The sequence below is a fragment of the Petaurus breviceps genome, unplaced genomic scaffold (genome assembly GCF_028583685.1).
Source record: "Petaurus breviceps papuanus isolate PSGF00001 unplaced genomic scaffold, PetGlider_PUasm1.0 178, whole genome shotgun sequence".
Taxonomy (NCBI): Eukaryota; Metazoa; Chordata; class Mammalia; order Diprotodontia; family Petauridae; genus Petaurus; species Petaurus breviceps.
In genome coordinates this window covers 34,317,462-34,389,550 of record NW_027185777.1, presented here as the reverse complement: position 1 = coordinate 34,389,550, position 72,089 = coordinate 34,317,462, and the positions used below count along the sequence as shown (strand labels likewise).

The following is a 72,089-nucleotide window of genomic DNA, read 5'->3' as shown; positions in this document are numbered from 1 at the left end:
CCAGAAGGAAGACTTGATTTGGAGGGAAGAGAGCTCTGTTTTGGAACATCTTGATTTTGAAATGTCACTAAGTACTCAGACTGATTAAGTAGCTAACTGAAAATGCAAGTCAGATGCTTAGGAAAGATGTTAAAGGTAGAAATATAGATTTGGGGGTCATCTGTGTAGAGATGGAAGCTTAACAAATTTAGCAGTATGGGCTAATGGTGCACCTGAATACATTTTGTTAAATTATGTTCAACTATGGATAAGACAGCACAGAAACAGACAATTCTTTAAGAAATTCAAAGCATGAAAACATCTGCCTCAAACATTTGGCTATTTCAAAATGCTGAAATTGTTGGGAGTTGTTAAATACTTCAGTTTTCCATATCACTCTCCTTGCAAGGAGATGAATTATCTCTAGTCCTAGATCCTTGACTTTATACTATGTAACCTCTAGTTCCCACTTCAGTGCTTCAGTCAATTCATATCCTAATTGATTTGGGTATATCTCCTAGTTGTAGACTGCAATTCACCCATACTTTCTCATCCTTTTTATCTATTTACTTTTTCCTATAGGGATTGTCAGGCTAAACTCTTTTCAGTGAAATAACAACTATTTTAAAGAGTATTTTGGGGGCTTGATGCAGTCAGTCAATGCTAGCCACAAACCAGACATCAGGAGTATTTCACATTTATGGGCAATTCCCTTTTCATTTGTACTCTGCTGTGGTCATCCTCTATGAAAGTGGCAAACACTTTTGCTGAACATATATGTACATGTGTGTACATATGTATACACACACAAAGTTATTTCTGTTGTATTTATCAAAGAATCTCATAAGATCTTAATGTTGTGCTCTTTCTTGGGCTACTTCTCCCAAAACCCATTTACATTGGTGAACTGGGTCCCAAAGGTGGCTGACTGCTCTTCCTCTTCTAAGGGTCTTAGGAGTCTCCTTCACAGCTCTTGGAATGGGACAGGGGGAGGCTCTAGTGCTGTTGCTCATGAACTCCACCTGGTATGCTCTACATTGATTATCCACTAACCAATCAGAACTACTTAATTTTTAGAAAGGGATATTTTATATAACCAGGTATAGGAAGGACAGTTATTAAAGAAATATCCCTCCAACCTGGAAGCATACTCTTCCTTTACATACCTAAGATTCCTGGGGAGAGTGGGATCAAGTTTAGAGAACATGCAGCAAAGGGTTAACTCAAAGTTCTTCATTATTGAAAGTTCTTTTTCCCTACATGGAGTCATCACTGAAGTCCTCCTTAGGTACCATGCTCTGCTATGCTCAGAGAGCTGATGCCCATTTGAATGGGTCAGGTTGATGCTGTTGTAATTGTTCATCATATCTTCTAATTTAGTACTATTGTTGATCTTTTATTTAACAAGCCAATAGTATTACTATTTAGGAATAGAGGTTCCCTCTAACTAGCTTTGTCTCCAAAATTACTTTGTGCTCTTTCCCATAAGGGGTAAAGAGATTGAACAGGGTAATCTGGTCCTGTTACTGCAGCCAGAAGCATAAGAATTGGCTAACATTATTCCAAAAGAACTATACTAGATAGCCCTTTTGTACCAGCTCTACTTTCCCCCTATTCTTTCTGTCCTTTCTTCCTTGTGGGGAGGAAGAAAAAGTACAAATAAACAACATATTACCAAATAACAACAGTGAACTGTTCGTAAGAAGTAGCATATAAACAACAAAGACATGTAAGACTAAAAAAGGAGATGGACTAGTCATGTGTTATTAAAGTAGAGAGCCTAAGTTTTTCACTTGTAACTCTAGTGAAGGTTAATATTAAAATATTAAATAACTAGAGAAAAATTTTCAAAGAGTTGGACAGCCCCTTTATGAAAGCTATGGAGGAGAAAGACATTGACAACAATCAAAGGGGATGAAGAGTTTAGGCTCACAATTTGTAAATGGTGGAGGAAATAGCCACAGTGATGAGATAATAATCATAATTTCCTTATGTACATAGTACTTAAAGAGAGGATGGTTTAAAAAAAAACTTAGGAAAACTTGCACGAACTAATGCACAGTGAAGTGAGCAGAATCAGGAGAACAATTTACACGTTAACAACAATATTGTAAAGATAAACAATTCTTTTTTTTTTTAAGCAATCGGGTTAAGTAACTTGCTCAAGGTTACATGGCCTGTTATTTCTGGGTGTGTGCTAAGTATCTGAGCCCAGATTTGATCCCCAGGTCATCCCGACACTGGAGCCAGTGCTCTTACTTGCTGAGCCACCTGGCCTTCCAAGATAAACAATTCTGAAAGTCTTGGGAACTCTGATCAACAAAATGACTAACTACAATTCTAAAGGTCTCATGATGAAACATGCTATCCACCTCCAGATGGAGAACTGATGGATTCAAAACTCAGATTAAAGCATGCTTTCTTTTCTTTTTTTTTTGAACATGGATAATATGGGAATTTATTTTGCTTGACTATACATATTTGTAATGGATTTTGTTTTTCTTGCCTTTTCAATGGATGGAGGAAGAGGGAGAGAATTCAGAACTGAAAATAAAATAAAATTGAACCAAACATTTTAAAAAGTACTTTAAGATTTGTAAAAGATTTTTATCACATTAACTCTGTGAAGAAGTTACTGCAAGTCTTTTTATACTCATTTCTCAAATGAAGGGAATGAGATTTTGAGAGTTAAAGTGAATAGTCTATGAGTAAACAGGATATCTACAGGTGGATTAAAATTGTTCTAACTCTCAGTCCAGGACTCTAACTACTTTACCACTCTACATCAATAGATCAAGTATAGCTTATCTATATTTTAAGTATCATATAACCAAATCATCCTTTATAACATTTTTTTTCTATGAGAAAATTATTTATTTATAACTCTCCTCTATTCTGCAGTCCCAGTAGTAAGAGTGTGAGAATCCCTTTGAAACTGAAGGCCCAAGAAGAGAGAGAGGTTTATCAGTAGGGCTTCCTAGTTTGGCAATAAAAACATCTTCATTCCAACAGGGGATAAATGAGGACTCTGGTAGCTGGGTTTCAACTGGGTATCACAAAGTAACACTTTAAGTTATAGCAGAAGTGGGACATAGGAAGCAGTGGCTTCTATGGAATCATTTATTAAGAGTATTTGTTAATTGGATACTATTCTGTACGTTTTTGTTTTTTTTCTTTGTGTGTGCGTATATATATATGTGTATATATATATATATTATCTCTCCAATTAAATGGGTAGTATTTGATTCTTTCTTAAAGTATACAAAAGAAATTCTAAACTTATTTACTCTAGATATTTGACACAATTTGGAAACTATTCCTACAAATTGAAATACATGAACCTCAGCACCTTTACCATTCCAAAAAGACTTAAGGAAAAAGACTGCAGCCCTTTCCTTAAAAAGTTCTTAGAACAGCATATCCTGAAATCATGCAGAAGCTGTAAATCAGCTATAGAGCTTAATATACCAATATGTTTATGCTAATACAAATGCTAAGATTCATGTCTCTGTTATTTGAATAAACATATGAAAATGTCCCTTATCAATTAGCTATTGACCTGGCCATGGTTAGTAATTTTTTCAGCACAGGAAAGAATCGTCCTCTATGGGGCTTTTCCAGTATAAAACAAAAACGTATACACACAGAAAGGATAATATTCAAATATGTATGTCATTTATACTATTGTAATTATTTTGACTATGGTAATAAATCTGTTGTAGTGAAATTGTTCACAGTGTAGTTCCTCATTCAGAAACCATCTCATCACTTTCCTTGGACTATTAAAAAGATAACTCTGAAATGGGCCAAAACAACGATGTCAATGTTTTTAATTTGCTGAGTAAATTCAGTAGCTTGAAGACAATTAAATCAAGACCTTTAAAATCTTTATTAAAATTTAAATCATTAAGATTTGATGATTTAATTTAAAGTTTTACTCATTTTTTTATTCACACAAACATTTATTAAATAGTTATTGTATTGTATGAGACACACTGTACAGGTGTTGGAGAAGGGACAAAGAGAAAAGATATGATCTCTGTCCCCAAAGAGTTTCCTACCTATAAGAGAACTCGTATGTCTACATAAATACATAGAATACGAAGAAGAATATGGTAAGTGTAGAATAGAAGTATAAAGACTATGAGATCAGATGAAGGAGAAATTACTTCCAGTTGAGGGGTTCAGGTAAGATTCTTGGAAGAGATGAAATTTGAGACAGGTTGCACAGTGGTTAGAGCACTGGCCCTAAAGTCAGGAGGACCTGAAATCAAATCCAGCCTCAGACATCTGACACTTATTAGCTGTGTGACCTTGGGCTTAACCCTAACTGCCTTGCCAAAAAAAAAAAAAAAAAGGAAAGAAAGAAATGGAATTTAAGTTGTGCCCTGAAGGTGTTAACAGAGCAGAAGAGATAACAGAATGATCAGAGGTAGCAGTTATACTCAATATTTTCAAGAAGTACACCACTCTTCCCATTCTAGAGCAGCTTTCAACCAGCACATATAAGCAGGGAGAAGCATAATTTCCCTACTGGTGTCTGCAACACAATATGCCTTGTGTATAGCATTCGGTAGGTGGCCAAAAAGAAGACCCAAGCACAACAGGTTGCAATGGGGTCAGTAGAGCTTTGGGAGTCAAGTGTATTGTGTTGTCTTTTAAAATGTGTCTACTATTGTATTTTCTTTGGTGTGTGAATCTCGTGTACTTGTACATACTGCTAAACTTTTGGGGAAACACCAAGGAAATGATGAATCTGCATCACAAAGTCAATAGAATTTAATCATTGATAGTAGCTTCTAAGCCAAACCCTTATCCTTAGAATGTGGGGCGGTGTATGGAGTGCCGGGTCTGAAGCCAGGAAGATTCATCTTCCTTAGTTTAAATCTGGCCTCAGACACTTTCTAGCTGTGTGACCCTGGGCAAGTCACTTAACCCTGTTTGCCTAATCTGTAAAATGAACTAGAGAAGGAAATGGCAAACCATTCCACCATCTTTACCAAGAAAACCTCAAATGGGGTCATGAAGAGTTGGACATGACTGAAATGAGTGAACAAAAACATTCTTAGAATATCTTTATATCAGAGATTATGAAACTCTGATATGAAGGATGTGTAAGATAGCAAGAGACAGGGCTGAAAAGAGACAGCATTCTAACAGCCATCTTTAATAATACCTATCATTTATATAGTTCTTTAAGGTTTGCAAAGTACTTTACAAATATATTTCATTTGCTCCTCATAACAACCCTGGGAGGGAGGTATTATTATTAGACACATTTTATAGGTGAAGAAACTGAGGCAGGCAGAAATTAAGTAATTTGCACAGCATCACACAGCTAGTAAGTATCTGAGTTGTATTGAACTCACAAAATGAACTCAAGTCTTCCTGACTTAAGATATAATGCTCTATCCACTGCGCTATCTAGCTACTCAACTTCACACATAGTGAACAAAATGAGCAGAAGTAAAAAACCATCATATATGTTTAGGATGCTATGAGTAATCTAGTTGTCTGGAGCATAGAATATGTGAAGGGGAGTAGAGTGAGATAAAGCTAGAAAGACAGGTTGGAACTAGATTGTGGCATATCTTTAAAGTCAAGTTGGATGTTTGTTATAATTTGGAAGGTAATATGAAGTCACAGAAAAATTTTTAAGCAATGGATGAATGCAATTTTATTTACCTATCAGGAAAGATGATCTGGCAGTAACAAGTAGGATGGATTAGGAGGAAAGACACTAAAGAGAACCCTGGCAAAAGGCCTTTTTCAACAGTATAAGTAAACCACTGTAGTAGCAATCAGAATGGTAATGAAGGAATGGCTATAATAGAGCGATGGTAGAAGCAAAGAAGCAATAGGATTTGACAAATGATAGGACATGTGAGATGGCAATGCACACAGAGAAATCAAGGATGACCCTGGCTTTATAAATATGGGTGCTGGTAGAATTGGTGGTGTCATTGACAGAGATAGAAAAGTTAGGAACAGGTACAGAATTCTGGTAAGGATTGGGGGAGAATAAGGAGTTAATTATAGACACATAGAGCTTAATGTTGCCATCACTGTTTTTCCCTACCAATCCAACCTGCATGTAACTTCTAGATTGGTCTCCCTAGTGTACCAGTAAAATTGCATCAAGTCACTGTTTAAAGGGTGGTCCAATGGATATAGCGTCAGGCCTGGAGTCAGGAAGACTTATCTTCCTGAGTCCAAATCTGGTCTCAGACATTTACTAGCTGTGTGACCTTGAGCAAGTCACTGAGGCCTGTTTGCCTCAGTTCTTCATCTGTAAAACAAACTGGAGAAGAAATGGCAAACCACTCCAGTATCCTTGCCAAGAAAACCCCAAATGGGGTCACGAAGGGTTGGGCAGGATTGAAAACAAATGAACATCAACAAGAACAAGAACAACTGCCTAAATGCTTTTCTTGACAGTTGGAGTTGTCCATCTGAGGTGCTGGTTGAAACTGTGGTAGCAGAAGACATCACCAAGGTAGTAGGTAGAAAAAGAGAACTGAAGAAAGTCAAGGACAGAACCAAATAAAGGAGTAGTTATGTAGAGGAACAAGTTGATAAAGGTAAAGGATTAGGAAACATCAAGGAATAGTGGTGGTCAATAGTGTCAATGGCTACAAAGAAAAAAGGAAGATGGAAATTGAGAAAAAGTTATTCATTGGAATTTTAAATTAGGACATTTTAGAGAGTACCATTTGTCAATTAAAGGAGAGTCATGGATTTGAACGATGGCTTGAGAAGGAAGTGAGCTTGTTAAGAAATAGGAATAGTTAAGAAATATCTTTTAGGACAGGGGAGACCTAAATCTATATATACATGCAGAAGGGAAGGAGAGGCAGAAATTGAAGATGCAAGAAAGTGAAGAGAAAATTGAAAACAGTGAAGTCCCCTGGGAAGTTAGAGGGGATTATTACCATTATAATTAGTTGCAATACAATCATCTGTTATTTATTTAGTGCTTTGAAGCTTACAAAGAGTTTTCCTCACAACTCTGTAGGTAGTATGAATATTATCCCCATTTTGCAGCTCAGGAAACTAAGATTCAGAGATTTAAGTCAGTCACCCAAGGTCATACATCTAGTACATGTCAGAAGTGAAGTGGAGTCAAATGCATAGAGTAAGAGGCTAGCCTTGTCCACGAAAGACATCTTTTCCTTGGACTCAGGATAGATGCAGACATATGTAAAAAGGAGCATGGTAAAGAGGAGGGGAGTTGAGAAAGTATGCTTCAGACTGCTTTAATTTCAGTAAGGTAGTTGCTGAGGTCATCTGTTGAGGACACAAAAAGAGTGGCAGCACAATCTCCAGGAAATATTTGGAATTGGTAAAAGAGTGCAAATCATCAGAGAGACTCCATCTGAGCATAAACAAATAATAGATAAAATCTGCCATTTTGTGATTTTTTTCCAGCAATGGAGCTGAAGAGGTCATAAACCTATGAGGTCAGGATTTACCAAGGTCATAAACACAGATGGTTAAGTTGTTAAAGATAATTGCAAAAGAAAAATCTTAAATGGAAGACTATGAGCCTGTTTCTAAGATCAATGAGGAAGAGCAGAGAATGTGCTAAAGGTTGGTACACAGCTGTGATAATGGGGATAGGCAGATATAATAGAGAAGAGGCTGCTGAGTGATTGCAGTAAAGCAGTGACCTGAAAGTAAAAGCAGAGAACAAGAAGCAAGTAAACTTTTCTGCCATGCCAAGAAGTTTAGAGATGTGAATAGGACAAGGCAAATTATGGATACCCTAAGGAGAAAGACACAACTACTACTTGTGGATCCTATCTATTTTATTTCCATGTGCTCCTTTACAAAATGGAAATGATGCCTGAGGTGTTCGAACTAGCTGTGAACTTGGCACTCAAATACTGTACTAGGAAAAAGCACAGTGATTATTTATTTGATCAAAATATCCTAGGTAGCCATACAGCCATAATTATCAGTGAATTTTTTGAACCTTTCATTTTAAAAGCTCTAAGTTATATGGAGAGGTATCAAATTGTATGTTCAGTTTACACTGTTGGGTGCTAATGGCTGAGATGTCATTGAACATGATGTGCAAGCTGACAATGGGTCAAAAGTCTAGAACAAATATGAACCTGTTCTACTTCAATCCTGAAGAGTGCTGATGGGAAAAACTTAGTGTGGTACATGAACACTGTAGGCTGAAGAAATGTTATATCAAGCAAGCTCTGTAAGTTCATCAGCTTGACCCACAAACATGAGTAAAATGTATCTGCTTGTTAAAGGGTATTTGAAGTTAAATTGAGTACATACTGCCCTTTAGGGAATCCCTATCCTTCACCTTTGGAATTCAAAGAATTCTGAAGCCTTTAGATTAATAAGGTCACCACAGCAGGAGACATGACAGGCTAGAACAGACCCAGGAGACTGCCTCTGTTAAAGATCTGAATTTTAAGTACTAAGAACCCCTAAAAAAGCAAAATAATTTTGTGATACATTTTAGGATCCTAATCTGTTTGCAGCCAGAGAACTAGATGGATCCAGTTTTAGTTTGTACCCTACCTATATTCTCCCAAACTCCAAATGATTATTAAAAATAAGGTGAGAGGCAGTATAGTATAGTAGACTGAAAGCTAGTCAGGGGAATCTGGGTTCAGGTCCTGTAGCAGACCTATATTGTATCTAAGAGCAAGTCATTTTTCTCTCTGTGATCTAGGAAACTTTTCAAGACTATGTATTGCAGAGAAGGTTCTGTTTTCTAAATGTTTCGTTGTACCAACAAAACCACAGGTATTAGCCTTATACTTGTGTATGAAGGTAGTGTTTATGCAATACTTTACTCAAACCAGATTAAAAAAAAACTCATTTTAAGTGCCTATTGTGTGCTCTGACCAATCCTAGGTGCTGAGAGGGATATGAAGATGTATGAGACATAGTCCTACTCTCAAATATAATTCTTTTTTTGAGATACAAGGCAGGCATGTGAAATAATTAGAAAACATAAGACAACATATGATTTGTGCATCAAAGTAAATGGTAAAGATTCTAAGTTCCAATTCAGTTTTTTTTTAAAGGAGAGAACACAGGCTCCAGAAGTCAGTCAGTGAAGTATATACACATATTCATTAACTATAGAACAGAATAAAAGGGGTGTGTGCATGTCTGTGGAAGTAAATAGAATAAGTAAATAGAATCCCAGTCCTATAACTTAGAATCTGAAAAATAAGTGTTATATATGTAGTCATATAGCTCTTAAAGACAGCAATTACAAGAAAAAGTTGCAAAGAAACATGGCCCATAAGCAAGTCTTACCTTTGACTGTCTCAAGAAACTTTGTGTTAGGATCCCTGGTAATAGGATGTTTCCAAGACATGGTCCAAAATAGGCCACATACTAGTGATCTAGCTTCAGCTACACGGATCTTTTCCAGTTGTTCTTCTTGGAAAGGGCATTCAACAATTCAAATTTCCCAAGAGGTAGACAGTGTCAATAGTATTTACAGAAGGCAGACTGCTTCCTGAAGATCTGAGATGCACACTGTAAACACCTGCTGCTGGAAAAGCCTTGCACAGGAATGGCACAAGCATGAGTAGAATGGAGAAGAATGCTGCCTCTCATCGACATGCAGATGGTGTCTAGTGCTTAGTACCTCATCACTGAGGTTATAGCTAAGTGGCCAGGGATGACTCATGACTCACACATTCACAGGCATACTTTGCTGGCTGTACAATTTAAAAGTAAGTGGCCTAGAAAGTGGTCTCATTCTCAAATGCCCCATTTTCAGCTTCCTCCACATGTATATAAATACTGTGAAAAGAGGGGTTTTTTTGGAGGGGGTTGATTTTTCTTTTCATATGATAGTGCTTACTCACTGAAGAGCTGGCTAATAATTCAGGTTCCAAACTCTCTAAAGTATACCTTATTTAGTCACATATGGAAAATTAGCAGTCTCTAACAAGAAACTTGGCATTAAAAGTTTATTGCAATTACTTTATCAAAATGGTGGAGTCCTCTTTTACTCAGCCAACAAAGTTCAGACACAAAGTCTTTCCAGTAAGAGATGAAGCAAAGTCTTTAGTTGAAAGGATAGAGGGAAGGGAATCCAGGGGAGGTTATAAGAGGGATGAAAAGGTTTGGAAGAACTACTGCGGCAAGTATAATAGCTAATGAAGGAAGTGTGCAAGAATTCCCCAGTATCGATGAGGACCCAGTTAAAGGTGTGTAGCATAAATTTGCAACGGGCCCAGTTAGCACAGTTTTGTGATTTTCTCTAGATTTCCTTCAGAAGTACATGAATTAAGTGTGGCTGATGAGGGTGATCTAAGTCTGACACTTGTCGGGGCAAGAAAAGCTGTACAATAAGAGGGCAAGGGACTTAAGAGGACGGTGTAGAGTTGAAACCAGTTCACCAAGAATCACCAAGAGGCCAAGATGGGAAAAGGAGGAGAGGGTAGCCAGTGGAGGGGTTATAGTCTGGGAAAGAACGGAAGGGTTGGGAAACTGGACATTACAATGTGGAAGTATAGAGTTTGGGGTTGCAAAGCAGACGGAAGTGTGAAATAAAAATGGATTGTGATCAGATAAGGGAATTCCAATGATGAATTTGTGGGAGATAGCAAGACCAAGAACATGACCTTCTTTATGAATGGCTGAGGTGGGGTGGAAGAGTAAGTATTATGAAATGAGTAAGTTGAAAACTATAAAGTTAGGATGTTTGAAGGTGTATAATTACAAGGTGAGACTTAAACCCAAGTCCTACTGACTCCAAGACCAGCTATTTATCCATTAGATAATACTACTTTTTTTTTTAAGTCACAGTTCTGACCATGGCATGCATACTTCTTGAAAACCTTAACTGCTTCCATATTGAGATACCACTTTCTGATTTTGGTATTCAAAATCCTACATAATATCATTCCAACCTACTTGTCCAGTCTTCTTTTCTCATACTCTGTATCTTCTCTTGTACTGTGTTGCAGTCCAGGGGAATTAGTCTCCATCTACTATACTGTCCTCTCCTATGTCCATATCTTTGCTCATACTATTCCTCACAGCTGTAATATATATGGACATTTACATATACATATATGCATACATATGTGTGTGTGTATATATATATATATATGTATTCCATCACTGCCATCTTTGTTAGCATCTTTCATTTCCTCCAAGACCCAAATCAGATGCCCTGACCTTTCTTCAGTCCCTCCCTAGCTGAAATGTAAATCTCTCTACTCAGACTTCTCCTGGTAGCTTCCCTTTGCACTTAACTCGCTCTTCCTTGTGACACACTTATTTATTATACTTGTACTTGTTCTTTTCCTCTAACATTCACATTAGATCATAACTTTTGGGACAGAAGTTTTGCTCATTTGCATTCCCAGTATCTAGCATAATGCCTTGCACATAGAAAGTATTTAATAAATGTTTGTTGAATGTGATCCTTTAGATAACGGTTTCCAATCATTGACATGATAATTAATAAAATCAACATTCTAAGTGATCTTGACAAGGTAGAATAGATAAAAGTTAAATAGAAATAAATATGAAAATGTTAAAAAACAAGCTTAAAAAATCATTGGCACAAGTTTGCTATGGCATAGTGACATAATAGGAAGACTACTTTAAAAAGACCTAACAGCTAGGTTCAAGATGGATTAGAATGGGGAAGTCTAGAAGTAGGGAGACCAATAAGAAAGAAGTTTATTGTAATGGTTACCATGCATGGCTTCAGAGTCTAAAGTTGGGTGGTAGTATTGAGAATGTAAGGGATGGATATGAGAGATTATTATTGTGAAAGTAGAATTTTCAGGACTTGCTGATTGGGGGGTGAGAGAGAAGGAAAAGCTGAAGATGACTATAAGGATTTGAATCTGGGTTTCTGGAAGAAGGGTATCATGAATAAAAACTGAATTCAAGAATAGAAGCTGATTTATTGGTAAAGATAATTAATCTAGTTTTAAACATACTGACTTTGAGGTAAAAACAGATCATGCTGATAGAAATATATAGCAGATAATTAAAAACATTGGATTGGAACTAGAGAAAGAGCTCAAGGATTGTGTCATAGATAAGCACAGGACTTATATCTGAGGCTATCAGAGGAGGATGAGATGTACAAAGGAAAGAGTTTAGAAATAGAAATACAAAAGTCAGAGTAAAGAATCTAGGGGAATGCTCAAATTTTGGGAGAGGAGACAGTAAACAGAAGCAGTTAGAGAGGCAGAAGTATAAACCTGGATGGTGCAATGTCACAGAAGTTAGGAAAAAAGAGAATTTCAAAGAGGTGGAGGTAATCAACAGTGTTATATGTTGCAGAAAGGTCAAGGTAAAGGACTAGTGAGAAAAGGATGCTGCATTGATTGAGCAAGGAGTAAGTCAACAGTGACCTCTGAGAAAACTGATTCAGCAAACTGAGTGAAACAGAAGTCAAAGAGATTAAAAGAAAGTACACCTAATTCAGTACATTGTAAGTCCTAAATATTTATTTGTTGAACTGTTGTTGGGGAAATGAAAACAATATACACAGATCACCAATTCTAGAAATTTCCCCGTAGAAGGAAGAGAAGAAAATAGGATGTTCCAAGAGTAAGTGTCATTCTAAGATCCTCTTCAATCGTTCCCTCAGGATTCTACTTTTTTACATGACTGCCAAATATATGGAAATTGGAGAAAGAATATAAACATCTACTCTAACACTTTTCCCTTTCTATCCCCATTTGTGTGTAGGACATATCTACTTGCATATGCCCAAATGTTGCTATTAGCTATTTCATGAAAATGTTATTCCAGGCTCAGGGGATGTTGGAAAAATTATTTTGAACCTATTGATATGTTTGTAACCTTCACTATATCAGATTTTTCTTCTCCTCTGCATTTTCCTGTACTGTTTCCATTTTGAAATAATGTCTAATGTAGTGCTAGGGTAAGAGAAGAGTTTGTGTGTTTTAAGGGAAAAGAAGAAAGGCACATAAGAAACATGCTATAGAACTTTGGGAGGAGATAGAAATCAATCAATGAGTCATCATTCACTAAGCATTTGCCATAGATCAGGTACTATGCTAAGAACTTTTTAGGGAAGTACTCAAGCTTTAAAATCTCATGGGAAGAATGGAAAATAATTTCATATCCATTCTGTTATCCACTGCTGGCTTTAATAATAACTCTCAACTCCTCATTTGCCAATGAAATTCCCCCTAGCTGCATCAGGAATACCATCAGTGCCATTTCAGCTGCTTATTACTCCCCTTTCCATATAGTATGTATATAGTTGTTTCCATGTTGTCTCCCCCATTAGAAAGTAATCTCCCTGAAGGTGAAAGTTGTTATTACAAGAGCCTTTCCCCAAGAGATTTTAAAGCTCCAGAGTACTTCCCTAAAAATGATCATTCATGATTAACTAGGCCCAATGGAATCATTAGGGGAATTTAATATATGGACCTCACCAAAGCCCAGCTATTGTGGAGAATTAATGTAGTACCTTTTGTATTTCATTCTGTAAAATGTACTGTAATCTACATATGATTAATCCTTTAGTGTTGCACAAAATTGTGAAGATGAGACTCCTAATAGGATTGCAACAGAGTTATTTTGAGAAATCATTAGTTACTGATTGGAATCTTCACACTATAGACAGAAACCCAGACTAAGGCCCTGGGAGCTTTGGAACCCAGGTGAACTCTCTTTAAATATATGCATGAGAGCCTGAAAGTGAACTCAGGACTTGGAATATTTGTTTCCTTTTTGCATTTACAAAGGGAGGAGAATGGAGCTGGTTATGCTTGAAGTACCATCTAGTAGCTTATGCAGAGATTGCACCTGCTACTTGATTAGCCCTTTCTCTCCATTTCCCTTCTCTTCTCTAAAACTGGTTGTTTTCCGAGCCTGCTTGTTACATTGCTGCATTTCTGCCTCTAGTACCAATATAAAGTAAGTGCTCCTGTGGAAATACTCCAGCCCCACACCACTTCTCCCCACCCACCTTTATATATTGTTTTGGAAAACTGGTGGTGTTGGAGGAAAGAAAGGGGGAGAGGGGAAGATGGGAGGAAGGAGAGGGGGAGGGAGGGAGGGAGGGGGGAAAGAGAGAGAGAGAGAGAGAGAGAGAGAGAGAGAGAGAGAGAGAGAGAGAGAGAGAGAGAATGAGAATCTGCTTTTAGATGACATCTTAAGAAATGGACAGGAGAATCTATTTTGTTCTTATGTATAGTAGAATGCAAGCTACTTGAGGGCAGGGACTATGTCATTTCATCTTTGTATATATTGATATATATTGTATATATATTGATAAGTGCCTGGCACTTATCAATCCCTCAAGCAATAAACATTTATTAAAGTCCTACTATGTGCCAGGTACTGTCCTAAGCACTGGGGATACAAAAAAGAGGCAAAAGACAGTCTTGCCCTGAAAGAGCTTACAACATAACAGAAGAAACAAACAAATATGTACAAACAAGCTAGATACAGGATAAGTAGGAAATAATTAACAGAAGGAAGGCACTAGAATTAAGAGACATTGGGGAAGGCTTCCAGCAAATAATGGGATTTTAGTGGGAACTTAACAGAAGCCAAGGAAGTTAGTAGTTGGAGTGGACAAGGAATACCATTTTAGGTGGGGGGCACAGCCAAAGAAAATACCCAGAATGGAGGGTGGAGTGTCTTGGAACAGTCAGGAGGCCAGTGTTACTGGATCAAAGAATACATGTCCAGGGAGTAAAGTATAAGAAGATTGTAAAGGAAGGAGGAGGTTAGGTTATAAAGGGTTTTGAATGCTAAACAAGGCATTTTGTATTTGATCCCAGAGGCAATAGAGGGCCACTGGAGTTTCTTGAATGGGGGTAGTGTGTGACATGACTGGACCTACAATTTAGGAAAATCACTTGGGTGACTGAATGGAGGATGGACTGGAATGGGGAGAGACTTGAGGAGGGCTGACCCACCTGTAGGCTATTGTAATAACCCACTTTGGGAGACAGTGGAGGATAAATAGTCATCATGAGAGGGATATGACTGAACAAACGAGCAACAACAAAACCTCTCACCAACCGAAATGTAATATTTCCAAAGTTAAATACTTTCTACGTAGCTATTTAACATATACATATTTATTTTCTACTAGATTATAAACTTCTTAAAGATCCTAACCAGTTTCTCATACATCTTTGCATCATGAATACCACAGCTTTTTAACACCCTTCCTTCACAACTTGGCCCTAACCTATCTTTCCAACTTTATTATATGTTATTTTCCTTCCTTCCCTCTACAGTCTAGAGGCCTTTTGATTGAGTCCAAATTTTACAGAACAAACCCTTTTATTAAGGGGTTTGTTCTATGAAATTTGGATTCAGTCAAAGGGCTGCACTTGAGGACCTAGAGGGCCACATGTGACCTGAGGCTGCTGGTTCCCCATCCCTGGTCTAGCACCTGCACAGACCTCACTACTGCACAGGAGTACCCCTGAAATTCATCCACGGACACCTTCTGTGGACTCCAGGTTAAACATTACTCCTGGTCTATCCAATCTCTACGGTCCCTGACAGTTTTAAAACTAAGATCATGGGACTTTCCTCGAAGCAGCCATAACGACAGGGGGTACATTTATGCCTGGCCTGCAATCGCTCCTCACTGCATAGAATCCTCCTCTTCCTTCAAAATGCAACTCAAGTACTACCTTTTCCATGAAGCCTTCCCTAATTCCTTCAACTGCTAGCTCCCTTCCTTCCTAACATACTCCACCCAAAACCCCATGACTGGGTTCAATACAAATCCGTATTTACCTTTAACTGGTCATACTCCCCACTGTGGTCCTTTCAAACCTTCATCTCTCAAGTCCCATTCTTCCCTCTCTTTTCCACGTGATTTTTGTCTCCTATTCTATCGAGAAGACAGGTCACAGAGCTCTATTATATTCCTTCCTCCATATCTCAGAACCTCTCAGAGGAATGCCCTTGATCTGATTCCCTTCTGTCTTCTCTGGGGACTATCACTTATCATTCCATCTTTCTCAATTTTAGTTTCTTAGAATCATAGATCTAGAGCTCCATGGGCCTGAAGAGTCCATTCAAGCCAAACCGGACTAGTGTCTCCTCAGCATCATTCTATGCTTTGGCACTTTAAAGCACTGCGGCAAGTCTGTCCTCCACATCTTCAACTTGCTCACTTTAATGCCATGTTAAGTCCTTCTTAAATGGCTCATGTATCTTTCGCCTTATCTATCTCTAAGGCTTAAAGCTCTCCTGTTTTGCCTTCCTCGATCTTCAGTTTAGTTTTCTTTTCCCGTCTATATATGTGTTTATGTGTATTATACATGTATATGTTGTATGTATATATTTGTGTGTGTATATATATATCCCAAACTTATGTGCTTCAAGACCTAGCTCAGAGCCCCTCTTCTAAGCCTTATCTTTCCCACTTGAGTTTTCTCTTAAATTTCCCTATATTCCAGAATAAATTTGTATCTCTTTTGGTTCTGTTCCTATCTTGACTTATGTTTATCCAGGTTATTTCATGATGAGAGGTACTAGTGACCCAGTAGATAGAAGAGGGCTAAACCTAAATTCAAATCCTGCCACTGGCCAGATCACGTGACCGTGTAATATTAAGTAAATTATTCCATCTCTCACAAGTCCCAACAGCACATTAAGATTCTTCTGCCAGAAAGGTGTCTGTCTGTCCAGGTGGGGTAAATTCCTCTCCAGGAGCGTACTCTACACCGATGAAATTACTGGTTAGTTTAAAAAAAATTTTTTTAAGTATCGTATCATGGTGCATCTTTTTCCCACCTTCAAACTTTGTGTTTTTAAAGTCTTGCATAAAATAACGCCCGGAATAAACGTTGAAAATTGAAATTCGAGTCAGCCAGACGCGCGGAGCAGCTTCTGCTCACTCTGGGGTCCGAGAGGTCTCAGGGGAGCGGGACCTTTGACCCGGAGCTCCCGGATGGCCACGCCCAGAGTGCAGAGGGGAGGCTGTGGGTGGGGGCGGGGAGAGCACTTCAGGCTCGGCTGCCTTCTCTAACCAATGCCCACACTTAATTCCGCGCTCTGAGGGCAGGAGGGTATTTTCTCTGACTGCCCTCGCACCGCCTCCTTGTTTCCGCGGTTCTAGGATGACGCCGGGAGAGCCACCAGACACCAGGTGGCGCCGCGGCCCCAGGGAGCAAAGGAGCTTACTGAATGGAGGGGACTCTCGCCGGAAGTACTTTCTGCTGTCGCTCACGCGGCTGCGAAGTTCGCGTTCCCGACACATCCTCTACGTCAGCGGAAGTTCCTCTTGACCCATCTCTCTCTGTGTTCGTTTCCTGTGAAACCTGCTTCCGGCTGCTCAGTCTGCGAGCCGGCTGGCAAGGCAACATGGCGATGTATAACTTCAAGAAGATCATGGTGGTCCCCACCGCCAAGGTAAGGGCGAACTGCGCCTTCTGCTCTTTTATCTCGCTGCCTCACGTCCTCTTTTGCGTTGGTCCTTTGGCTCTGTCCACGCTGCTCTCTGGGGAGGAGCCGGGGCTCGCACGCGCGTGGGAGCGGCTCTAGTGGGTGACACGTGCGCGGCGGCCCCGCTCCAGGACTCTGGCTGCGGGGGAAGGGAGAGACGGGAAAGGCCGGAGCTGGTGGGACGTAGCGCGGGATCCCGGTGTTGGGCCGGACCGAGGCAGGCAGAGCTGAACCGTGAAAGGCTTCGTGCTCGTTCGTGAGCCACTGCCGGACACTTTAAACGCCTCCTCCTTCCCTGTGGGGACCCCTTCGGGGCCCTGTGCCTCTTTGCTCCCCAGGCCCTATCGCATAAGTCTTTGGGGGGCAGGGATTTGGGTGTTGCACCAGATGGACTACCCATCTAGACTTCTTCCTAATTGATTTTTTATTGGGAAGGGTGGGGGAGGGATTTAACTCAGTAGACAGAAAACTGGACCTGGGGTCATCCAGGCTTAGGTCCTTACCGACTACATGACTCTTCATAAATCACTTAATCTCTGTCTGCTTCAGTTTTCTCAACTGCAAAATGGGAATAATAATAGTATTTCCTGCGCAGGGTTTCTGTGAGGATAAAAAAGAGATAATATTTATAAAGTGCTTTTCAAACCTTAAATTAGCATCTTGCAAATGCTAGCTATTATTGACTATAATCGTTGATATTGTAAGTGATCATTGAAGGAATGTGATCCTTCCAACACAAGACTGGTGTATCTCGAACCTTGAGGATTTTACCCCCTGTCGTTATGGCTGGTTCTAGGAAAGTCCCATAATCTTAGTTTTAAAACTGTCAGGGACCGTAGAGATTGGATAGACCAGGAGTAATTATTAACCTGGAGTCCACAGAAGGTGTCCGTGGATGAATTTCAGGGGTACTCCTAACTTGGAGGGAAAAAAAAAACAACCAAGAGTTAGCACTTGCTCCAGTTAAGAACGTAGGCTACAAATGTTCTGGGAAGGGGTCCATCGATTTCATCAGACTTCCAGAGAGGTCATTAGAGGGGGAAAAAAAGAGTAAGAACTTTTGATCTAGACTAACTCCATCATCCAAAGGAGGAAACTGAGTCCAGTAGAGCTTAAGTGATTTGACAAGATGGGGTTTGGAGCTTGGAGATTAACCAATCCAGTACCTCCTCATTCCACGTGTTTACTTGTTCAGTAAATTTTAGAGATGATTTACTGTCAGCCACAAAGCTAGCACTGTCAACAACACACTCACTGTGTGTCAGGCACTTGGAGTACAATGACAAAAGTGAAAAATTCTGATTTCTGGAGCTCGCAGTGTCAATATATCAAAGGTAGAGACAAAATAGCAGAAACCCCATCATTCTAGTTAGTGTGGCAATATATTTCAAGGATTAGTACTGTATTGCTCTGGCAGTACTATGCAGTAGAAAGATCTGGCTTCAAATTCTGCCCTGCATATGAATTTGAGCAAATCACTCTTCTGAGTCTCAGCATCCTCATAAATGAGGGAGGAGGTTGGCTTCTAAAATTCCTTGTGTTTCTCAAATTTTGTCCTTTGTGTTTTCCTCTAAGTGAACATGGTGATACATTATACTCACTGTTTAAACACCATTAACTCACTAATTTACATGTTTGGAACAGGGAACGTAGTTTCTTTCATATCTGCTATGTTGAACATTGTAACACAAATTAGTTCTTTGTGGTAGACTTAGCAGTACCTAATAATTGAGAATGTGACAAAAATATGCTCAGCACAAAATAGTTAGAATGTTTTGTTTGTTTTTTTGGAGGGCGGAAAGCAGGGCAGTTTGGGTAAGTGACTTGTTTAAGGTCACACAGCTAGTAAGTGTTAAGTTTCTGAGGTCGGATTTGAACCCAAGTCCTCCTGAATCCAGGCCGGTCCTCTATTGCCACCCAGATGCCCCCTGTTTAGAAATTTTTTAGTGATTTTGATATTCTCAGCACAAAATAGTCCGAAATTTTTTAGTGATTTTGAAATAGTAATTCAATAGTAATTGTGACCATTTTCTACTTTTTAGTTTCTTCTTTTTATGATAGATAAACTTCACCAGGGCAATTTTCTAAAAGTATAATTATTTTTAATAAAGGCATCCTGGAATTCCCTTAAAATTTTTGAAGTTTTAATGGTCAAATAATGTTTTCGGTCTATGTATTTTTTTTTTTTTACTATCTATAAAGAGACAATCATTACTTACCTGTTTTTGAAGGTGTATCACATACACAAAAGGGAGTTTGCTCTAAAGATGGAAATTTTATTTGTGAATTTTCTATAAGTGACTTGTGTAGATGCCTTCCACATATTATTCTGTTGTTGTTACACTTCTTTGTAGTCTTCCAGATATTTTAATATAGTTGTCATTTTCCTGTTTGAGAGGGAGATGACAGTTTTCTCTAGAATAAACATCTCTAATGCTTTGAGCTATTTATCTTTTATGTCATGGAACAAAGACCACTTTGCCATCTTTCTTTTTCTTCCTTGGGTCTTGATGCATTTTGTCAGTGATCTCTTAAAATACGGTCTAACCATGCAAGAGAAAATTCTGGACATATTGCTTTATTAATTTGAGTAAAGCCTGCATTATTTTTTTGTCATACATTTGTCCACATTGGACTTAGTCATAGTATCATAGATCTGGATCTGGAAGAGACCTGAGAGGCTGTGCAGGCAGGAAAAATGAGACCCAGGGCTGGGAAATGACTTGCCAAAGGTCACAGAGGTAGCAAGTAGCAGAGGTGGGATTTGAACCTGTGTCTCATGACTCCTGTCCCAGTGCATTTTACAATGCTTGTGCTGCCTCCCATAATTCAATAGTTCATAATGGTCAAATTTATTGGTATCCCTCTTCATTTTTAGATCTTTTCCTCCTGGAACCAGTATGACAGCTGAGTATGATTAGTTGGGTTTTTAAAATATGTAGTACAGTGCTTGAGGCATTTGGACATAAGAGAATAGGAAGATATTAAATAAAAAAATTTCTTATTGGAAGAATTGTAAATTGTATGCTATCAATAGTTGTAATGAACTAAGGTTTACAAAGTGCTTTATATACATTATCACATTTTGGTACTATAGGTGTTATCCCCATTTTTACAGACATGGAAACTGAGGTTCAGAGTGGATTTTTTTTCTTTAACCATTTTGTTGGTCATGAAATTAGATTAGTTAGCAGGCATTTACATAGCACTCTAAGGTTTTCAAAGAAAGTACTTTACAAATACCTCATTTTATCTTCACAACAAATCTGGGAAGTAGATACTATTATCACTATCTTACAGAAAAGGAAATTGAGGCAAACAAGGTATCTGAGGCTGGATTTGAACTCAGGGCTTCCTGACTGGCACTCTAGCCCTTGTGTTGAGGGGGATCACCAAACATATCCTTAAGAATAAAAGTTATAGGCAGGTGTCAAGAATATATCCTAGATTGTATTTATGAAAATAGTGAATTGTAATCTACTGCCAAAAGAAAAATAATATATTAAAGGGGGAATTAAAGAATTGTACCTGTTGTTCAGCTTTCTTTTTTCTAGATCCAGAATATTCATAACAGATTATGGAAGGCTTGTAATTGACAAATCAGTAATGTAATTTATTATAAATAATGGATAAATGAATGTTTCAAATTTTATTTTAAAATTAATTTTAATTTAAAAAAAATGATCTTTAAAAGAGCCTGAACTTTGTCCAAAAAATTCTTTGATTTCAGGACTTTATAGACCTGACATTATCGAAGACTCAACGAAAGACTCCAACAGTCATTCATAAACATTACCAGATTCACCGAATTAGACATTTTTACATGAGGAAAGTTAAATATACTCAGCAGAATTATCATGATAGACTCACTCAGATTTTAACCGACTTCCCCAAATTGGATGTAAGTAATTTTGAGATATAACTTCTTTTGTTTTTTTGTTTGTTTACAATGATGTATATTCACTTTTCAGAATGTGTCTTTGTAAAATCTAACAGAAAAGCAGGATAGTTTGCTAATTACTTGGTTAAGAAACAACTTGAAAAAATATATTGGTCTTAAAGTTTTTTTTTTTTAATGTGTTTAATTGCCATGTGTTAATAATAGTTGACATTTCTATATTACTTTAATATTTGTAAAGCGTTTTAAATACATTTTTATCTGATTCTTAGGGTAACTCTGAGATAAATGGTACAGTTACTATTCTCATCTTATAGTTGAGGTAGAGGTCACACAGCTTGTGGTTATTTGAAGTGAAATACAAATCTACTTCCTCCTATTAGTCATATTGTGAGGCATTGAGCCAGTGTCTGAATTTTTGGTGGACCAGAAATGAACATTGAAGATAATTCAGACACATAGAAAGTTGTATTACTATTTGATCACCTTTAATGATCAGACAGTGTCTGTTGAGATAACTGATAGTCATATTGCAAGGCTAATTTTTACTAGAGCAATCAACTTTCTTTTGCTTAACTTAACGTTTAAATATCTTCCAGTGGTATGGAAGAAAGTGATCAGTAAAGCATTAATGGATAAAGCTTTTCTTTTGCCTCAATTGATAATGGGGACATAGTGTGGTATAGAGAAGAAAGCATTGGACTTGGAGTAAGGAGATAATGTGTTCTATTCCTTTCTTTGACATCTTAAATCTGTGATCCTAGACAAATTCCTTAACTTTTTTCCCAAAATTTCCTCATTTCTGAAATGAGGATATTTTAATGTGAGTGATTATGATGGTAGGGAGAGGGCAGAATATAACACATGTTCTGTTATCTGAAAGTAGGGATGAAGTATAGAAATTGTCTCTTTGTCCCTCCCTATCAGCTTGCTCTGAAAAAAAAAGTAAAAAAAGAAGCACTGGGACAGAAAGATGAAGGGATTTATTGGGAAAGGGAATACATACATAAGAATGGTGGAGATAGAGGCATTTGAAAGTAAGGTGACTAAAATGTGGATTTCATTTGTGTGGTTTAACAAAATATCTTATTCCTTTTCATGTGAAAAAAGCAGTGTAGAGCCTTAAAATCATGTTCGTATTCTCTTGGTCTGATTGAGGTTCTTCATAGCACTTAAATTTCATGATTGTGAAGTGTCTACTTTTCTTAGTCATTTCAGAAAGCTCATGTTTGAGGTTAAATTGTTTATCTTTGGGCGGCCAGGTGGCTCAGCGAGTAAGAGCACCGGCCCCAGTGTCGGGATGACCTGGAGATCAAATCCGGGCTCAGATATTTAGCACCACACCCAGAAATAACTGGCTGTGTAACCTTGAGCAAGTTACTTAACCCCAATTGCTTTAAAAAAAAATTGTTTATCTTTAATAACTTTGGGAGAATCCAAATTTTTAAGCAAACATGTTTTTCAATATTATTTTTAGTGGACCATCTACATAAAAAACTTAATGAAAAAGTTGAGCAATTAACATGCACGTTGAGAATCTGCTATATTCAGAATTTGGAATGCTATTAAACTTTGGAGAGAGGACTGTTATAAGAGAGAAAAAAGTAGATGAAAGGCCTTAATGTGGACAGTTGCAAACTAAGACACAAACTGGGAGGTGAGGGGAGGGGGATAAAGAGGAGAGAGAAGGGGAAAGAATAGAGAGATGATCAGAGGACTCACAAAATCATAAAAGATGTTCCAATTCCAACTGTCATGCCTTTGTACATTCTTCATGATTACCTTACATATGATTTCCTTTTTTCTGTGAACTTTGTCTTTTTAAGACCTCAATGAAGTCTTCCATGATTCTGTGGATTAGTTTGGGGTCTGAAACTGATGGCCTTGATTGGAGTGAAGGGTGATCAGAATAATGGGAGATGTGGTTGGAGAGATTGAGGTGGGGAAGGGTGAGGAGGAGAGAAAGGGAATTTTAGCTTGGTGCAGAAAGTTGATGTTAAAGAGTGGTGATAAACTATTTTTCAAAAGTGACAGTTAATCTTTTTTATTTATGTTATAGGATATCCACCCATTTTATGCTGATTTGATGAATGTTCTTTATGATAAGGATCATTACAAGTTGGCCTTAGGACAAATTAATATTGCCAAAAATCTAGTGGACAAGTAAGACATCTTATTTTAGTATTTTTTAATGTTTCCAACAAATCATTGTCAGAAGTGAAAAATCTTATGTAACTTTTTTCATTTGCTAAGCGTTGCCAAAGATTATGTACGACTTATGAAATATGGGGATTCTTTGTACCGCTGCAAGCAGCTCAAACGTGCAGCCCTGGGGCGTATGTGTACAATTATCAAGAGACAGAAACAGAGTCTGGAATATCTGGAGCAAGGTATGTATTACACATGGGTAAACCAGTTTTTATTTAAACTTTTAATCTTGCTTAAATTCAATTTCATGAATTTGAACTGTCTCCAACAAAGTCCTGTTTAGAGATGCCAATGGGTTGCAAGAACTTTTTAAGTATCTGAGGACTGGCCTGCTTAAATTAGAAGCTTTTTTCCTGGTTGACTGTGATTTTCTTTACTTCTTTTTTTTTTTTTTAACCACAACAGTTTCTCAAAGCCTTCTGCCAAAGCATAGAAATGTTGACATTTGCATTGATGGAGACGGGTACATACAGGGACAAAATTATAGGTACTTGTTAGGTTTGAAATATACGTAATGTGCTGAGAGCAAATTCCTAACTTCATTAATTGTTGGTCTTCAGCTAGAATCCTCCTCCAGTCCTCATTGTGTCATGTGATTATGGTTCTGGAAAGAGCTTTGGCAGTTCCTGCCAAGCCGGAAAAGCTTAGACCATAGTCCTTTTGATAAATTGTGTCTTTCTTCCTTAAGACCGGATCACTGCTTAATTTGGACCTTTTGTCACCAGAAGGTTGGATATAGTAGCTTATCAGATCTTCAAACTATCTATATTTATATGTAGAAGGACATGATCTACTTCACTACAGGGCACTGATGAAATAGTTGTTTTAAAATATTTATTACTGATACAAGTTTTTCATTGTTTGTCTTTCAGTATTTCATGGTTTCCAGTATTTCCCTGTTTTCATGTCTCATTGGTGGCTCCTCCTAATACAGATCACAATATAGGCAGTTCTGTTATAATATTTCTTTTGAAAAAGTGAATTTGTTCCATCACAATTGACATATTAGGGAACAACTTGGACATAAGATGAATTTTGTATTTAGTTATGTGTGATTTTGTCATTAAGAAAAATCTCCACAATTGCAGGGCATGCGTGTGGAGGGGAATGGGTTGGAATGGGGCCTCTATAGATGGGTTAGGTGAGGGATGCCACCATGGAGCCTTAGGAAGAGATGTCTAGCTCTAACTTGGGGAAAGTGTAGTGGCATTCATCTTCCTTGACTCAGGGTGAGGAGAGATCAGTTGATGGTGAGGGAGAGTAACACAGAGGTGAGGGTGGGGTGAGGCAAGTATGGAAGGAAAGACAAGGAAACTCCCTCATCAGGTCTATTACACCCTGTCCCTAGTAGATTGAGAATTCCAGGAACTGTCTTTTGTCTCTATATCTCTAGTGCTTGCCGTAGTGCCTGGCACATAGTAGGAATTTGATAAATGTTTATTGATTGACTAATATGAGAACAGATTTGGTTACTGATGTAAGTTTTTATACCTGGCCTCTTTGGCCTTGCCACCCCTAAGGCAACCTCACAGGCAAAATTCAGGCTGATGATGATAGCATTGCACTGCTTCTGTGTATTCCTGGCCATAGAGTGATCCCTCATGGAGCAGTGAGTGGCTGACGTTGGTGACTGAAATCGCATGGCTGGAGTTTCTTGGTGTCATGACTATGCTGACTTACACTGGGACTGAGTTTTAGTGTTGTAACCCAACCAGATTTTCCCCATAAGCTTTGTTGTTTTTTAATTCCATGTTTTGGCATAGTGTAGTGATTTTTAGGAAAGCATATGTCACATTGTAGCAGGACTGCCTATGTTTCTATGGTTTTGAAAGTTAATATGGTCTAAAAAAATCACACAAATCATCCTACATCCAGCTTGGTAGAGCCTCTTCAAACTTAAGCTGATCTTTCAGTAACAAACACCCCATTGCTGGGTCTGTCATACTCCATACCTTTTGAGGTTTCTTGGCCTTTCAGGGTCAATACTTCAGGGTGTGTAGGACCTTTAGAACTTGTGCTTAAATGGTAGAACTTTATGCCACAGTGAGGTGCTGGAGGAGGACTTGCTCTGAGAGTTCTTGTTCAGTACTCTGACAAAGAAGTTAACCCTTGTAAGTATCTTAAAATATTGTTTTATAGTTTTTCCTTTTTATTATGATTTTAACATTTATCAAAAATGAACATTTCCATATCAAAGGAGCATAGAAAAAAGAGGATTTATATATATATGAAACTGTGAATCTGTTACATAGATTATTTCTTTTTAAAAAACATATTAAAATTAATAATAGTGCCAATACTGCTGTTTGTCTTTTTCCATTTCAGAACTTCATTTGACTCTCTAAATGTTCTGTTGATCCCCGCTTTTTTAAAGCATCTCTATCACTACCCCCCCCCCATCCTCCCCTTGTTTCCTCCCTCCCTTGTAAAAAATAAGCATAGTAAAACAAGACAAATTCATGTCTAAAATGTATGTCTTATTTTGTGCCTATAATCCATCACCACTGCTTTCCTCATCAACTTTCTGCAGTCAGTGATTGATTATTGCATTGGTCAATTCTAAGTCTTTCAGACTTGTTTTCCTTTACAGTATTGTAACCATTGTATAAAGTATTTGCCAGATTCTGTTTACTTTATCAGTTTATCTATGTCTTAATTATATGGAGTCTCTGAATCTGTCCCTTCTGTTATTTTTTTTGGCATGGAAATTTCTGTTACATTTGCATACCATAGTTTGTTCAGCTATTCCCCCATTGGTGGTCACTAATTTTGTCTATAATTCTTTGCCCACAGTAAAAAATTCTACTATATTTTATATAAATATGGATCATATCCAACTCTGTCTTTGTTATTTTTACAGTATATACTAAAGAGTTGCATCACAATTTAGTGTCTCTAAAAATTAATAGCACACCTTCTAATAACTGAAAAATCTTACTTGGATTCATGAAAACACTGTTAGGTAAAATAGTTTTTTTCACTATTACCTCTACCTCACACTTTACATCCTTTCTTCTTGGCCTTTGTAACCAAAGTTATTTAAAAGCACATAATTTGTTTTTCCCATTCTTGTACCTACAAGTTTAAAAAAATGCCACCTATGATTTTCTAGTAAATATGTTTCCTAATTTATCATGTTTATTCTTTTGTTTAGTATATGTCAACTTTCTCTTAAATTTGTATGTTACACTAATGTAACTTGGAGTTTTCAAACAAAGTTTTATGGTTTGATGCTTTTTACAAGAAATTAAATTTTCATTTGTTATTGAATATAATTAAACACACTCGCTTTGAACTTTTAATAGTTCGTCAGCATTTATCCCGTCTGCCTACTATTGACCCAAATACCCGGACTCTTCTTCTTTGTGGGTATCCAAATGTTGGAAAGTCCAGTTTCATCAATAAGGTTGGTCTGTTATTATTTATGCTGTTTTTAATATAAAACTAAGGTCCCAGTTACACTAGCTAGAGAAGTCCTACCAGTACAATAGAATATTATTGTTTAATATTACCCCTAGTAGTATAAAAAATTTCTATTAAACCTAATATTTCAGTCGTCCTGACCTATGACTTACCACTGGACTCTGATGACTCTGGAGGAGAGAGTGAAACTGATGACTTGCACAGCCCTGCCTCGATTAAATCCAATTCACTTGCAAGTTAAGACCTCACCCTGCTGATGTCATTGATCCTCTTTGAGAATGAAGGACGAACTACAACAAACCTGATTAATCACCCATTTGAACCTAACTTAATGTTATTACAGTTCTCAGCATTATAATTACAGATAGTAAGCAAAGTGGTATAGTGGAAAGAGCTTGGAAATTGGAGAACTTTGGTTTGAAACCTACTTCTAACATTTTACAAGTGTGATGTTGGCCAAAGTTCAGTTACTTCATATTTTAAAATGGGGTTAAGGATATTTGTAATAATCATTAGGTTAATATGAAAAAACTGCTTTCATAAACTATAAGGTACTAAGTAAAGATGAGTTATTTTGTTTGTTTTATGTTTCATATGAATCAATACTTTGAGGAAATAATGGTGATCCTAGGATCGAAAGGATTGAAGCTTTTAGTTTTTCCTCTCAGTATATATGTACGTGAAAAGCATGTGTGTTCAAGGATGGGATAGAAAGGAAGAAAATGAGGGAGCTGGATTTAAATACATTTCAGAGGGCTTACATCTAAAATATTTGGTTTTCTGTGATTTTATCTCTGTGTGTATTTATCTTGTTTTTTTGTGTCTAATTCCTTATTCTATCTTGTGTATAAGTGTGCCTACAAGATCTATGTTGGGGGCTGAGGACATCTTAGACCTCCTTGCCTCTTCAGCTGTTGGAACTCTAGTAACCCTCACTTTTAAAAAACCACACACTTCTTTTTTAAAGAAATTATTTACTCTTAGTTTTCAACAATGACTTCCATAAATTTTAAATTTTCTCCGCCCCCTCCATCCTTCCTCCCCAAGACAGCTTACAATCTGATATGTGCTCTACACATACATTCCTATTAAACACATTTTTACATTAGTCATCTTGCATAGAAGAATTATAACAAATGGGAAAAACCATGAGAAAGAAAAAAAAATAGTCTGCTTTGTTTTGCATTACAACTCCATAGTTCATTCTCTGAATGTGACTGGCTTTTTCCATTATGTGTTCTTTGGAATTGTTTTAGGTCCTTGCATTGCTGAGAAGGGCTAAGTCTATCAAAATCAGTCCTTACACACTGTGGCTGTTACTGTGTACAATGTTCTTCTGGTTCTGCTCCCCTCACTTAGCATCAGTTCATATAAGTCTTTCCAAGTTTTTCTCAAGTTTGCCCATTCATCATTTCTTATAGCACAGTAGTGTTCCATTACATTCATATACCACAACTTGTTTAGCCGTTCACCAGTTGATGGGTATACCCTCGATTTCCAGTTCTTGGCCATCATAAAAAGAGCTGTTATAAATATTTTTGTACATGTGGGTCTTTTTCCCATTTTTATAATCTCGTTGGGATATAGTCCTCAAAGTGATATAGCTGGGTGAAAGGCTATGCACATTTTTCTAGCCCTTTGGGCATAGCTCCAGATTGTTCTCCACAGTGGTTGGATTAGCTCACAGGTCAACCAAGAATTAATTAGTTAGTGTTCCAACAATCCCACATCCCCTCCAACATTTATCATTTTTGCCATCTTAGCCAATCTGATAGGTGTGATGTGGTACCTCAGAATTGTTTTGATTTGTATTTCCTATCAATAGTGATTTAGAGCATTTTTTCATATGACCAGAGATAGCTTTAATTTCTTCCTCTGAAAACTGCCTGTTCATATTCTTTGACCATTTATCATTTGGGGAATGACTTGTATTGTAAATTTGATTCAGTTCTCTATATATTTTAGAAATGAAGGCTTTATCAGAAACACTATTGTAAAAATTCTTTCCCCTACACAATTCCTATTAGGTTTTCATCTATGTGTTTAAGGCTTAATCTATCCAAAGAGTGTTTTGGGCAATTCACTTGTTACCTTTCCTTCATGTGACTTGGGCAAAACTTTAACCTTACTTGGCCTTGGTGTGCTTACCTATTTGGGGGAAAAAAAAATCAAAGAAGAGAGTTGCTTACTCTCTTAAGTTGATTTCTAAGATCCTTTTTATTTCTAACATCCTATGATTCTTTGACATATTTGATTCCAAGCAACATGAAGTTAAGCAAGGTAGTGTTACAGAGGGCACCTAGTTTCCTTTAAAAGAATTGTAGATAAGACTATAAGTAAAATGAGGGATGCGTTGGGTAGTTAATGCTTCTAGTGCTCAGTACCCACTGAAATTATTGCCACATACCTGGTGTGCATCTTGGGCCAAATAGTATGATATTGATGGTTCTCACTTATATAGTACTTTCTTGGTTTAAAAAGTGCTTTTATAGAAACATCTCTGGGGGGGTAAAAAGCATTATTATCCTCATTTTACCAATAATTTTAAAAATCTCAGGTGAAATGTCTTGCCCATGATGACTTGATTACCTGGGAATTGTCAGAGCCACAATTTTAACCTGGTTCCCAGTTATGAGTCCAGCACTACTTGTTTTTCAGAATTACAGTGGTATATGCTTAAGCTGTTTTAGTGGTATAGAAAAACAGCTTTGGTCTGAGCAGCAGCATATTGGTAGCCTTTTATTTTTGGTTGTAATGAAATAATTCAAACTAACAAAATATTTTAATAACATCATAATGGTTTCTTTTTCTTTAAATATTGTAGTTATTGAGCTGAATCCTACCAGCCTCTTCTTTACTTTTTTGTCTTAAGTTTCTCACCTTGACTGCATGTTACTCAATTGCTGTTTAATGCGTTGAAGTAGTAAATTGGTGACTCGAGTTCTCTTTTAGGTTTGCTTAATAGAAGACTGTTTACTAGTATGTACTCTTCTGGCAATATGTAATACTATGTAGGATAGTCATCCTGTTTCAGTGGTCTCAGAAAAGTAGGTTCAGTAAGTGGCCAGCTTATGATCTAGGAAATTGTACAGGCACCAAGAGGAAAATGCCAGCTTAGGGGTTTCTTGTGACCAACTCCCATCAAAGTTTTGGGAAGGGAAATGAAGTCCTTATTTATGTTTTGAATTCTAGGGCTATCCCAAGTTTGATATTATACGCATGACATATATGCATGACTTCCTTTGAGCATGATATCTGATATAGACCTGTGTGTAGGAGGAAAAGAATTATTGTAATTACACATATCACTTTAGAAAATAGAATTGTTCAGTAATTTGCATGTATTGTTTATGTTGCTTATAGAAAGAAGTATATCATTTCTGCTTTCTTGGAGAATGAAAATAAATTCTGTTTGTATTTTATTTTAAGGTTACAAGAGCAGATGTGGATGTGCAGCCTTATGCTTTTACAACCAAGTCTTTGTTTGTAGGACACATGGATTATAGATATTTGCGTTGGCAGGTGAGAGCTCTTATTAATCAGAAGCAATTTACATTCTAGTGCTGTGTACAAAACTTGACTTTCTCACTAAATGTTATCTTGATTAAATTTAAATAGAATATGGACTCTTATACTTAGGTTTAAAAGAACCTTGGCTGTGCAGGATTGGGTAGAGTCTAGTTTATGGTGGGAAGGGCTTGTATGTGAAGAAACTTTGTTGTTGACTACTATATTGAAGTCATCAGCTTAATATGGAAATGGGCTGCCTTTTGAGGTGGCATCCCTTTCACTAGATATGTTTTAGAAAAGTTGTAAAGCTTACCTGTCAAGGGTGTCGTAAAGGAAATTTCTGCATGGGGTGGGACATTGGACTAAATGACTTCTAAGATCTGAGATTCTGTAATTTGAAAATTACAGGCACCACAGAAGGTTGTGAAAGTCTGGGAACAATTATGTCTTATTTTTAGGTGGTTGACACTCCAGGGATTCTGGATCACCCTCTGGAAGATAGGAACACCATTGAAATGCAGGCTATAACAGCATTGGCCCACCTTCGTGCTGCTGTGCTATATGTTATGGATCTTTCTGAACAGTGTGGGCATAGTCTGGAAGAACAACTGGAGCTCTTCAAAAATATTAAGCCACTTTTTGCTAATAAGGTATGTTTGATAACTAAGGTTGGTTAAAGTTGTTATTTTATAGTGAAATAACAAGATACTGATTTCATTATTTTTTTCTTATCAGCCTCTTATTATTGTAGCAAACAAATGTGATGTGAAGAGGATATCTGAACTTCCAGAAGATGACCAGGTAATAACACTGTCCTTTGTTTTGAGGCACATTTCATTTTTCAGAACATTTTCATTTTCTGCTTATTCTTTCTTGGGTAATGTCTTGGAGTAAGTTGTAATAGGATTTTACTTCAAGAATATTATTCTAACCAAATAATTTGTTTTTTGATTAGTAAAACGTTTGTAAAAAATAATGAGTATGTACTTAGAGAATTTCTGCTTCTGAAAATAGTTGGTATTTTTACAATGATGTGGCCTTGAGAATAATTAGCATTTAAATGCTTTTGAAAATGAGTAGGAGTTGTGTTACATAATGAATTGGAAATAATTTACTGATACTCTGTTTTTCTATATATTTCCAGAAAATATTTTCAGATTTGGAAGCTGAAGGGCTTCCTGTTATAGAGACCAGTACCCTTACTGAAGAAGGTGTTATTAAAGTTAAAACTGAGGTCAGTATCATATTAAAGTTGTATGACAGCCTTTTTTTAAACTTGTGGACTGAGTATCTGAACCACCTAAAGAAGATTGACTGCATTGCCTGTGAGGTAATCTGAACTTTTTAAAGCTTTCTCACATCTCTGATGCCTCTTAGATATGTACAAAGCCCCACTCTTGAGGCAAATAATTGTAGTCACTTTTTAGCATAAAGGGGCAACAACAGTTTTCCATAGTATCTCTAGAACCTCTTTATGCTGTAACTTGCTATAGTAGCCAAATACAGAGGCCATTGACATAGTAAGTGAGAGGAAGGGAATGAACTAGGATTATATCATGGAGAGAGTAATGACATCAGTGGAAATTTAATATTTCAAAATCATTGAAATATCAAAGAATCAAGGAAAGAACCCAGAACACTTGGGATTTTTACTGATTGAGTGATGTAAGTGAAAATCAGCAGGTTTCAACTGCAGGCATTCTCCAATTTTGGAAATGGCCCAATAGATACACATAACTTGCCGTCCTATTCTCCTAGCCGTAGGAGGCTTTGCCCTGGCAGCTCTTGTTGCAGGGGGCAAAAGCTTTTCAGAGAAACTGGTTTTTAACAAGTAGAAGAAAAGAAAAAAATCATAACTATCTTTTTGTGGGAGCTGCCCTTAAAAAGCTCTGGGAAGTCTAGGAGGTCGCAATTTATTCAAACAATATTAGTTTAATTAGATTTTTTTTTTCTTTCTGATGCCTTTATTTTGGGCAGGGAATAAGAGTTTAATTTTAAAGTAGGGAAACTTCAGCAGGGTGGACACTTTGGGAATGGAGAGGCCTCAGACTGGTGGTCTTAGTGCAGCTGTTTGATGGGAGGAATACAGAAAGAGAGCCAGAGAGATGGGAGAAATCCATTTGTCATTTTTGAGACTTTGGTCTTGAGATGGTCTCTCATACTCAGAATGGAGAAACTGCCTTTATTTTCTTTCCCCCACTGCCCTTCTATATTATAAACTTCATCTTTCCTTAACCAACAACTTATGACCATGGGTTGTTCAGTAACTGACTTGGTTAAACAGGATCTTGTGGATTATGCTCTAACTGCTGTTTATCACATTATTTCTAAAGGAACACTTGTCCTTGAGTTCTGAGTGATTGACAAGTAAACTTTTGAAAGCAGCTTTATTTGAAAGCAAGGGTCTGCTTGTATCTTAATTTAACTCTAGTGGAAGGTTTGAGTCATATTTCGTTTCTATGTTAGTACAGTCTTTAACTTTACCTCTTGCTTAGACTTTGTATTTTCTTAATATGTTATTAGGCTTGTGATAGACTTTTGACTCATCGAGTTGAAACCAAAATGAAAGGAAATAAAGTGAATGAAGTGTTGAACAGATTGCATTTAGCAGTACCAAGCAAAAGAGATGATAAGGTAAATTATTTCTTTAAAGGACTTTGGGGGTAAGATTATCATGTTAGTTGTTGACTTGGATTGAATAAATAATTATTGGTGTATGCAGTGGTTTGTGAATGTGAATTTTGTGATTTTGGACTCCAAGACCTGAAAGAGGTTCAAAAATTGACTTTAGGTATGTAATTGATAGAAGAGGAACTTGTGAAAATATAGCAAGGCATGTCTTTAAAAAGATTTTATTTATATTGTTTTTTATAGAGGTCTCCTGAATTGCCCAAAATGTCTCCTTGCCTATGTCACATGCCAATCCTTATAACAAAGAATTTTTTTTTAAGATAGAAAAAAAGATCCACAAAGCTAAACATATTAATTGAGTCTCAAAAAAATGCTGGGTTCCCCACTCATACTCTTCCTCCCCCCCCCCCCCCCCCTGCAGAGAAAAGGAGCTGCATTTGTTTTATCTTTTGGGGAGTTGTTTTGGGTCATTATAATTACACAGCATTTGAATTTTCTTTTAGTTGTAATTTTTATTTACATAGTGCAGGCCTGTGCAACCATGCAGTCTGCCAAAGGATTTTGGGCAGCCTGTGAGAAAATGTAGAGTATGTAAAACAGACCTGCACAACATATTGCCCATGGGCATCTTTGGCAGATTGCAAGGAGCCCATGGCCCATGTGTTGTACAAGTCTGACATAGGGGTAGGTAGTATAGTAGATAAAATATTGACTTTGGAGTCCAGAAGACCCGACCCTAATTTAAATCCTTGCTCAGATTCTTTCTGACTGTGGTCAAGTCACTTAACCTTATACCATCTCAAGTTTTTTTTTTTTTTAAGCAATCGGGGTTAAGTAACTTGCTCAAGGTTACATGGCCAGGTGTTTCTGGGTGTGGTGCTAAGTATCTGCGCCCGGATTTGATCCAGGTCATCCCGACACTGGAGCCGGTGCTCTTACTCGCTGAGCCACCTGGCCGCCCCTCATCTCAAGTTTTTTTAATCTATAAAATGAAAATAATGATAGTACCTACCTCACATGACTGTTATGAAGATCAAATGAGATAGCATATTGTGAGCTCCTACATGGGAATGTGAGCTCCTTGATCATTGTGGAATTGTCTTTTGACTAACTTTATATCACCAGTGGGTCAGCTAGGTGATGCAGTGAATAGAGTGGTAGCCTTGGAAGCACTAGGACCTGAGACCCTGGGCAAGTCACTTAACCCTATTTGCCTCAGTTTCCTCATCTAGAAAATGAACTGGAGAAGGAAATGGCAAACCACTCTAGTGTCCTTGCCAGGAAAACCCTAAATAGGGTAACAAAGAGTTGGACATGACTGAACCCCAATAACAACATATCACCAATGCTTAGCACAGTGCATGGTGCATAGTAGTCACCTAAAAATGTTTATTGTCTGACTATTTAAAGAATTTGCAAATCTTAAAAGTGTCATAAAATGATAGCTATTATAGGTATCATCTGTTTAGTTTTTTTGGTTTATTTAAGAGTCTTAAATCTCCCTATGCTTCTTACTTTTTTATATTCATTGATTCTTGTGTTGTAATGTGCCATCACGTTGCTGAAATCACAATTCCTCAAAGCATTTCTAAGTGTAATCCTTCAAAATTATTTTTCCAGGAGAGGCCACCATTTATTCCTGAGGGTGTAATAGCACGAAAGAAGAAAATGGAAACTGATGCACCCAAAAAGAAAAGGGTATGTCTATATTTTTAATAAAGAACTTTGTTGGTTTCATAAACACAGAGACTCTTCTGTCATGGTGGTGGGGTTGAGATTTTGACTTAGCTCCATTCTCTAACCAGGAGAGGCCATAACTCACACTCTTTGGGCTTGGAGGAGAAAATAAAGCTGATTATTTTGGACTGAGAATTTTGGCTTTTGTAGATAACTTTATTTTCTCACTTTAGGAACGAGATCTTGAGCTGGAATTGGGAGATGATTACATTTTGGATCTGCAAAGTAAGTACAGTGCAAGTGGTATTAGAAGATAATATTCAAATACCAAATTGCATTTGAGTTATGCCTGACAAAATAAAACTGAAATAGAGTTTCATAGACAGAAACTTTACTTATTTGCCTAAAATGGAAAGACTAAAATTTGAGTTGCAGCAAAGCCCTTATTCCAGGAGAATAGTTGTGGTCTTCCGAAGAGAAGGGGGGTGGGTGGCATGTTTAGGGAATTGGGAAGGAAAGCAGAAAAGATTTGGAACAGTTGTTTTTTGAAACTTATTAAAGAGTCTGTAGGGGTTGGTTTCCCAGTGTCTTTTAGGGCACATTGGAGGATTTGTAATTGTGTCCAGAAGTGCTTCTTATTTAAGAAACTGAAGTCGAGAAATACAGTGTTGGCACTTGGGTTTAGGGCTTGGCAAAGTAGATACTGGGGGAAGATACAAGATCAGGAGACATTTTAGAGTACCAGAGAGCACAGACCTGAATTCTTGCTCACAAAGGTCTTTGTCTCTGCGTAGAGGCAGGCAAAAAAATAGTCAGGGAGATGGACTGGGAGACTAGGGAAGGTCCAGAATGTAGATGTCCTGAAAAATGCAAAGATATATGTTCATAAGAGTGAGATCAGGTGGATAGGTAGGAAATTGTAGTCATAAAGGGAAATTTCTGACTTAATCTTGGTAGTTAGTAGTTTTAAGTGATGGTATGATTAATGTTGTGGAGTGGAGGTAGAGGTGATGAGTGTATTTAAGAGAATAGTAGACAAAGGTTATAGGAGAATGTGAGAGGATAGAAATAGACTTTTCCCCCTGAAGAAGAGGAAAGCCTGAGACAATGATGAAATATTATGTGGAAGGAAGTACTAAGTATGCCAGTCTCATCTACTTTGCTCTGTGAATGGGAGAGATGGTCACTCTCTATTAGGTTTTCATGGGAAGAACTGTCATGAGGAGAAAGGCAAGAAAGAAGTACTTGGAGAAAATGTGAAACCTCTCAGGGAATTTGCTTAAAATAGAAATAATCTAGGTTCTATTAAGAGTGCTAATAATTCTCATATTAAGCATATACTTTTAATGTAGTTGTGAAAACATTATAAAGTTTTCTTTTCTCCAAATTTTTCTCTAGAATATTGGGATCTAATGAATTCATCTGAAAAATATGATAAAATACCAGAAATCTGGGAAGGCCATAACATAGCTGATTATATTGACCCAGATATCATGGAGGTGAGTTTGTCATTTTTTGATGATGGTTTGTTATATTCCCTATGATATTCCCTTATTTAAAGACAGATATGATTCTTGGATATTTTAAAATTAATTTTTTAAAAAGAAATATCATGGAAAGGCTTCTGGCATTACTGTAGAGACAGTGCCCTAAAGCTGTATCTACATGAGTGCAGCAGTTTTGGGTGTGAACAGTCATTTTTTTTCTGATCCATTTGTAGCTTTATGAAAATTGCCTCATGCATAATAATAATTAGTCCTTCTGCTCTTTGCTACTCAAGGAACCATGTGATCCAAATCTTCTGGTCTGATTATGCTGTATTAGTATTGCTCTGGACTGAAAGATTTAGTTTTAAAATGCCTGTTGTGACAAGCTTGGACTATACATAGTCCTTTGTGTCATCTTAAATGTTTATGTGTGAGAAGAGGGTTCTGAAGCAAAATTTGCTGGCATTATTTTTGAATCTTAAATCTTAATTTCTGCAAATTAAATTTTTTATTTGTCAAAGAAATTGAAAGAATTAGAGAAAGAGGAAGAACTAAGACAAGCTGCTGGAGAGTATGACAGTGAATCAGAAACTGAAGATGAGGAAATGATGGAAATTCACCAGTTGGCAAAACAAATTCGTGAGAAAAAGAAACTGAAAATTCTGCAGTCTAAAGAGAAAGATAAGTCAGGACCCAGAATGCCTCGCACTGCTAAAAAAGTAAGTCTTAAATAAAAAAACTATCTTGATAATGGATTGTTTTCTGACATAAAATATTTTTCTGTATTAATGTGAGATTTCATGATTCAGTTAATATTTATGGTCAGATTTAGGAATCATATTTAGTGTTAATCGTTGCAATATTGCATTGAACTATTTATTTTTTGTGTTCTATGTAACTAATACCTTTACTTATTCTTCATTTCTTTAATCTGGAGGCATCTTTCTTTAAGAAAACAAAACAAAACTCTTTAAGATGGAGTTTAAATTTTCTCATTGGTGACCTCATCAGCTCCCTTGGTTTTAGTTATCATTTCTGTGCAAATGACTCCCAGATCTCAGTATCCAACCCAGGTCTCTTGAGTTCTAGTCAGTTGCTTACTGAGCATTTCAAACTGTGGATTTTCACCAGACAGCTGAAATTCAGCATGTTCAAACAGAACTCATTCTCTTTTTCCCAAATGTTCCTCTTTTCAAAATTTCCCCTATTGCTATGGATACCAACACCATTCTTACAGTTGCCTAGTGTGCAACCTCTACATTATCCTCTACTTCTCTCCCTCCACCTATCTATCCGGTTGCCAAATCTTGTTGTTTTTACTGGTCCAGCATCTCTCGTATTGCCATCATTATTCCAGTAACCTCATAATTGCTGTCCTTGCCCTGTTGCTTCCGGGATCACATGTAAAAGCATCTAAAACTTTTTTTTTTTTAAGCAATTGGGGTTGAGTAACTTGCTCAATGTTACACGGCCAGTTATTTCTGGGTGTGGTGCTGAGTATCTGAGCCTGGATTTGATCCAGGTCATCCCGACACTGGAGCCGGTGTTCTTACTCTCTGAGCCACCTGGCCGCCCCTAAGCAATTGGGGTTAAGTAACTTGCTCAAGGTTACACGGCCAGGTGTTTCTGGGTGGATGCTAAGTGTCTGAGCCCGGGATTCGATCTCCAGGTCATCCCAACACTGGAGCTGGTGCTCTTACTCGCTGTGCTACCTGGCCGCCCCAAGCATCTAAAACTCTTATCAGCACAGTCCAAATTGGACTTTGCAGTCTTGTTGTATGCTGTTCTCTTTATCACACTCTGGTTCAGGCCGACTAGCTTTCTTGCTTTTCATCACAAATAGCAGAGCTCTGTCTCCTGTCTCTATACTAGGCATCTGATCCCTTGCCTGGAATTTATGTCCTCTCACCTCTGCTTTCTGGAGTTCCATGTTTCCTTCAAAATTCAGCTCAGGTGCCACCTTCTACCAGATTTCCTCAGCTAAAAGATCCCACCCCCAAAATTTACATTTTGTTAATTTTTAATATACTTTTACATGCACAATATTGTCTTCCCTGCTACAATGGAAGCTCTTTGAGGACACTTTGTTTTGTTTTTCTCATATATTTTCAGTGCCTGACAGTGTCTAGAACAGAGTAGGTACTTGGCAAAATGCTTGTTGATCGATTGTTGTGCTTAACTTTAGCTTGATAAATTTCAGTTATTAAGGGCAGGTCGATGTTCTTTTACTATGACTTCACTTACTTGGTTTTAACCTGCCATAAACAATTTTTTGCTCTGTCCTTTCCAATCTGAAATGTTTCCCTTGGTAGAGAAAAGAGAATCAAAATAAGATTACATTTGCTTTACTTTCATCGTTTCTTAGCAGGACTCCATCTCAAGTAACTGCCTTCTTTCTTCCTTGATCTTCCTCTTGGTTTCTGGGATACCTGAAAAATGTCTTTTTGTAGTCCTTTCCTTTTATTGCTAGACTCAGCTCATTCTGACAATTAGTACTTCTGGTGTTTTTTTTTTAAAAATAGGTCTGTGCCATTCTTCACTTTTCTTTAGTAGGATCACAACTGATCAAAGCTTTGAACTTTGCTTCTGCCAGGCATGTCAGACTCTTAAGATGGAGTTATCACTTAATTCTAAGGGTTATCATCATGTCTGTTTTAACAGCCAGGTCATTACTGGTTACAGTCATGTCCTCTGCCTTTTGAGAAATGAAATCATTCAGACAAGTCAAGAATTTCTATCAGCTGTTCTGATTTTAGCAGAGAAAGTGAGTGCACATTATGTAGATGCAGTTGAGTTTCTTATTACTTCGGTATCAGGTTTGTGATATGTGTCCCAAACCCATTATCTGTATCTTCATAGTTAGATGGTCAGGAGCATCTTAACTTTCATTTCATGGGTTTCCTTTTGCAAATTTATCTTATTGATATGAAGTGCTACTTCACCCTATACCTTCTATTACTGTATTTTAGTCATAAATCATATTCTTCCAAATCTCCAATTTACCTACTAGATTGAATTTATGTATTGGTTTGTGTTATGGTAGAGCACTATATTGGGAATTGGAAGACTTAGTTTCAAATAACATATGTGTAATTTATTACCTGTGTGTATTCTTGGGCAAATCGGCTAACTTCTTTGGTCCTCAGTTTGCTCAACTATAATAAGTCTTTTCCTTTTCTGAAACACTTGTCTTCAATTTATGACTGTGACAAAAGTGCCAGCTTTGCCTCCACAGCCCTTTGTTTCTTGACCAATATGTCATGTTTATTGGCCATGCTTTGTTTTCCTACCTGTGATACCATTTGTCCCCATATGAGTTCTCATAAGTGTTTAGTTGTGGAAATAGGTAGTTCACAATTGTTAAGAAATGTTAGCCATTTACAAGAAATAGACATATAAGAAGAATTTATTTCATAGATTGTTTTTAAAGAATGATACAAACTTTTTTTCCCATTGACCTTGAAGAAATGTTCTGATTTGCTCAAATAGGTTAGCACTGTCTTCTGTGCTATCCCAAAATTAATTTAAGTATGCAACACAGCATCATTAATTTCTTTATTTGCCAGGTTCAGCGGAAAACATTGGAGAATGAGATGCGCAGCCTTGGTATTGACATGGATGATAAAGATGATGTAAGTGTGTATGGGTGGTTTGGTTTATAAAGAATGGGTAATATATCATTATATGAAAAGCCAAGTATTTTTTTAAGAAATGAGAATGAGAAATAGGTGTTTTATTTCAATGGGAACAAAAAGACAAAAGGAGAATAATCTTCCGTTAGACCCACAATATTGATTTTAAGCATAGGATCTTTTAAAAAATATAATTTGAGATTGCTTCTTTTATTCACAGCTTGTTAAATAAATGACCGATTTTAAGCCTATTAATCACACTATTATTTTTCTTATAGAATATAGGCCTAATTTAGTAGTTGTCAGGGTCTGTTTACTCAAACAGATCTGAGGATCATATATACTAGTGATCCAGGAGGGCAAGTATTTTCACAAACCAATTGTTTATAATTGTTGGCAAGTATTTGGAAATTTGTATGAAGGCTTATGTATTTCAGAACCTTCATTTTCCAGTGGCTACAGTTTAGACCTTTACAATGTAATAAAAAGGTCTCCATATTTGTATTATTAAAATTTTCTGTTAAAGAGTTTGCTTGTATGATAAGAAATTTTTCTACAATAATTAGTTCTTTGTGTTCAGATAGAAATTTACTCAGTAATACAAATCTGAGATTTCATTGGTGTGGGTATTCCCTCCACCATCACAGATCATAGTATTTCTTCCATGTCTTGTGACTCCCCTTTGTTTCATCTGGGGGCTTAGCTAGGCTGGTTCTCAGATAATAGTTTGAGTATAATTCGATTTTGGAATTGTACTTGGAGCTTTTCTACCAGAGTTTACCTATGCTGGCAGACTTCAGGAACCCATGGTTATTTCTATGCCACCATGAGGCATTACTAGACAGGATATTAATTTAAAATGGGGAAAATTGTAAAGATTTACATAAACAGATACAGAGTGAAGTGAGCAGAAGTAGCACCTTGTACACAGTAACAGCAAATGTGTGATGAACAGCTGTGAATGACTTGGCTCTTCTCAGCAATACAGTGATCCAAGACAGTCCCAAAGGTCTCATGATGAAAAATGCTGTCTGTTTAGAAAGAACTGATAGAGATGGAAAACATCAAAACATATTATTTTTTTCATTTTTCTTTTTTCTTTCTTTTTTTGGGGGGGGGGGGTTCAAGTTTTCTTCCACAAAATGACTAATATGGAAATATTTTACATGATTGCCCATGAATAACCTATATCAGATTGCTTACTCTTTCAGGGGAGGAGAGGGAAGTAAGGGTAGAATTTGGAACACAAATTTTTCTTTAAATGAATGTTAAAAATTGTTTTTACGTGTAATTGGGAGAAAGTATTATTTTAAAAAGGGGGAGGATGGCAGGCATGTAAGAAAATAACTTTCTTGCGCCTAGTATAAATGATTGTAATGATTTATATTGTGAAGTATTCTCACTTTCACATACTTCCCCCTGCAGTCCTAAGTAAAATGCATTTTCCTAAAATACTTCAGTGCTATTCAGCCAACACCACTCCTCACTAAATTTTTGTTAGTTACTTTAAATGGAAATTCTAAAATTTCCTCATTCTGTGGATGAGGCATCTTGATTTTATACAAAAAACAAGATATCTGGTCTCAGAAGACCTGGTTTCAAATTCCAGTTTTGCTTGGGTTCTTATGTCACTTAACAATGCTGGCTTAATTTTTTTCATCTATAAGATGAGGAAGTTGACCTACAACCCTAAATCTGTGATCCTGTGGTCTGTAATTTCTGCTTTGCAGAGAGATGCTTATTAATTGTTTCACAGTTTTTTTTAAGACCTATGTTATAACTTCCCCATTTCTGCTGAGGATGCTACTCTTCTCCCATGAAGCTTTTCTAGGTCTCCAGCTTCTTTGTGCCTCACTGACACTTGAAATTACCATATTACTTGATGTTTGTTGTGTATGTAAATATATATATATATATATATATATATATATTGCTTCTCTGATATAGAAAAAACCTGGCTTACTTATGTAATAACATATTGCAAGGAAAACTGTGTGAAACTTTTATTTCATAATTAACTAAGGACTAGTTATTTTTGGTTCTTTTATCTTCAACTCTTAAACATATCTAATTTAATGTATTTTTTAGAAATACATTTTCCTCAGGAGTTTTTGAAAGAATAGTGGTTAGGATTATGCCTGAGGGCATGAAATTCTAAACTGTTTTGATTTTTATAAATTTCAGAGCCACTATGCCACCCAGGCAAGAAGATCTCGCAGCGTCACTAGGAAACGCAAACATGAAGAGTCTGTTCCTCCCACTTCTAAAAGCCGAAGCCGCAGTTGTTCACGCACACCCCGTGATGTTTCTGGTCTGAGAGATGCCAAGGTGGGTGTCATTTATTAAAGTTGTATTGATGTCTTTTTGTGTTACACTGCAATCTTTTCTTGATATACATCCACCATTGAGTTCTCCCTTTTAATAAAGAAAAACAGTTAAGTAAATCACAACTACCACCACAACCACCATGGCAGACATTATACACAGTCCATAATTATAGTCTTCCATCTCTCCACTGAAGGAAAGGTATATATATTTCATCATTTGTTCTCCAGTCATTAAAAAAAGATAAGATACATTTCTGTATGAATAATGATGGTGTCTTCTGTGGAAGAAAGCTCAGGCAGTAAATTGGTAAAGCTTTTTGATAAAGTGGGGAGAGAAATAATGAAAGAAATAAACTTGAAATTTTGAGGGGCTGTCATGTGGAAGAGGGCATCAGAGGGGCAGGTCCACATGGAGTGAATGGAAGTTGCAAATTTGGACTCAGTGTCAGGAAAAGCTTAATAACAACTAGATTTGTCCAAAAGTGGAATAGGCTTCCCAGAAAGATGGCAAGTTTTCCCTGCCCCCTCCATGCCAAGGGACTGTCCTCTTGGAGAAGGTGAGATCTGAGCTGAATCTTGAAGGAAACCAGGGGAAGGCCCAGCCAGTGCAGAGATGCTGGAATGGGAGATGGGCTGTGCTGTGAAAAGTTGCAGGTAGACCACTGTTTCTAGCAGTCTATAGAACATGGAGGGAGGTAATGTGTGAAAAGATTGGAAAGGTAGGAAAGCCAGATTTTGAAGAGCTTTAAATGACACACAAAAGACTTTGTTATTGGAGCCACTGGAAAGAGAGGGACCAATTAGAAGGCTTTTGCAGTAGTCCAGGCTAGAAGTGAGTGATGATGAGTTAGGACTGAATAAGTAGGAAGAAGGCATTGTCTGTTAGAGTAAGGAAGGTAGAAACCACAAGCTTTGATGATGCATTGGATATGTGGGATGAATGAAAGTGAAGAGTTGAGGACAATACCAGTGTACAATGAGATAATCTGTGGAAGGTTTGGGACAGTGTAAGGGAAGTGTTTTGGATCAAACATGAAATTATTTGCTTCATAGACCCAGTTTTAATTGAATACTTACATATCTTATATGTAATATGATGGGCTGTCTGAACAATCTTGCAGTCCAAGCAAAAAAGATCTCCATATAATTGTTGGCTGTACCCTAAGCCATGAGTTGGTTGCTCTGCAGTTGCAGTATAATTGGCAAGATTTGAGGCTTCTTGGGTTTAGTAATTGGAAGAAAGCAGTATAATTTTAAGTTCTGTGCACAGCATTGTTGTGTCTAAAATACATTATGAAATTCTGGTAGCTACAATGGTGGGTCTTGAGATGTAGTGCTTTATCTTATGACTTACTCTACCATTACTGCTTTCAGTAGAAAGACTAGGAAAGGGTCGGAGAAGAAGAATTATGTTAATGCTGAAAGGGAACTGAGAGATTGTTTATCCCTTCCCACTCTCCCCCTTTTATTTTATAGATGTTTCCCAGAGAGTAAATACCTTGTTCATCATCATGGTAGACCAGTCAGTAGTAGTTAGAAACTGCTTATGAAGTCAGAAAATGGAATCAAAGGCACCAGAAAGCAAGATCACTGCTGCCTAAGGAGAGATGGGGAGGGGAGAAGGAGAGGAAGAAGAGTGACTTTTACTTAAAGAAAAAGAATGCATCAATTTGGGAAGAGTTTCTCCTTTGAAAAGAGAGGAAGGCTGCTTTGTTTGCCATTTTATATAGTTGCAAATACCCTTTGTAGAGACTTTTTTTTTTTTGATGGGTTCTCTCTGATGTTTGGCTTTACTCTGAAATATCAAAGGCCAAGTGATATCTTAATTTGGAATATCCTAAAATATATTTTATTCTCTTAACAGATGGTGAAGAAAGCTAAAACCATTATGAAGAAGGCTCAGAGGAAGATGAATCGCTTGGGTAGAAAAGGAGAAGCTGATAGACATGTGTTTGATATGAAACCTAAACATTTATTGTCTGGCAAGAGGAAATCTGGTACAAAAGACAGAAGATAAAAATACCCTGTTGAACTTAAATTCCTATACTGTCTTGTCTGTTTTCTTACTAAATGTGACATTTTAGAGCCGGAGTATTGGTGGAAATTGAGGAGCAACTCAAGCAGCGATGCAGATAGATTGAATAAACAACACCATAAATATGGTGGATCTCTTACTATTTTTTTGGAGTAGTGCATTTGTAGACCTTTAACGATTCTGCTGATTTTCAACAGAGAAAAGCCCTAACTGCTTGCTCTGGAGGTTGTATACTAATGTTTCTTTTTGAAGGTAAAACATCACTACCTGGAGGACTCAAGAATATTGCCAGAAGGGCCCTGTAAACCCATGGAAAGGCATATAATCTGTAAGGAAAGTACTTACAAAGGATTTTATTAAAATGTCAGAACTCTGTCTCAGACTTTTTATATCAGTTGTGCAATTACCCTTCTATACAGTTAATCTGTTCAATATAACCATTAATGTAAAATAAGTTTTTTGCATATAAAAATTTGGTTTTTATAAAACATTTTGTTATAAATAATTAAATTCAGGGAAATGGAATGCCATGGAAAAGGAAATTGAATAAATGGCTTATATTTTTAAACCAAACAGAATTTTGGTTGGTCTTAAATAAATCTTGGAATATTTTTTAAATCTAAAGTTGGTTTTGATGTCTTTTAGAAATTTTTGGTCTCTTTAATTTACTTTCACAAATGAATGAAAAGGATGTTGTCTTTTGAATATACATAGCTGGAGGAAGTAGGTTAGGCAGAATTTGGGGGAAAATCTTGAAAGCTGTAGGGGTTAGGCCCAAGTGGTATTTTCTAACCTTTTCTCTTCTTCAATCCCCATGATCCTCATGATCACCTTCCTCAGGTGTCACTCAGGGTTTTAATATGTCCTGCCTCTGTTGTTTACCATTATTTCATCTCATTGACTCAGTTCTCAACATTAAGTCTGACTTTGGGATACATACTCCTGTGCTGGAGCAGTGGTCTTTCTGCATCTCTGTCACATGTCTGCCTCTGCCTTTGTTTTGTCTCTCTTAAAATAGCTTCACTTTTCTAACTGTCTAGTGAATCAGGTTTGTGCTTCAGTTGCCAAGAACGCTTTCATTAGCATTTGAATCTTTTGAGACCAATGACTTGGGGGGGGGGGAGAGGAATAGTCATAGCTCTCAAGGTTATATTGTAAACCCAAAAGAGGTCTGGATTTAGCCTGGGACAGCTTTTCTCTCTCCCCACTCCCTATCCTCTCAGCCAATTCCTTTTACTTGGCTCCTGGTTAACTTTTTGGCCACCATAAAATTTGTAAGGTTCATATCTTGAGTGCTATGCCCTAAGGACCACTGAATTCTTCCATCCCTCTTACTGGTGAGTTTGCCTATATGTGTTATCTTCTCTAATTAGAATCTGGGCTCTTCAGAACAAAACCTGCTACAGAAACTTCTGCTAAAATTCAAGGAAACTCTTATCTGCAACATTATCCTGACTCGAGGCATAGGGGATTCTGGAATGTGAAAAGTGTTGCCACTTTGGGGTGACATGACAGTGTTCAAGTATTTGAAGAGAGATTAGACTTGTTTTGTGTGGCCCCCATTGGCAGGACCAGGAGTTGATGGAGATGGTAGAAAGGTAAATTTTGGCTCAGTGTGAGAAAAAACCCAACTTCCTTACTATGTGTCCAATTCAAAAGTGGAATGGGCAACATCAGGACAAAGTAGATTCTCCCAACTTGGAAGTCTTTAGGAAAAGGTTAAATTATGACTTATCAGTGTTGCGGTTTACACCCAGGGACACCAAAAACTGTTGAGGTGGGGGCTTTGACCACCCAAAAACTTCAATTTCATGATGTGTGGTGGTAGAATTGTCTCAAAGAATTCAGAGTCAGACCACCTATAATCCAAGTATAAGCTTTTATTGAGATTGATGCCTCTGGTGAAGCAGGCTAAGTTCCAGGAGGAACCAGCAACTTTAGAGAAAGCAAGATAGATTTTTTATAGGGTAAAGATGCAATTACACAACATAAATTTACATAGAATAGAGGAATATCATTAATATTAAAAAGGCAGGAGGAGTTTGTTAAGGGATTAGGTAATGGAGGAGGGGTCCCATCTATGGTTTGGTGGTTAAATATTCTGGTCATTCTGCCCTCCACTGGCTAGCTATTGTGGTCCTGTCTTGGGGCTAGATGAATGATGTGCTTGTGATTGCACACCTGTTCTTGTGGGAATGGGTCTGGGGGCAAGGTGGAAGCAGTAGCTAGGTTCCCATCATATGGACACACCTGTTGTTTCTGTGGGAACTAAGAATTCAGGGACACACCTGTTCTAGTGAGCAGTGAGGCATAAGTTAGGACATTGGGGGAGGGGAGTAGGTAGATATAGTGGGCCTGCTGTTTGCTAGGGCCAGGCCTATAATGAAGTTAGAATATTGGGGTTGGGGGCAGCTTTATTAGGATCCCATCATTAGGAATGTTGCAATAAGGATTCCTTTTTGGGCAGGATTGGTCTGAATGATAAGGTCCTCTTATCCAGTTCTCTATCTCTTAGCACAATTCCCACCACATAGTAATGCTGGTTGACTGACTGGCAGTGACTCTTTGAGTGGGTATTAAAAAGCTAGTTTATGCTGGTTTTGTGAGTCACCAGCATTGTTATACCTGGTACCAGGCCTTTACAGGTTCAGACTAAGCTCTAGCAAGAGGCTATTTCTGTTTGGGTATTACATATTTTTTATACCTAGTTCTCAAATGTCATCTTGACTGTCATGTAAGATCTGAATTATTTCTCAGGTGAGGAATCCATTGATTACAGGCCTATGTAAATTGAGCAGATTAATAAGAACCTGGAATAGCTAGACTCAGTTTATACATTTTATACCCAAGGATAGGTCAGAGATGGTTCACAGGGCAACCCTTTACATAGGACTCTGCTGAATGTTCAGGAAGGCTTAGTTTTTGTTGAACCTCTGATTTGATGTAAAATTGTCTTTCAAAGAAAGTGGGCTTTCTCTTGATAATTATTAATTCTATCTTAGACTGCCACTGGGAAGTGTCTTTATTTTTCTTGCACTTCCATTTTGTTACTGTTCAAATTGCTCTGATGTCAGAACCAAGCGGCCAGAGAAGTAGCAGGAATTATCTGGAGGATAAGGACACAGATGTTGAATAGATTTAATTAGATAATGAGGTTTCTGCTTGTGAATGTTTTAAGTTCTCTTTGTGTTAGGGCTTGCATGGAAGGAATGTGCTAATTGCCGATTAAAGTCAGCTGACCGAATCGTGTTGCACTTTAATGAGAAAAAAGATTACCTGTACAGAGCCCTCTGCTTACCTAACAGGGAAAACAGCCAGCCTTTAGAAATAAGGAAGGAAATATGCATTTATATAGCCCCTACTACATAGCCAGGCACTGTGCTAAGCACTTTATAAATATGAACATTTGATCCTCACAACAGCCCTGGGAGATATGTGTTGGTATCATTCTTCTTCCTATTTTGCAATTGAGGAAATAGGTTGTCCAGGGTCACATAGCTAGTAAGTATTTGAGGCTGGATTTCAACTCAGGTCTGCTTGACTTTAGGTTTAGTGTTCAGTGAAACTTCACCATCCATAAAACACCTAACATGTTCTTTAATATGCACTACAAAGTAAGGCAAAAAACAGCCCTGGCCCTCAAGTAGCTTACATTCTAATGGGGAGAAAACACATAAACGACTAGGTAAGAGTGCAGACAGACAGACGGACAGACAGACACATGTCCCCAAGCAGAAGGAAGGTAATATAATAGGGGAAGGGGCTCGTGTAGTTGAATCAAAGATTATAAAATACTGATTTTAGTGAGAGCAATATGACTGAATATGTAAAAAATCTTAGGTTGACTCTTTACCAGTGATGGGCAACTGGTTATAATTTGAACTTATTTTGGTACTTTTTGAGGGGATTTATTATTTTTTAAAATTTTGAACTAGAATAACGTATCTTTTCTCTTAAATCTGGAAACCAGATAAAACAAGGATCTCTCTGCTCTCAAGCTCTCAAACTCTGTAACTCATCCAGGTAAGCAGCATTGTGTAATCAGTCTCCACCAATGAGGAGAGTCCATGCAAATGAGCTTTGAGGCACAGGTTATGTCTATAACACTGTTCTGCCTCTGTATTGTGCTTGTATTCTCAGTTCCCAGGTTTTCTTTTACGTGTTCCAGTGTCCAAGGGGCATGAAGATCTGAGCCTGGAGCAAGCTTAGGACAAGGATAAGGAAGTGCTTACTATCCCAATAAGTTTCATGCTTAGACTGTGCTATTTAAATTTACTAATCATTTAGGATATATGAAGCACCTGTGCTCCATATTTTTATAGGCCATGTGATTTTTATTGGACTGAATTAGAGCCATCATTTTTCATTTGAAAAATAAGACTTCAAAAAAAAAAAGCCCTACATTTTAAATAACTTATGTATGTGCTACATTTTGCCTAACAAATGCTGTCTCTTCTGACTGGGTGGGTAAATAATCAAGCAAAAAAATTCACAGCAGTTATCTTCTTTAACATAATTTTTAGTATCACTTCTCAAAGAATTAATATAGAGACAGAAAAAGGGACTCTGGTATATATACAGAGCTGTAGGGACTAGAATTCCTGAGAGCTGTATGTGTAATGGAGAAAGTTCATGAGATCACCTGTTATGCCATATTCTGTTTCTTAATGTTTTAAACATTTGTGTCTAACTTGTCCAACTACATGTGACTTTATCACTGACTGTTTTATTCAACTCAGAAAGTAGGGCCTTTGTGAGTTTGATTCATTTTGTTAATATTCAGTCTAGAGCATGGAACATAATGTTCTTTAATAAATACTAAAAATCGGGGTAGAGTCAAGATGGTGGAGTAGAAGCAGAGCCTTCCCTCTGCTCTGGCTTCCACCTTCCCTGATCCATGTAAAGAGGGGACTCTAAACAAACTTTGGAGCTGCAGAACCCACAAAATGACACAGAGAAGCTAACCTCCCTCTGAGGACAGCCCAGCAGGTCGGCAGGAATTGGCCAGTGCACTGCTCTAGGAGCCAGGCCCAGCCCCACTCCAAGGCTTTAGCCCCAGGGCGGGCCTGACCAACTGCTGGCTGAAGGGACTCCAGATCAGCAGCGTCTGTGGCCGTTTCCAGATTTATCAACACATAGATGCGAAGGACAAAGTGAGAGGTACAAGCTGGTTACAGGCCATAGAGGACCTTAAGAAGCAGATAAGAGAAGTGGAGAAAAAATTGGGAAGAGAAATGAGAACAATGCAAGAAAATTATGAAATGAGAGTCAACAGCCTGACTGAGGAAAATAATACCTTAAAAAACAGACTGACTCAAATGGCAAAGGAGGCTCAAAAAGGCAATGAGGAGAAGAATGTCTTAAAAAGCCAAATCTTCCAGATGGAAAAAGAATCTCAAAAGCTCAATGAGGAGAATCATTGCTTCAGAATTAGATCGGAGCAAATGGAAGCTAATGACTTTATGAGAAATCAAGATGCTGTTAAACAGATCCAAACAAATGAAAGAATAGAAGGCAATGTGAAATATCTCATGGGAAAAACCACTGACCTGGAAAATAGATCCAGGAGAGATCATTTAAAAAATTTTGGACTACCTGAAAGCTATGATCAAAGTAAGAACCTAGAAATCATCCTCCAGGAAGTTCTCAAAGAAAACTGCCCTGATGTTTTAGAACTAGAGGGAAAATAGAGGTTGAGAGAATCCACTGATCACCTCCTGAAAAAGATCCCCAAAACAAAACTCCTAGGAATATTATAGCCAGGTTCCGGAATTCCCAGATGTAAGGGTTATGGGATTTAAAGATCTTCCATGCCCCGTTGGACTTGCTGACGTAGCAGGAAGGGGCGGAGCAAGAGGAAGCGGAAGCCAAGCTAGCGTTCCTTCGGTGGCTGGCGGTGGTGGTGACGGCGGCAGCAGCAGAGGCAGTGGCAGCGCGAAGCCCTTTTTGAGTTAGAACTGCTAAGGACTTTCTGCTAAGGACTCCTGCTGAGGACTGCCAGGGGCCGGAGCTGCTGGGAGCGCTCTTCCAGGACGCTGGGTGGTTGCTGTGAGTGGGGAGAGGAGGACCTTTGCCTGAGGTAGCCTGTTCTGTTTTAAAGGCTTGAAAATGTGGGTGCTTTCTACTTTATCTACCTGTGCCAATGTCATAACTACTCTGATGGCTTTCACTTTCTGGTTTTGGGACTCAGTCTTTTGGTATCTTAATAAATTTTCTAGTTTATTTCCTCATATGGCAAACATGACGTATTTTCTAATGGATAATTATATCAGCATATTTGTAATCTCTATAGGCATTGTGAATATGGCATTGCTGATACATTTGGTGACGAGGATGGGATCACAAAATGTCAGGCCTCTATTTGGAAGCAGTGGGGCTTTAGAGGGAGAAATGGCTATTCCAGGATGGGAGGATTTGCCTTATTCCTCTCTAGCCAGAGAATGGGCTAAAAGCACAGGGCCCTGTGAAAACTGGGAACCAAGGCTAAAAGAGGGAGAACCTGGAGATTTGGAAAGATGTTTGAAAGCAATACCCATAGAACCAGGCAAAGAACTGGCAGGAGTGTGCAGGAGAGGCTGGGTGCTGCTAACAAGTTATCGCCTTATGTGTAAAAGTAGGGATAAGCTGCTGAAGGAAAGAGCTCAGATGGCTAGGGAGTCAGCTGGTTTGCCTGAGGATTCTTCTGTGTCACAGCACTCAGAAGAGCAAACTGGAGGGACTCCAGTCCAGAAGCAAGCTACTATTCATGTAGCTAAAAGGAAGCAAAAAACTAGCAGAACGAATGTGCATGCAGCTTTTGTACAGGCTGGGCAGAGTTGCCCTGACAGCTTCCAGGAGAATGTGTGTGAGGAGAATGGAGCAAGGTTAGATGAGGAGTCTTCTAATGTAGAAGCTCTCCCCATACGAAGAAGAAGACAGGAGAGCCACCGAGGCAAAACAGAGTCCAGGGAGATAATTGAGGATTTCACTCAACAGGAGATCACTGATATATTGAGTAGATTTACCCAAAGAATGGGGGAGTCTTTAGTGTCTTGGATAGTAAGAATCACTGATGAAGGCGCCGGAGGAATAACACTGGACAGTGAGGACTGTTTAAAATTCATAAGTATCAGTCAGAATCCTTTTGTACACCAGGCTTTTAGGGATCACCATATGAAAGGAGGAAATAATAAAACGAATCTTCTAGCTTTAGCTGCAGAAGGTTGCACAAAGCAATATCCAACTGAATCTATGTGGCCTAGGGGAGACAGACCTTCCTTCAATCCCTCTCAGAGAACCATCCCATATAACGAATAATATTTATAAAGACAAAAAAAGGAAAAAACCTGGAAAAATCGATCAATACATTGAAAAAGCCTGAAAATATGTACAATGTATCATGCTTGTAGATTTCCAACTTCTGCAAAGGCCTGGGGTGAGAGTGTCTTCTTACATCTCTTCTTTAGAATAATATTTGTTCTTTGTTATTTAGCAACATTGCTGTTTGATTTTATTTTATGGTTGATCTTCCCATTTATATTTTTGTAGTCATTGTATATGTTGGTTTTTTGACTTACTTATTTCACTGCATCAATTCATATGAATCTTCTCTATATGTATTCATTATAGGAATAATTTCTTGCAGCATAATTAATATTTTACTTCATTCATTTATTACAATTTGTTTACCCATTCCCCAAATCTACTTTGTTTTCAATTCTTTGCTATCACAAAAAGTGCCATTAAAAATATTTTAGTGTATAAGAGGAACTTGCCTCCTTGGAGTTTAAGTAAAATCTCTCCGTCAGAGTATAGGGAAATTTTACTCCCTTTACTTGCATAATTCCAAGTTGCTTTCTAAAACAGCTGAACTGATTTCCATATCCACCAACAATGTGGTGGTGTACTTATATTCACACAACCACTCTGTTTCATACTTTTCTTTACATATGTAGAGATAACTAAGAGCATATGCATTATCTTTAATCCTTAGAATCCTTAGAAAAGACATACCACCCTTTACCCCATACATATCAAAGAAAGAGGGAAAGGACCGATATGAACAAAAAAGTACACGTAGCAACCCTTTTTTGTGATTGCAAACAAATAAAAACTAATGGGGTGCCCCTCAGTTGAGAATGGCTGAATAAATTACGGTATATAAATACAATTGAATAGGATTATACTGTAATAAACGATGAAGGGAATGGTTTCAGATAAACCTAGGAATGAAATGATACAGTGCAGTTAGTAGCCCCAGGAGAATAATTTGTTCAAAAACACCATTGAAAAGGCAGATAACTTTGAAAGACTCGAGAACTCTGATCTATGAGTCCAGAGGATCAGAGATGAAATATGCTATTTTCTGAAGATTTAAGGTGCAGATTGAGATGTGTTTTCAGGATGTGGTCAATGCATGAATTTGTTTTCCTTGTTTATACATATTTGTTTAGAGGGTTTCCTTTTCCTAACTGGGGTGGGGGAGGTATAAGGGACAGAAAACAGATTTTTATTAAATGAAAGAAATAACAAATAGGAGCAGATTACCACAAAAATTTTTTTGTTAAATGAACAGATGAATGTAAGGTGCACAAAATATGTAAACTCATTTTCATTTAAAAAAAAGGAAGGTGTGCCATAGAGCTTCTCTAGATCAGAAGAGATGTCCTCTAGATTCTTCTAGTTTTAATTATAATTATACTTGCTTCTATCATTAATGTTGCTGTATGTATTTTTTACCACAGGGAGGAGCTATAGTCCCATAGGGCACAGCTTTCCTTCTCTGTAAATTACATCATTAATGTTAGTGTTTGGCAAAAATATTCACATAGATATATTTAATCAAAGAAGAAATGTGACATGAATTTCTCCAAAGCAGTCCTTTAAATAAATGCAATGGAAATAGTCATAATTTATATTGATATATATGTCAGATTTCAAGATTATTTTCTAGAATCTAATAGCAACTTTTATAAAATACTGTTAAAGTTCTTTTTAAATGTGTTTATGTATCCTTCCTTCCTTCATCTGCCCACACCACACAATTTATTTCATTCTTTCTTACTGGATCTCCTTATCTTACCCAGGCTGCATATGATCCCCAGCATGATAGCCAGGGAAACTTTTTCCTGGTCAAGTTCGCTCCTCCTTAGGCAGCCTGATAGCCCCTTACTCCTGGGGGATCTGCGTATTAGTTCTGGACTTAGAGCAGATGCTCGGTTTCCTTACAGCACCCGCAATCAGAGGCATCCCCTACCTCCAGTCTTCCCAGCAGCAGTGACTACAGGTGTAAGCCATCCTGTCCTGCTGTGTAAATTGTATTTCACAGGGAATACAAGGGAGAAGTATTTAAATGTTAAGCACTGTGGTATGCCCTGAGAGACCCTATTTTCAAATAGTTATTTTAATTGGAGGGAAACAATACATACATGAGAATTCAGCTGCAAATTGGGCTGGGCAGAGGGAAAGACTTTCTGTCCTAAGGGGATGCTTAGCAACTTGTGTAGATGAGTAGATTCAGTAAATTGATTATGGTTTGCCATTACATTATTTTTTTTTTATTTTATTTTTTTATTTTTTTAAAAGCAATAGGGGTTAAGTAACTTGCTCAAGGTTACACGGCTAGTTATTTCTGGGTGTGGTGCTGAGTATCTGAGCCCGGATTTGATCCAGGTCATCCCGACACTGGAGCCGGTGCTCTTACTCGCTGAGCCACCTGGCCGCCCCTCATTACATTATTTTTATATTTGTGTGAGGAATTGGTACCCTCTTCTAGGGAAATTATGAGTTTTAAAGATTTTTGTGGTTTGTTGCCAAATCTATGGGTTCAGACACATACTGTTTAGATATGTATACACCAATATAGCTTAGGTTAATTTAGTTTGGAGAAAGTATTTAGCCATGTTTCAGTAGGGAAAATATGAAAATGTAACTTTTTATCTCACTGCATTTAATAAAGAAATACTTAACTGCTGATACTTTGAACAGGAGGAAAACTTTCACATAATAATAGTAGACTAAAGTAAAAAAAAGTGAGAAATTTTCATTGGCAATTCATTGTTTCTCTGAAATTCGTTTTTGGATTATTAAGTTTCACTAGACTTAACTTTTTACAGCTGGCTAACAATGGATGATGTTTCAGCCCCTAAGTTAATTATGGTGAAAGATTGTATGGATTTGGTAAATGTGTGTATCAGCAAGTAAGCATTTATGTTTAATATTTCTCTTCCCAGGGAAAAGTGAGATGTCACTCATTAAACCTGGTTTCCAATGGTACCATAATTTTATCAGAATCATCATGCTTTCTAAATTTTTATGTGTTTTATATTTTAGCTTCAGTAAAATATATTACAGTCTCAATTTTGCTTATATATTTATCTGGGTATGTCAGGTTTTAAAAATTGTATTATTTATTTTTAGTTTTCAGCATTCACTTCCATAAGCTTTAAATTTTCTCCCCCTTCCTCTCTCTTCCCTCCCCAAGATAAGTTAGGTTTTGATGTGGTTGTACCTGGGGTCTAGGTCAAACCAACTTGTAAAACCAGTCTGTTCAATTGTAACTGCAATTTGTCCTTTCCCACCCTTGAGCTCTGCCCCTTCTCCCTATCCCACACTCCACCTAGGCAACACCCTGTGACCCCTTTTGTTCTTACTTAATCTCTTGATTTCTTCTCAGGCCTGGCCCACACCCTCCTTTATCCTTGCCTTTTGTCTCCTTCTGCCTGGCCCAAATCTTATCTAAACTGTCTATTCACATGCTCCTCTTGGTCAGCTCTGACCTTTGTCTATGCACTGAGGCCTCTCCCATCTGGTCAGCCCTGACAATGGCAGCCCTACCCTTTAAAGGTAAAACATGTACCCCTCTCACTTGCAGGTCCCCTAAAGGACTCTTGCCCTCTTCTCATGGAAGTGTAACAATAAACTTCTACAACTCTCACTCCAATTAAGCCTGAGACCTTGAATTCTTTCCAGACCATATTGCAGGTTTTCTGGTCTTGGATGAGATCAGGGTTCCTGCTGAACCTATTGGGATCCCGTTCCCCATCATTTCTGCTTGCAATCATTCCATTGTTGAGGGTTAAATTGATTATCAACAGGCTGTCATTAATAGCGAAAAGAGGTCCTCCAGCAGAGGTGGTGGTACATGTTTGACCTTGTGCCATTTTCTATGATGGGTTTCTAATTATATCCACCATGGACTGTCAAAAGGGAGATATGGGCATGTAGTAGAATTCAGAATAACAGAATCTAAGAATTGGAAGGAAACTTTGAAGCCATTAACGGCATGCTTGGTTAATAGACATCCAGTTTTTGTTTGCAGATCAGTAGTGAAGGGGAATCCATTATATTCTGGGGGTAATTTATTTTTTTAGAGATCTATTAGGAATTGTGTCCTTATGTTGCACCCACTTTTGACTCATTCTACCACTTGGCAATCCAAATCTATAGTGCTTACCTAGTTTTTTTTTTATTATTTATTATATTTTTGGAAAATGTGTTAATCATTATATTGTTAAATCTAACTTTATGTGACCAGAGATTGTTTTAAGCCAGAATGTTGCCCTAACCTCAGTAATTCTCTTGGAATGTAAGAAAGACATGATTTGTATCTATTTATTTCCATGGATATTTGTGAAGTTGAATTATTGTTATTATTGCTAATTTGATGATATGGGATGAAAGATCAGCAATGTTTTACTTCAGAAGTACCAGTGCATAATGAATTGAGCACTGGCCCTTGAGTGACCTACGTTTAATTCCTATCTCAGAGAAGTGATTATGGGTAAACAGTTTAATTTCTTTGAACCTTAGCTTCCTTATTTATAAAACAAAGATAATAATAATTGCCCTATCTACCTTGGAATACAAAAGGAAGTTGTAGATAAGTGGAATAGTATAACTTTTCTTCAAATGGGACGTTTGATCATCTAAAATTGCAGTGCTCATTATAAATACTCACAAAAAGACAATAATTAAAAATAATTGCAAAATGAGGTGACAGAGAAATTCCATGATGAGCTCAATAACATTTTCTAAAGTAAATCAACACATAGTTTAATACTGAGTGACTTAATGAAGAGATAGGCTTAGAGGAGAATGACCTAAAAAATTGGAAAAGTGACTCAGAAGAAAAGAAAGCCAAAGACTTTTAGATAGCACAGAAATATCATGCCTATATATCTGTCTGTTCTGACTGCTTGCAATTTTTTTTTTAATTGGAAGCATTGGATTCCGATTATGACATCCTTGTGCATTTTCATCGTGGAGTTTATTTTAGGAAGGAATCAGTGGATTCTTTCTATTTTCATTTTGCCTCTGATTCTAATAGATCTGAGGAGCCTTCTTAAAATATGGTATCCATACTTCTTATATGGTTATGGTTTTCAGGGTATCTGATGATTCCTAAGTTGTCTCTCCTTGACTTGATTTCTAGGTCAGTTGTTTTTGACAGTTGATACTTGACAAATTCTTATATTTAAAAATTAAAAGAGTTTACTTCTATTTCTCTTTGTTTCCTGGATCATTGCTCTATTTGGTGTCCTTTTTATATATATTTGCTGGGGTGTATGTAGGAGAGTTGGGTTCCCTCACAACCTTTCACACTGATATCTTTCATTGGAAGTCCATACCTATATATTTTTAAAAAGTTTTCAACATTGATTTTTAATAAGATTTTGAGTTCTAAATTTTCCTCCCTTCCTCCCTCCCTCCCTTCAGTCTTGGTGGATATCCAAAGGACTTGCAAGTCACCACAATGCTGTCCTGCTGATCATACATATTTCTGTTTTAAAGTGAAGGGAGCTGTCTATCACAGCTGAGTCCTATATCCTTATTTAGTCTCTTTTATGGCTTAAGTAAACTTCCTTATGTTAGTGTTGGATGACTTACATTCTGATGGAGGATGGGATCCCAATAGGTTCAGCAGGAATTCTGATCTTATCTAAGACCAGAAAACCTGCAATATCATCTGGAAAGGACCAGGAAAGGGGCCAGTATAGGGAAAAGCCAGGACCACCATAAGGAAGAGGAGGAATCTGGTGCACTAAGGGCTTCATGAAGTTCTTCCATCCAATTGGCCTTTTCCAGTATATTTTTGGTGTGGATTTTTACCTGTCGATAATTATTGATATACATGCAGCAGGAGGTGTTAGCTAGGGCACAAACACCCCCACTAGAGGCCAGCAGATAATCTAAGGCTATGAAAAACCCGTTTAACTCGTTTTAAAGGAGAAGTGCTGGGCTTAGTGATGTTATAACTAGTCAGAGGGGGTGCGAGAAATCCCAGGGAGCACATACCTCGGCCCCAGAATTCACACCCTTTGGCCCAGCCCTCCCATAAAGAAAGGAATATCCTTGGGGAACACAAATGGGGCCCGTTCGTTGTAGGCCTTGAACATGGAGGCTCCATGGGTCAGTTAGATTGCATGACAATGTTCCCTGCAGAAGAGTCACCTGCCAGTGAAGGGTGCTGAGCCTAAAAAGACACAAATCTAGCAAAAATATTAAACAAACAAGGGCCAAAAAGGAGTAAGAGAAAACTGACCAGAAGTGGGGTGAGTATGGGCTAGTATAACCCATTACTCAGACTATTTCACTGTCCTTTATATTTTCCCATAGACAAGATATAGTAGGCCTTTTAAAATCCCACTAGAGATTTAAAATTTCTTCTAAAAGTATTTTCCCTTCTTTTAAAACAGTTTGAGATTCATAAAACTTTTAGAATGATCTTAAGCAGTTTGCATAACTTTCTGTACATGTTCTAATCCTAGATGAAAATAATATTAGATTTTCCAGTAGGCTAACACGAAAGAGCTCACATCTTTTACTGACTCGTGCTCTGATCATAGAAACCTGCTATAGAAGGAAAAAAACAGGGACCTGTGACATTCCAAATATGACAGGATAAAACATCCTTGATTCTGTTTAAATTCAGGTAAGTTACAGATATCCAACCATGCAGTATCCATTCCACCTCAGTGCTAGACTCAGGAATAGGTGGGGAACATTCCTTTTCAAAGGAACCCCATAGGTAAACTGAGCCAGGAGGGATCCCATCCCAGACGGAGGCTAAGATTGTCCCTCCAGCCTTTACCAAATGCAGGCTTCCACCTGTCCACAGTACAGGCTCTGAGTAACTTGTGGCATTTTCTCAGATACTGATTTAATGCAGATAACTATACCCAAATTCGAACTCAAAATAAAATTTAGTTATAGTCCCAAATGCCTTTTACCTTAAACAACAAGCCTCAACAATCACAGCTTAGAGCCAGTTATAATTATTTCTATTCTCTTGTAGCTGCAATAAGCAATAAAGATTTATCAGGTCCCACAACTGTAAGGAATTCCATTTACGATCTTTCCTTCTGAAATCTAGAAGCCAATTGATAAAAATCCTTTTTAATCCTTGCACCTTTTTAGCAAGTTAGGTTCATTTAAAAACTACATGACTAAAACTGTTCCTTTCCCAATGACCTTGCTTAATTAACAGAGAGAGTTTCCAGGGGATTTGGCAGTTTTATGCCCCTGTTTAACCAATTCTCATATAAGCAGGAGGACTGTTCTGAATGGGCAGAACTAGTCAGAATAGTTGTCACAGTTTTAGGTTTTAGCATTAAAACAGTAGCCCAATAAATTAGTTAACAGTCTTACAATTTTAAACAATCTTGACTGAAACTTCCTTTTAAACAGACAGACTTGGAAGTTTAAGATTTTCCCAAATTACAATACTCCAAAACTTTAAGAGAAACTGCTTCTCATACAGCATAGATAGTACAGATGTTTACCAGTAATGATATCATCTTAAATTTGAACTTTGAAACAAAAACAAATGAATTACCAATCTGATGACCTTAAAACTCCACATGAAGTTATACTGAACTAAAATCTTTTTTTTTGATGTTATACAACCAATCAACTTATAATCACTGAATATTTCCAGAATAGCCAAAAAATTAAATGGACAATCAGCTATCACAGTAAATATCACAGTAAATATATCACAGTAAATATACAAACTACCTGTTTGTATCCCACATATAAGAGCTTTAAACCATCAGATATTATAACATAAAAAATCCAATTCACATGAAATAAACATTATAACATAGGGTTAGCAGAACTGATAAAGTAACATAGCTAGTTTTATACAACTTTTTCTCCATCTTTTAGTTTCAACAAAATTCAGATTGAAAACTGCTTTTTGTCACTCAATTTTTATAGTATAAGAGGATTTTACATTTAGATTTTACAATTTAGAGATACCATAATAGAACAATGACATTATGACATTAATTACATTTCCAATTCATCACATACCAAAATTATTGATAGAAAATTAGGCTTACCAAGTGCAGAGGCTTTTCTCCTCTCCCCACAGTTGCAGAGCTTGGTTGTGGACCCCAGGGTTTCGATATAGCTGCTATGCCTCCCCTCAATATGTTTTTAGCTGTTCCAACTTTTACTCCAATGAATTGTTTGTGTCCACTCCTTAGAAACTTCTTTGAAAGTGATAGCTTTGACTTCCCTAGCAAGGGGAGAGGGAGTGGTGCCTACTCCTTTATCCCAGTTCTAGAGAACCCAAAAACCTCACCTTGTGTATAAAATCTTAGAAAATATTCCAATTTGCCTAAATGCCAAATAGTAAAATGAATTCTGACTTTTCTTTAACATCAAATTAGGAGTGACACTTTTCAAAATGACCAGAATGCATTCAGTTGCCTTTTAGTTGCATTCTGTTACACAAAACTTTCCTCTTTTAGGTGAGGCAGGAAATAGTTAAATGTTAGTCCACCTGCCTCTTTGTTCTGAGGGAGAAGATTCCCTCCCTTTCTTATCACCTTCTCCTCACTCCACTTGGCCAGAGTGGAATGAAGAGGAGATTTTCAAACTTGTAAAGATCTTAAAACTTCTGTTCACAAACAAGACAATATTTTGCTGTCTTTCTATCCCTTTCCAGCCTGCATTCAGCAGCAAGGGAAAGGAGGAGGAAGGAAAGAGATATCAGCATTTCAAAGGAATGTCCTGCAGTTGCAGTTTAAAGCTTAGAAGATGTCAGAATACTCACACACACTCATTCAGAGAGAGAGAGAGAGAAGCTGACAGGAAGGTTCAAAAGCTCACAGAGGATTTCTGGAACCCTTGGCACAAATCACATTTTCTTGGCCCTCAGATGCCAATTGGGTCCAGGTAAGATTGCTTTGAGATAGCCTAGGCACAGACCCCCAAGTGTAGGGGGAAACCGGTCCATCCTTTCTACTTGAGGTCTTGAAGACTGAGTGCTTTTCAGTTGTACAAAAGAAGTCCTAGGGGTGAGTTTCTTGGGGTACAGAGGGAGACTGACCCATCCTTTCCTGACTCCCCAGTCAGAATCACTTGTAGTCGTCTGCTTTTCTGTAACATCTCATGTGAAAAGCCTTGCCTAAAAAAATATATGTGTATATTTTTTTAGATGTGGAGACACTTGTCCCTAGACAGGGCATCCCCCATCCATTCGGGATGTGTCCCGGGTCTATTAAAAAATAGACCGGATTCCGGTCCCAGACCTGGAATTGTCCAATCAAGCCTTCCTAGGTGCTTGAATGAACTCGACTACAGGACGAGAGGGAGGAGGTAAAGGAGCTTACCAGAACTCCAAGAAAGCTTGAGACCATAGACTCTCCTGGCTGGCTCACCAAAATGATGGGGGATGGGATCCCAATAGGTTCAGCAGGAACCCTGATCTCATCCAAGACCAGAAAACCTGCAATATGGTCTGGAAAGAATTCAAGGTCTCAGGCTTAATTGGAGTGAGAGTTGTAGAAGTTTATTGTTACACTTCCATGAGAAGAGGGCAAGAGTCCTTTAGGGGACCTGCAAGTGAGAGGGGTACATGCTTTTACCTTTAAAGGGTAGGGCTGCCATTGTCAGGGCTGACCAGATGGGAGAGGCCTCAGTGCATAGACAAAGGTCAGAGCTGACCAAGAGGAGCATGTGAATAGATAGTTTAGATAAGATTTGGGCCAGGTTGAAGGAGACAAAAGGCAAGGACAAAGGAGGGTGTGGGCCAGGCAACGAAGAAATGAAGAGATTAAGTAAGAACAAAAGGAGTCACAGGGTGTTGCCTAGGTGGAGTGTGGGATAGGGAGAAGGGGCAGAGCTCAAGGGTGGGAAAGGACAAATTGCAGTTACAATTGAACAGACTGGTTTTACAAGTTGGTTTGACCTAGACCCCAGGTACCCCATCAATTCCAGTATTGGACTTAAACAACCAGGGGTTCAGGCTGAATCAGTTCCAGAATACAATTATAATACACAGTAAATGGAAGATAGCATTACATTGGGAGAATGACACTAGCTACTGGAGTTTAAAAGAATAGATATTGACACTGAGAATCTCAATATCATAATGTATGTAAGTTAAGAACTATAATGTGATCAGCTAGGCTAGAAAAGCCTTCATTCAGCAAGCTTCTAGTATGCTTGCCAAATGCAGAAATACAGCAGGAGAGAAAAACCCAAGCCGACAAAATTTTACAGAGAAGGTTGATGTAAACTTTTTTTTTTTTAAGCAATCGGGGTTAAGTAACTTGCTCAAGGTTACATGGCCAGTTATTTCTAGGTGTGGTGCTGAGTATCTGAGCCCGGATAGGTCATCCCGACACTGGAGCCAGTGCTCTTACTCGTTGAGCCACCTGGCCACCCCTGGTTGATGTAAACTTAAACAATAGCACCTCATAAACAGGCAGAAGCAGTGAAGTAGAAAAGTTTGCAGGACATTTGGTGAGAGATCCAATTAAGCCAAATCATCTGGTGGGTGAAAGATAAAACTGAAGAGTAGACAAGAAACATGAAAAATGGAAAAAATGTGTCAAGATTTTATGACAAATTTTTTTTTCTGTCAATGCTAAAGGAACCATAACATTTGGACTTGAAAATAGCACAGCCCAATGTGCTGCATGAGGCAATAGAAACAACACTAGAGAAAACAGAGAAGGAAAGGCAAGCTTGACTGGACCAAGTAGACATAAAAGAATATTGTGCTGGATCTTAAGTGGTTATGAGCATATTAAGGCATTCTTTCTTAAGGTATCTCAATTTCATTGAAAAAATATTAATTTTTATCCTGGAGCTGGAAATGTATTGTCCACAATTGTGAAAGATCTAACTTTTCATTCTCAAATTTTTTATGGTGTGACTTTTTAATCCATTGAAGTTTTATTGTAGCATTTTTAAAAAGATGCTACCCTAAATCTATTTTCTATCTAGTTTTTATAGAAGTTCTTTTTTTTCAAAGTTTATGTATGCCATTTGTTTTTTGTGCCATAGGTAATTCCCAATATACCCTTCTGTATTATAAAATAAAAGTTAAACAAAACCAACCAATACAATGATAATATCTATCAGCATATGTAACATCAGGCATCCACCCTTGAGTCTCTTCTGAGAAAAGTCTTCATCATCTGTTCATTGGAGTTAATATTAGTCACTGAATTTAATTTGGGTCAGCTGCCTTTTAGTGTTTTCATTAACTTTTTTTTCAGGGGTGGGTGGGAGTCTCAGCATATGATTTCATCGGTACAGGGAGTAGACTGGCTAATGCAGAATGGCAACCATTCTGCAACTTAGTCTTAAAGAGTTTCCTGGGACATACTGAGAAGTTAAATGACTTGCCTAGGGTCACAAAGCCAATAAGTGGTAGAGGTGTGACTTCAACCCAGGACTTCCTTTACTACCATATTATGTTGAAACAAATCATAGAAAATGAACCAATATCAATACTGGTGATGTCATTCTGACCTACCCTTAGAACACAATCCATAAGACATTTTCTTAAACTTTATCAGATTCTCATAAACACGTAACCTGAGATCTGCTGAAGCATCCCTCCTACATCACTCAAAACTTATAGAGGAATATAGAGAAAGATAATGATGGACAACTGGAGGTAAGGGTTAATGACATGTGGAGGCTTTGTTCTGGCACTCTATCCATTGTACAACCTAGCTACCCCTAGGTCAAAGGATAGAAATAATCTTTCCAAAGAAGAAATGCAAACTATCAACAACCAAATTAAAAGCTGCTCTAAATCACTACTAATAAAAGAAATTCAAATGGAAACAATTCTGAGGTTTCACTTCATGCTAATTAAATTGGCAAAAATAAAAAAGGTAGATAAGCAGTCAATGATGTTGAGGTGGTGGAAATAGAAATATTGATTATGGTCAGCTGAAATGTAAATTAGTTCAACCATTCTGAAAAAAATATGTTGGAATTATGCAAGGAAAATCAACAAACTGTTTATACCCTTTGATTCATTCATCTCATTACTAGGCATATATTCCAAGGAGATACATGACAAAAACAAAGGTCCATATGGATTGTTGGCAACAGTCTTTGTGGTAACAAAAAACTGGAAAGTGGGTACTGAATTGAGGAATGTCTAACAAATTTTGACATATGAATATTATGGAATGGCTAAAAAAATGGTGAATATGAGGAATTCAGAGAAACTTGGGAGGACTTACAAGAATAGAATCAAGAGAGTAGAAGGGGGGCGGCCAGGTAGCACAGCAAGTAAGAGCACCGACTCCAGTGTTGAGAAGACCTGGAGATCGAATCCCGGGCTCAGACACTCAGCACCACACCCAGAAATAACTGGCCGTGTAACCTTGAGCAAGTTACTTAACCCCAATTGCTTAAAAAAAAAAAATTTAAAAAAAAGAGAGTAGAAGGAAGATAACTCTGTATTTGGTGACTACAATAAAATAAATATAAACAGCATTATCATGCTGCCAAATTAGTATTTAATTGAAATGACCCATCTTGGTCCCAGAGAAAAGAGAAATCCGACTTTTTGACTTATCAACCATAGGTTACCCATAGAGATTACAAATTGCAAATAGCTTTGAAAAGAAATATCCAGTAGAGGATAAAGGTTAATGATGAATACATGATGTGATAGAAAGAGAACTAGTCTTGGTATCAAAGGACAGATTTGGTCCCACTTCTGGTGGTTATGACCTGCAGGACCTTGGGCAAATCACTTTAATTTAAGTGACCCTCAGTTTTTTAATCAGCAAAATGGGAATGACACTGTTAGTATTACCTTCCTCATAGGACTATTTTAAGGATCAAATGCAGTAATGGACACAAAGTGCTTTGTAAACCTTAAAACATTATAGAGTGTGTTCCGAAAGTCTCAGTGTAGCTCTAAGCCTTAGAAACTACTGAAATGCACTGAGACTTTTGGGACACCCACTATACTATTATTATACTATACTATTATTGCACTTAATCCTTAAAATGGTCTTGTGATTGATAAATCCTCAAAATAATATTTAGTAGCTACTAAAGCTTAAAACTGCGCTTAGACTTTTGAGACATCCTCTGGATGTGAATGATTACTTCTATTATTATTTTATGGATGTTGATAGTAATCTATCTGACATTATATTTCTGCTCTATAAGTGGGATCTAAAAGAAATCTTGAAGTACATCTGGATGATTTTGATAAGTACTAAGCACTGCGCCTGGCAGAGATGTGCATTGTTATGGACAAAAATGATGAAGTTATTGGTGCAGAGGATAAGAAGACCTGTCACCTGAATGAAAACATCAAAAAAGGTACAGTGAAAAGATTAGAGTGAGTCCACTTCAAAAGAGCCTCCCTGGGATTTCTGGAGCCTGGCAGAGATATTGTGGGGGCATTAACTGAGATCTTTATGAGAATGAAACACCTCATGCTTTGGCTGTAGGCTGTTTTAGAGAAGGTTTAAGGTATGTGACTCAAGTTGTGTAATCTTGATCTTCCACTTAATGAGTAACATTTGGGAGGAATGAAAATGCAAACTTGTTCACCAAGTCTTTGCTCTCTCTATGTGGAAAGCATGGTTTTCAGGTTTCTGCAATGGTAATTATAGCTGTTTGTGATAAAGGTCAGGAAGGGCAAAGCGTTGACTGATGTCAGGCTTGTTAATTGTGTTTAACAGAGTTCTGCTCTCATTACAGATATTAATTTCTTTCTAGGGCTTTTGCACCAAGTTTTCAGTGTGGTCTTGTTCAATACCAAAAATTAACTAATGGTACAAAAGAGAGTAGGTGCTAAAATTACCTTTCCAGGTGGGTCCCTTCATTTAAATTTCTACTTTGACTGTGATGTCATATGTTGTTGTCATGTTTTGATTTGGGAACACTTGCTGAGTGAGTACTAGCTTTCAAGTATATCTTTTTTTCATTTTGGAGTCCCAGTTCCTCCATGAACCAACAAGCAGCATGGAGTGGAGCAGAGTCATTTAAGAAACTATTTTACCCAATAGTGGCACATGCTTGTAATTCTGGCTATTACAGAGGCTAGTGGAGCATTTTAGCTAGGGAGTTCTGAACTGCAGTGAGCCAAGCTAATTGGGTGTCTGCACTAAATCTTAGTTATTCAATAAATCACTAAAGCTAGTTATTCAATAAACATGAACTAAGTATCTCTGTGCCAGGAACTGTGTTAAGAGTTGGAGGTACAAAAAGAGGCAAAAGGCAGTCCCTGCCCTCAAGGAGCTCACAGTCTAATGGGGGAGACATTAAACAAAGAAATATGTACAAACGAGGTACATACTAGAGGCGATAGAGAGCCTCTGGGGCTTATTGGTACCAATATGGTGAGCACCTGGGAGCTGGGGGCCAGTGGTCTTATGGAGGGTAGAATCAATCCAGGTCAGAAATGGAGTAGGTCAAAGCTTCTGTGCCAAGCTGTGGTAGGACTGAGCCTATGAGTGTCTTCTGCCTAGGCAAGGTAGAGAGACCTATACTCAAAAACAGAAACAAAACCCAAAAAATCCTGGATATTTCCAAATAAATGAACTTTAGAGGTAGATACTTTATTAGAAGATTTTTTAAAATGCCAAGATGTGAAAGATCTTTTATAGGCAAAAGATTACAGCAAAATCTGGAATGTCACTGCTTCCAAAGGAATAAAGATGAACATTGAAGAGAAGGCAAGAGAAAGGAACATGGTTGGTAACAGCCAGCTGCAACATATAACCAACAAAGCACTCTGAAGAAGAATCTGAGTATAGGATTTTATCAAAGAATTATACTGGCGTTGGGGAGATGAGAGGAAGGGTGATTTAACAGAATAAGAAAATGGGCTGTTCATGTGAGGAGAATGAGGAGTAACAGATAAAACACCATAGTTCTACAATCATACTCTTGCAATGCTCTTCTTGTGATATGAAAGGAAGAGAGGGATGCCTGCAGTGTAACGAATGGATCTCTTGTGGTGAACGCTTGCGATGATAATGGACATGATCCTTACAAGATCCTCAGCCTTGGGTGCATTGTGATCTCCATTACTGGAGGCAATAAACTTTCAGACTGATGAAATCACACATATGTTTGTCAATTTTTGTATCTGAGTGACTGAAGGAATTTAAGGGGGAAAAAACTTTTACAGGGTGTAGCTGACATCACATTTTATTTCTATTCATTTAGTCCATATCACTTGTTGGAATGGCTTATAAATTGGCAGAAACAGACTGAGTGAAAGGTCTGCATTTATCTTTAGCAAGGATAGCTTTTAAAATATCTTGCACAGAACTTATTTCAGATTTTTAAAAATTATCAAAATATTATGGAGATAAAATTTCATTCCTTCCTTTTTTTCAAGCATGGAAAATGTTTTAGACTGAACTGAACAGAAGATTGTAAATACATTACTAAGACCAGATGAAATTTTCCTAAGAATGTTGAAGTTAAGTCAATAAGTGCTTATCATGGGCCAGGCATTGTACTAAACTCTGGGGATACAAGGAAAGATTAAAAAGTAAAAGCTGCTGCTCTCACGAAGCTAACAATCAAACTGGAGCAGATTATATTGTGTACAGATGATATATATACAGTGTACATGTAGGTAATTGGAGTGCCTTAAGGAAGGCACTAGCTTTGAGAAAGAAAAAGGAAGGCTTCTTGCAGAAAGTAAGATTTAAGCTGAATTTTGAAGGAAGCCAAGGGAAGCCAGGAGGCAGATACCAGTCCTGGGGAACAGCTAATGAAGAGACCTGAAATTGGGAGATGGATGGAGTATTATGTACGAGGCATGGTAAGAAGACCAGTGTCATTGGATCACTGAGTACATGGAAGGAAGTAAGATGTAAGGAGATTGGCATGACAGGAAGGGGCCAGGTTGTAAAGGGCTTTAAAAGTGAAGCAGAGCACCACCTCCAGTGTTGGGATGACCTGGGGATCGAATCCGGGCTCAGACACTTAGCACCCACCCAGAAACACCTGGCTGTGTAACCTTGAGCAAGTTACTTAACCCCAATTGCTTAGGGGCAGCTAGGTGGCTCAGTGAGTAAGAGCACTAACTCTAGTGTCGGGATGACTGGCCGTGTAACCTTGAGCAAGTTACTTAACCCTGATTGCTTTAAAAAAAAAAAGTGAAGCAGAAGATTTTGTATTTGATTTTAGAGGCACTAAATATGTTGCTCTTTAGGTCTTTCCTGATTTTTAAGGTTCTGAGCTTTTGTTAACAGTACCCATTTGGGATTCATCTTTGAAACAATGAGGTCAGACTAGATAAGGTCCTTTGCAACTTAAAGTTAAGGACCTTATAAGATGGGGAGACAAAAATTGCAATGGACTGTCTAGGTAGAGTTTTTTTTTTTTTGCTCAAAGACTATTTATTCTACATCTCCAGATAGTTCACAATATTATATTGGTCACCTAGAAAAATTTACATTCAGCAAATCATTTTAGATAATCATTTGACTACAATGACTGCTATATTCTTTTCCTTGGTCAAAAGTGAGAATTGAGAGTCCATCACCTTAAATATATATTGTTTGTGATATTTTCTCCAAAATGCATTGCTTTACATGCTCTTTTATTGGAATTTGCTTCTCATTTTACTGCTTACTTGACTTCATGAGATCTTCCTGCAATTTCTCTCTAGTGTCTTAGCATTTTACTCTGTACAAAGGGTCATATTCTCAGCCCTTTCTCAGAAGGTTGTTGTGAATGGTCTCTTGGGTAAAGCAGAGATAATGAAGTTCCTTATATAGAAGGGCTGGTTTGTTTTGATTCTTCTAGTGACATAGTGGTAAAATTTTCATCTATATTTTTATGATTTGACAAACATAAAAAATGTACACTGCAATTGAAGTCAAAGAACACAAAAAAAGATTATATATGAAACTGTAAACTTCTACTACTTTGTTTTTATAAAAATCTATTTAACTTTTTTTTTAAGCAATTGGGGTTAAGTAACTTGCTCAAGGTTACACAACCAGGTGTTTCTGGGTGGGTGCTAAGTATCTGAGCCAGGATCCGATCCCCCAGGTCATCCCAACACTGGGGCTGGTGCTCTTACTCGCTGTGTTACCTGGCCGCCCCAATCTATTTAACTTTTAACATGATAGTAATAAAACTTCTCTTCTGTACCTTTATAAACTTTGTTTTTGATTTTATGTATTTTTAAATATTTCACAGGTGCTCTTTTCTTTCTCATTTTTATCACTATCTCTAGTAGGTCCCCTTCATTTTTACTTATATTTCCACTGAAATTCCTTGGCTTTTATTCCTCTTAATGAATTTAATTATTTTGTGTAATTCTATAAATTGACTATCTGATTAGTATGGCACTAAATATATAAATTAACTTAGTATTTTCATTTTTATTACATTGGCACAACCCAGTCATGAGCAATTAATACTTCTCCTATTATTTGTCCTTTTTTTGTTTCTATAAAATGTTTTGTAGTGGTATTTATAAAATTTCCAACTGTATTTTATTATGCAATTACAAGAATTCTTATATATTCTGTAGTTATTTTCAATGGTATTTCTTTTTCTTTTTGTACTCTTTTAATGGTAATATACAGAAAGGCTGATGACTTTTGTGGGTTTACTTTATATCTTGCTACTTAACTGTAATTGTTTTAATTTACTTTTAGTTGAATCTCCAAGGTTGTCTATGATAACCATCATATCATCTGTGAACATTATTATTTTGTTTATTCTAGTCCCTATCATGTTGATAATTTTCCTAACTTTGGACAAATCCTATATTCCTCTTATAAATCTACTTTGATCATAGTGTATAATCTTTCAAATATGTTGCCATGGCTCCTTTGCTAATATTTTATTCAATGCTTTTATACTTACATAGAGATATTGGCATAGAATTTTCTTTGCTTTATTTCTTTCTAGTTTGTGTTTACAAACCATATCTGCCTATGAAAGTAGTTTGGTAGAATACCTTCTTTTAATTTGTTTTTCAATTTGTCTAATATTAGAGTTATTGTTCACTGGTTAAATTAATAGAATTCTTTTGTAAATTCATCTAGGTCTGAAATTTGTTTTCTTTAGGAGCTAATTTATTGCTTATTCACTTTTTTCTGACTTTGGGTTTTTAAAATTTCTCATTTATTTTGAGTGTTTTATGTTTTGTAAATATTTGCTCATTTCATTCATTATCAATCTTGTTGGTATATAATTGGGCAAAATAATTTCCAATCAGTTATTTTATTTCCTCTTCATTTGTTGTGAATTCTATTTTCATTCTTTCAGGGTTCTTTACTGACTTGTTCTAGTCAACCCTTAAATAATACACTAGAGGTGAATGGAACGATGCTGTTGGAATAAGGAGGACAGCTCAGAGACATTTACATGCTGAATTAGAAATTCCCCTGGAAGACATAAGCAATTTTGCTTCTCAGCAGTTGCTATGTAACCTATATGAGCTAATCATATGGTAAAAGGTAAAGGAAATTTTAAATTTGGAGCCTAGTGCATTGTAATGAGAATGTAAATTTAAGATCTTCCCTGCACCTAGGCCCTTTGATAGGCTTAAGTGCACCTGGAGCTTGTGGTGGGAGGCTTGTTTTTCAGGAGATACTTTGTGATTGGGCAATGGGTCAAGAGGGTTATTACATTCTCTGAGCCAGGTGAAGGCTATATAAACCCTGTTGTAAGGCTTTGTTTTGGGGCTTACTTTGAGAAGCATTTAGTGATTTGACCAGATGAGACTCTGTGCAGCCTTTGAGAGGCCCCTGACTTTGAAAAACCCAGATGTTGATGCTTTCCTCTCTGGTAACTGACTAGGTATAGATGTAATGGTTGGACAGTTGGAGGCCTGTCTGCTTGATCTGATTTTTTTCTCTGTCTTCTTGTAATTTCTGGTTGTAACCTCTGTATAATCTGAATGACTTTTCCCCCTAAACTAGGTAAATTATGTTTGATTGATTAAAGCAAGATTGTTAACCAATTTTGAGTTGCTTTCATTTAGAAAAGTAGATCTAAGAACCTGTGTTGGCAGCCATCCTGGGGATGCTGGGGTGCTTGCTGCTACAGGCAGCTAGGAAGCTCCTTTCTTTAAAAAAAATTTTTTAACAATTTATTAGATTTTATACAGGGCTTTAAGGTGTATAAAGTGCTTTAAAAATATTATCTCATTTTATTTTCACAAAACCTCCTGGGAAGTAGGTGCTATTAATATCCCTGTTTTATAGAGAAGGAATCTGAGGCAGACAAAAATTAAGTGATTTGCTCAGGGTCACACAGCTATTAAGTATCTGAGACTGAATTTGAACTCAGCTCTTCCTCAATACAAGGTCAGCATTCTATCCACACCATCACCTAACTGCCATCACCAATTTCCCCCCATATCTTCCCCTTCATAGACAAATGATATTTTTTTTAAAGACAAAAATGAAAAAGAGGAAGATATCAGCATAGCTGATCAATACATAAAAAAGTCTGAAAGTTAGGAGAAATTTCTTTTTCATGTTATAGGAAGAAACCAATGACTAGCTTACTAGGACTTTACCAGCTCAAGGTCTAGGGGTTCAAATGCTAGGGTGGTCAGTAACTTGTCAAATCAGACAGAACCTGATAATACATATAATCTATAAATCACATTTCTAAATAATTAAACACGTCTACTATCACTAACAATGCTATTTGAAGCAAGAAAATGAGTATTTTTTGGTCACTTTTAGGACTGAACTGCCTTAGGGGGAAAAATATACCCTACAAGCACATGTCACTTTGGAGCTATCTTTTTTTTTTTGGAGGGGAAAAGCAGGGCAATTGGGATTAAGTGACTTGCCCAAGGTCCTCCTGACTCCAGGGCTGGTGCTCTATTCACTGTGCCACCTAGCTACCCCTGGAACTATCTTTAACTTCTTTCCCTCCTACACCCTACATATCCCATCAGTTGCCAAAACTTCCTCTCTAGCTCCACAACATTTCTCATATCCAATCCTTTCTCTTTACTCATACAACTTTCACCTTAGTTCAAGCCCTCATTACCTCTCAACTAGACTGTTGCAATGTCTTCCTAGTTGATGTCTCTAAATTCTCTCCCCACTCCAAATCCGTTTTCCACACTGCTGTCAAAGTGGTTTTTTTAAGCATATGTATGACTGTGTTATTTTACTCCTTGGTAAATTCCAGTGTTTTCTTTTTGCCTCTAGGTTAAAATACTAACTTTTTGCTTAGTTTTTAAAGCCTTTTAATACAGTCTAGCTCTACAGTATCTTTCTAGATTCACTGTACATTACTCTCCTTCCCACACTCTATAGCCTAATCAAATAATCCCTCTCTTCATTCTTGCTAGTAATACTCTACCTTCCATATTAATCTTTGTCCTGGCCTTTTCCTATCCCTGGAACACATGCCCCCCCTCAGCTTTATATGATCCTTTCCTTCTTTCAAGATGTGACTCAAGCACCACTTGTCTGCAGTCCTTCCTGATCCCTCCAACTGCTCATTCCCTCTCTCCATAGCTACCCTGCATTTATTTTGTATATATTTTTTTGTCCATTCCCTGTATTTAAGAACTGCCAGATTTTCTGTTTCTAATAGTATCACTAACAGTGTACCAAATTTGACTATAGGTTACCCCAGAAGAGATCTCCTGTA

At 37.5% G+C, this 72,089-nt stretch overlaps 1 protein-coding gene across 1 annotated transcript; it reads left to right on the top strand.

Annotated features, from left to right (window-relative positions):
- Window positions 1–17,204: 17,204 nt before the first annotated feature.
- GTPBP4 (GTP binding protein 4) lies at window positions 17,205–44,846 on the top strand. Its single transcript, XM_069086541.1, has 17 exons — window positions 17,205–17,361; window positions 21,125–21,295; window positions 23,352–23,455; window positions 23,546–23,682; window positions 26,806–26,906; window positions 30,353–30,445; window positions 30,892–31,083; window positions 31,169–31,234; window positions 31,578–31,667; window positions 32,957–33,067; window positions 34,685–34,762; window positions 34,975–35,026; window positions 36,140–36,240; window positions 36,750–36,947; window positions 39,795–39,860; window positions 42,045–42,188; window positions 44,052–44,846. The coding sequence occupies exons 1-17, from the start codon at window positions 17,314–17,316 to the stop codon at window positions 44,202–44,204; spliced, it is 1,905 nt and encodes a 634-aa protein (XP_068942642.1). The 5' UTR covers window positions 17,205–17,313; the 3' UTR covers window positions 44,205–44,846.
- The last annotated feature ends 27,243 nt before the right edge of the window (window positions 44,847–72,089 follow it).

Bases quoted from the DNA above. Each gene is read 5' to 3' on its own strand.
- GTPBP4 (XM_069086541.1), top strand. From the start codon at position 17,314: ATGGCGATGTATAACTTCAAGAAGATCATGGTGGTCCCCACCGCCAAG. The intron at 26,907-30,352 runs GTTGGTCTGTTA...TTTTATTTTAAG, and splicing joins AGTCCAGTTTCATCAATAAG to GTTACAAGAGCAGATGTGGA. The intron at 35,027-36,139 runs GTAAGTACAGTG...ATTTTTCTCTAG, and splicing joins TTACATTTTGGATCTGCAAA to AATATTGGGATCTAATGAAT.